At 48.4% G+C, this 58,190-nt stretch overlaps 3 protein-coding genes across 7 annotated transcripts; 2 read left to right on the top strand and 1 right to left on the bottom strand.

Annotated features, from left to right (window-relative positions):
* Positions 1-15,526: 15,526 nt before the first annotated feature.
* ARFRP1 (ARF related protein 1) lies at positions 15,527-30,500 on the bottom strand. 5 transcript variants are annotated; one of them, XM_090065259.1, is made up of 8 exons: positions 30,451-30,500; positions 29,243-29,342; positions 28,215-28,302; positions 27,634-27,716; positions 26,552-26,633; positions 25,351-25,421; positions 17,844-17,944; positions 15,527-16,798 (listed from the first exon to the last, which is right to left on the bottom strand). In XM_090065259.1, exons 2-8 carry the CDS (start codon positions 29,333-29,335, stop codon positions 16,711-16,713), a joined length of 606 nt encoding a protein of 201 aa, XP_089921385.1. In that variant the 5' UTR covers positions 29,336-29,342; positions 30,451-30,500; the 3' UTR covers positions 15,527-16,710. The 5 variants fall into 5 exon arrangements, with proteins under 5 accessions (XP_089921385.1, XP_089921386.1, XP_089921384.1 ...); XM_090065260.1 differs by having other exon boundaries at positions 30,456-30,477; XM_090065258.1 differs by lacking the exon at positions 30,451-30,500 and adding an exon at positions 30,293-30,444.
* Positions 30,501-30,691: 191 nt separating this feature from the next.
* Positions 30,692-37,785, top strand: ZGPAT (zinc finger CCCH-type and G-patch domain containing). Its single transcript, XM_090020488.1, has 7 exons — positions 30,692-30,850; positions 31,583-32,402; positions 33,014-33,147; positions 34,102-34,257; positions 35,020-35,151; positions 35,379-35,793; positions 36,387-37,785. The coding sequence occupies exons 2-7, from the start codon at positions 31,753-31,755 to the stop codon at positions 36,523-36,525; spliced, it is 1,626 nt and encodes a 541-aa protein (XP_089876614.1). The 5' UTR covers positions 30,692-30,850; positions 31,583-31,752; the 3' UTR covers positions 36,526-37,785.
* Positions 37,786-39,030: 1,245 nt separating this feature from the next.
* On the top strand, positions 39,031-55,221 carry LIME1 (Lck interacting transmembrane adaptor 1). The gene is made up of 6 exons (XM_090020632.1): positions 39,031-39,458; positions 47,648-47,806; positions 48,633-48,684; positions 49,343-49,430; positions 49,798-50,255; positions 53,168-55,221. The coding sequence occupies exons 2-6, from the start codon at positions 47,685-47,687 to the stop codon at positions 53,588-53,590; spliced, it is 1,143 nt and encodes a 380-aa protein (XP_089876758.1). The 5' UTR covers positions 39,031-39,458; positions 47,648-47,684; the 3' UTR covers positions 53,591-55,221.
* The last annotated feature ends 2,969 nt before the right edge of the window (positions 55,222-58,190 follow it).

Below are 58,190 nucleotides of genomic sequence, written 5' to 3'. Positions count from 1 at the left end.
TTGTGAGGTATGCAGAGAATGTAATCCTGGGAACCATAAAACTCAAATGATTACTCTGACTAACCACAACCAGCATGGCTGGGATGATACTTTTCTAAATGCTCTTTTATGGATCGATATTATAGAATGAGGGTATGATTCTACCCCCTTGCCCACCTGATCCAAGGAGATCCCATTGGCTTCAGTAGGAGTTGGTTCTAAGAAGGGAACGGTATGAAGGAAACAATCCCTTCACTAGGGATTTCTGTAGTATCAGAAAGCTGAGTAATTGTGCAGCTACAAAGGTGTGACCATTAATGAATAAAAGAACCTGGCCTCTTTCATGAGTCAGAAATGTCTTATATTGTCTTTGACTTATATAAAAATCCTTAAGAGAAAACTCTACCTGATCACACACTGCTTGTATTTGCTCTGATTAGGGCTTATTCAGATGCTGACTCCCACTGACTCATTCCCTCTGAGTTTGTAACACTGCTTTCAATTTCCTATATATGGCAGTGAGCCGACCTGGGCAGAGGGATGTGCTGGGACCAGTAGCCAAAGCACTGTCTTTCAAAAATGCTCATGAGACACTGATTTCTTGATGATCTAGCACTTTCTAGGAAAAAATCAAACTTGCCCTGAAGCATCTGCAAGGACCCTGCCAGATTGCTGGGAATGGATGTTCTCGTTTCTCAGGGCCTTCTTGCAAAGGGAAAATGTGCTCAGTCTTTTGGTATTCCTCACCTAAGAAGCTTTTTGTAGTCATGCTGCAGGGAGCTGATGCATGCTATAAAGTCTGTTAATGTTGTTTCACCAGAGCACCCTGACTGACTGAGGGAGGCCCCAGAGGTTGTGAGGGTCTCCCCTGTGTCCTTACAATCTTTGGCCTGGGAGTCCCTTCCTGTTTGATCCCAGGGGCAGTCCACAAAGTAGCATCAAGCAACTGAATTTATTCTCCAAAGTCTTCCTACAACCAACATGTGGTTTCCCAGAGGGAGGTGCCTAGAGGGTTTTTGCCTCTAGAGCCCTGTGTGCATTTCTGTGCTGCTTTACCTAGGAGCTCACCAGGACATACCAACCATAGCCAATATCAGAGATGGGCCTCTTATTTAGGTCAAGGCATGGGGACTTAGCTGAAAACAGCATGCTCTGTGCTGCCAGTATCTTCACTGACCCGCAAATGACAGGACATCGTTGTGAGAATTGACAGCATCCACAGAGTCGCAAAGGAACAGTTCCCCACCTTGAATACACCCACGTCCTTGCAAACTCACATTCTTGTAACACTCTGCATTTCAGATCCAGGAGTTTTGCAGCACTTCCTAATTGTAAATATTTGCAACCTCTCTGTGCCCCTGTTAAGTGCAGAGAGATAAAGTGATGTGCCCAAAGTCACAAAGTTGAGTCTGTGGCAAAAATGAGAATAGAGATAGTTTCATAGTAGCTAGAGTCGGAAGGGACCTAGGTAGATCATCTAGTCCGACCCCCTGCCTTGGCAGGAAAGAGCACCGGGGTCAGATGACCCCGGCAAGGTGCTCATCTAACTTCCTTTTAAAAATCCCCAGGCTAGGAGCCTGCACCACTTCCCCTGGAAGCCGGTTCCAGGCCCTAGCCGCCCTGACTGTGAAGTAGCGCCTCCTAATATCTAATCTAAACCTACCCTCCGCCAGCTTGTGACCGTTATTCCTGGTCACTCCTGGCAGCGCACGGGGGAACAGGGACTCCCCCAATACCTGCTGATCCCCCCTGACCAGTTTGTAGCAGGCCACAAGGTCCCCCCTTAATCTTCTCTTGTGGAGGCTAAACAGGTTCAGGTCCCGTAGCCTCTCCTCATAAGGCCTGCCCTGCTGACCCCTGATCATACGAGTGGCCCTCCTCTGGACTCTTTCCATATCGTCCACGTCCCTCTTGAAGTGTGGCGCCCAGAACTGGACGCAGTACTCCAGCTGCGGCCTGACCAGTGCCGCATAGAGGGGGAGGATCACCTCCCTGGACCTGCTCGAGATGCATCTGTGGATGCATGACGGTACGGTTGGCCTTCTTGACTGCCTCCCCACACTGCCGGCCCACGTTCATCGTGGAGTCAATGACGACTCCAAGATCCTTTTCCGTCTCCGTGCTGGCAAGAGGGGAGTTCCCCAACCTGTAAGTGTGGTGCCGGTTCTTCCTCCCCATGTGCAACACCTTGCACTTATCCGTGTTAAACCCCATCCTATCCTCATCCGCCCACCGTTGCAACCTGTCAAGGTCAGCTTGTAGCCTATTGCACCCTTCTAGTGCACCCACATCCCCGCACATCTTAGTGTCATCAGCAAACTTGAACAGGGTGCTTTCTACCCCCTCATCCAAGTCACTGATGAAGATGTTGAACAGTGCGGGCCCGAGGACCGAGCCCTGGGGGACCCCACTGCCCACGTCCTTCCAGGTCGAGAAGAACCCATCCACTACCACCCTCTGGGTGCGGCCCTCCAACCAGTTAGCGACCCATTTGACTGTGTGGGCATCGACACCACAGTCTCCCAGCTTTTTGATGAGGACAGGGTGAGAGACAGTGTCGAAAGCCTTCCGGAAGTCCAGAAAGACTACATCCACAGCAACCCCTGCGTCTAATGATTTGGTGACCTGATCGTAAAAGGCCACCAGGTTGGTCTGACAGGACCTGCCACTGATGAACCCATGTTGGTTGCCCCTGAGCATGCATTCCCCCGCAAGGCCCTCCTGGATGTGTGCCAGGAGAATTTTTTCAAAGAGCTTACCCGGGATTGAGGTAAGACTAACTGGCCTGTAATTTCCTGGGTCCTCTTTTTTTCCCTTTTTGAAGATAGGGACCACATTGGCCCTCTTCCAGTCCTCCGGCACCTCACCAGAGCACCACGAGTGCTCATAGAGCCACGCCAGGGGTCCCGCAATGACCTCGGCCAGTTCCTGTAGAACCCTAGGGTGAAGATCGTCCGGACCAGCGGACTTGAACACGTCCAGCCTCTCCAGAAGTACCCTAACTAACTCCTCGCTAACCCCTGGCCCAGGCGTGTCTCTCCCGGGGTCCGAGGGGGGCCCAGCAGGGAGGTGGCTGGACTGGTCCCTACTTAGGAAGACAGAGGCAAAGAAATCGTTAAATATGTTAGCTTTGTCATCTGGCATGACGACTAAGTTGCCCATCGTGTCCTGCAGGGGCCCCACATTACCCGGGACCCTCTTTTTACCCCCTATGTATTTGAAGAAGGACTTATTGTCCTTAATCCGGGAAGCTAGTCCTATCTCCATCTCTGCCTTGGCCTTCCTGACTGCCCCCCTACATCCTCGGGCGACTGTAACATAGTCCTTCTTGGTGATGACCCCATCCCTCCATTGGGTGTATGCCTCCCTTTTAGCAAGGAGACATTCCCGGATGCTCCTAGTGAGCCATGGGGGTTTATGTGCCCTCCTGCTCCCTTTGACCCTTGTTGGGACTACCTCCCTTTGGGCATGGAGGATCGTCTGCTTAAGGAGCAACCATTCACCTTGGACATCTGATTCCCTTCCCCTCTGGGTCCTCAGCGCTTCCCCAACGATCCTCCTTAGCTTGTTGAAGTCAGCCCTCCTAAAGTGTAGGGCCGTTGCCTTGCTGCAGCCCTTTGCCACCTTACGCTGGATGGTGAATTCCAGCAAGCGATGATCACTGTCTCCCAGGTGGCCCATCACCCGCAGCCCCCTCACCAGGTCTCAACCTGTCTCACAGTGCCCTGTTGATGTTCTCCTTTGCTTCCACCATCTTCCTTCCAGCCAAGCAAGGCTCAGGCAGGACTGTCTCTGCTCCCGTAACTGCTTAAAATATTATGGTAGGAAGAGATGAGATCCTTCCGCGTAGGGGATGGCAGGAGTATAAAGCAAGTATAGACCAGAAGTTAGCCTCATGTGTGGCATTACTGATCTCTGTCTCTGGGGAGACTCCCAGCTCCTGCTTTCTTCAGTCTCAGGGCTGCTTCCGTTAGCTAATACTGCGCTATGTGCACAGTAAAAGCGACAGTTGCCTATACAGCAATCAGACATCTTTAGTGAGGGATATGGCACTCTCTGATGGCTAAAGAGTACATGTGGCAATATCCCACAAGAACCTCTCCACTTTGGGCCTGGCTGCTCTTTCTTTGTTAGACTGCCCCTGCTTTGGAGGTGGGACTTCCATAAGGACCAAGCACTGGCCTACCTCTGCTCCTACTGCAGCCATCAGGGTGATTAATATCTCAGCCAAAGAGTGCCGATTCTCTGCATGCGTGTTCTCTCATATGGCAAAACATGTGAGCAGCAGCAGCAGCAACTGCTCACAGTTCCATGACTATCTAATCTGTGGGTCTGAAGATGGCTGCGGGGCCTATCTGGGATTGACAGAATCTGTTGCAGCTCGGGCACATGTTTTTGTGCAGGGTAGGTGGCTCTGGCTTCTTGGTTTGGTCCACAACACGCTGTTCCTACCACTCCTGTTTTCCCATATCTTGTTGTCATAGTAAGGTTTCAGAGTACTGAGAACCTTACAGCAGACTCTTCTTCCATTTGGGGCAGTCCTGGGCAATAGTCTCCCACAAGCTGATGTCCATATTGCATTTTTTTCAAGTTGGCCTTGAGGATGTCCTTGAAGCACTTTCTCTGCCCTCTTCTTGAGTGTACACCTTCCCTGGCATGGCAAAACATTAGCAAAACATAAAAAAAGCATCTCCAGCACACTGATGTTAAGTAATGGGGCTTGGAATAACTGGAAATGCTCTCATGGGACAGATTAGCCGAGCATGTCTGGCATTCTGTCTGTAAGAGCAGTCAATGCCAGACAATGCAAAGAATGACATTAAGTGCAACAGTAGCTTGGAGATACGCTAGTGATGATAAGTTATTTCCATATTTATCCAATATGCTACAAGGTTTGGCTCTGCAGTTTCATGTATGATAGTAGGAGGAAGTTTCTTCTTGACTTCAACTGTTGAATGGCTTCTGGGGAGCCAGAAGCCTGAGGTCTGAGAGATCCCAGTGAAACGTTATCCTATTGTTGAGGGTGCAACTGGGAGATAACTCCAAGGAAGCCCTCTACTGCAGTAGGACCCCGACACTTGGTGTGTTCTTAATTAGTGAACAAGCAGATGTCCTCTGGAATGATGAAATCAGAAAATATCAGTGTTTACTAATATAAAGGATAAATGCAGAGCTGCCACTCACTTCATATTGTTAAGTGAAGAAACAAGCCTCACAGGGATACAGAGATGTCCATGATGCCATCACGTGCCCTTTAATCTGATTCCCATACCTAGTGACTGTATGGTGCCAGCTCCTGCTCTGTTTAGGAGTTTGCATCTGATAACTCAGAATCCCTAAATTACAGAGCAACTAGAACAGCTGGGACTGTTGCAGCCAGACTTTAGATTATGTGCTTGTTTTTCATTCTCAGTCTTAAAATCCAGACTTGAAAGAACAGAATCTGAGCTTTGAAAAGGCCAGCGCAGACGTGGTTTAATTCTTCTGCCATATCTGAAGCGAGTTAGACAAGAGCCTTCCTTAGTTACGCTGTCCTGCAATATTGCTCACCAACCATTCTTCTCACTGTTCATCACACACTTCTCCCTGGTTTGCAGCCGCAGCCAAAAGTTAAACCAATCAGCAACCAAAATCCCCAGAGAGATGCAAAATACAATGTGTTCTCTTTGGATTTACTGGAATCTCATCTCAAAGGGACAAAGATCTCTCTCTCAGTGCTGACGATAAGGATTTAAACAGCTTTCCCCTGGCCCCCAGAATGGTCTATGCCCTTTGGCCAACTGATGCTTCATCTTGAAGGATGTGGCAGTGATGAAAATGATGACAACTTACTCTTACTAGTTCATTTCAAAATGCTTTACCAAGGCAGTCATAATCATAATTTTCATTTTACAGAGCCACCAAGGAGGGAAATGATTTGTTCAAGTTTATCCAAGAGGCCAGCTGCAGGATTGGAAATAGAATCCCAAGCTACCATTCAGTGTCCCTCTCATGGGGCCATAATTAGCTCTCTTGTTAAGCCACTGGCTGAAAGTTGTCCTTCAGAATCACTGGCTGACAGGACAGAGGCTGTTGAGAACACCCTGGCTGAATACTTTGGCCAAGCCATCAGCCACAGTAACTACATCAGAGTAGCCAGGCTTGCCCATGCAAGAAGCAAACCCTACATGCTCTGCAGAAAAAGAGAGAGGCTGCTGGGGCCAGGGGCAGAGAAACTGGGAATCCTCTGGGATCCTTTGACCCTAGCTGACTTCCTGCCCTTTGGGCAGGGAGCTGGACCCAATGAGCTTACAAGGTCCCTTCCAGCTCTAATGTCTATGAATGAAATACAGTGCAAGAGACCATTCCCATTTACATTGATTCTTGACCTTCTAAGATGGTGCATCTCCCCACTCTGCTCTGTGCATTATCAATCATGTTGATTGTTCATTCAACCTCTTTCTACCCCACAACCTAGCAGATCCAAGGTTTCCTGGGTATTTCTTTTATAACTCCACTGTTTTTATTATGCTCTTACCAGTCATGCACTCATATATGTTCTCTGCCCTAACCTTGCTTTAAGGAAGGCTTTGATGTTTGGGAATTATAAATGAGTCAACCTAAAAAAGAGGAAGAAAAAAGAGGAAGAGTCCCCAAAAGGGACACAGCCATTTACAGGAACTGTATAATCTTGGGTGTTCCAAATCCTTGTGATTCATAGTATTCATGGAGCGCCCACAGCCAGCTGGAGTCTTGGCAGTCACATGTGGAAATGGCGTTTGTCCAACCAGACTATAAATCCAATGTGCAAGCCAAGAACAAAGGTTGGAAATTCTATTGGGATAGGTCAGTGGGATGCTCCCCAACAAGCCTGAGAAATGTGTGTGTGGGGAGGAGGGAGATGTGTTTGGTTCTGGATGGACAGGAGTACACAAACCTACTGCTGGATTGGCACCAAGTGCTTTGCAGTCTTGACAGGTAGGTCCAGAACTGAAGGAAAGCTCAAGTCCTCAGTCACCCTTTCAGAGAGGATGGAGACCCACTGGTTGGAGTTATCTTCATAGAGCTTCTGTTGTCACTGTTTTATGGATGTTGATGTCTGGGGCTGTCAATCATAGCACCCCCGAGACAGCAGGGTCCTCAAGGGTCCTTCAGACCGACTCCCTGCACAGCTGCAGAATTCAATGACAAATCAAGCACTTCTACCTGAACCAGGTCTTTTATTAAAGGGAAAATGGCAGGGACCAGTGGCAGGACTTCCTCTGTCCGAAGCCTTTCCCTGTCTCCTATGCTTTTCCTCTCAGTTCAGTTTCCCCATTGCCATTAATCTTGCTTGTTTGTTCCCTATGCACTTTTGAGCTGTCAACAGTAAAAAACTAACCTAGCCACTCTGCTTCCCTGAACCCCTAGGCTACTGCCCGAGCAGATGTCTAGAAGGAGCACAACCAGAGACTTTTGACAACACCAAGTCTATGATCATTTAGACAATTTGCCCTTTAAATTCACTGTTTAGTACTCTTCAGAAAAAGTGAGTTCAATTGACATTCATTCCTTAGCTTCGAGGTGGCTCTGTCTTCCTACTCCCTCTCTAAGAAAACACCTTCGTCCCACCAGTCCGATGGGCTGTAGCTCCATTATCTTGTCCACTGGAGTGCAGAGATCATGCACATCCAACCATATGAGGACTACCATGTGTGGCTTCCCCAGACTTGACTTAGAAGTATTTGTGAATAACTCAGTTCTGAGAATTATTATTAAGTGTAAGAGACTCATGTAGTAAATCCAATGACAAAAAGATATGCCCAAGCCAGCTGGAAGCCTTTGAATATGTGGATCCCATGCTTAACTAGAGCAGAGTTCTGAGAAATGTGCATGTGTCAACAATTCCGCATCCATGTATACACTGTTGACTGTATTCCCAAGCCAAGGCTTTACTGTTGGCTCCGGCAGGACAACTAATGATTTATATTAAGCATGCATGTTGATAACATGCTTCCATCTGTTGCTTAATATTCCTTTGGAAGAGACCCCAGGATTCTCTTACCCTTCCCAGGACAAGCAAACAATGCCTGGATATAAAGTTTTGTCTCCACAGACCTTTCAAAAGCCTTTTGAAGACAGGTGTTTAGCCCAAGTGGCACATGTGGAAGCCTAAGTGATGGTGTCTAGGCTAGTACTGGGTTTCTGCAACTCAAAGGGCCTTCACTGTTTATCTGGTTTATCTGTCTCTCCAGCTACTCATACCATGCTCCTGAAGTGGGTTGGCCCCCAGATCCAATGACTCAAAGAAGATGAATGTTTCTGTCAAGGGGAGGAAAAGCAAAGATGATTCCCTGGGACACTGGGTCTGTTTGGAAAGGAGACAGACAAACAAACAAAAAGAAAGAAAAGAAAATATTGTGATGGAAAGGCCCTTTGATTTTCACCTTGGCTTGGATGCTGATGTGCAGCAGATCCTGTTCCTCAGGAAACTTGAATGCGCTTCTGACTCATTGTACTCTACTTGCTTACGCACTCCTTAGACAGGTAACCTGCTGTATGCTGAGGGAAGGCAGTGTTCTCATTAGCAGAGGAGTTTTTATTCTTAGTTTGGCCTTTTTCCTCCCAGACTGCTGGTGCCAAGGCTTTTCCGCTACACCTTGGCACAAAATGACCTATGTCCAGACAGGATACTTGTCTCCATTGGTGCACAGTTGGGATCCAAGCAGTTATGCAGCTCTAGAGGACAAACAATTTTCCAGTGGTGAGTCCAGGAGATCAGAGCTGCAGTATGCTGATGTGGTTTTCTAGGACATTTGAAGGCTGCTGCCTGTGTTATACCTGATATGTGGATACAAGAGGTGTCTCAAGTGCCAAGTGTGTCCATCTAGCATCTCTTGAGCATTGAACTAACTCACTGGGAGTGAGGATCTTCTGTCTGGAGCAGGAAATGCACTGAAAGAGTAGAGGGCAGAGCAGACTTAGGCTCTCAGGAATTCCAGGCAGACAAAATCTATGTGCTATCCCACGGATCTTGCACACATGATGGGAAGGTAACACCAGTCTATATGGTCTCTTCTTGTGCATGCAGGCGCACAAAGGACAGCAGGTGCCCACGAAAAAATCTCAGTGCTATCTATCTGGTGGTGGGACCTGGGAGGCAGGGATGCAAAGAACAAATGCATAGCCTAGTCTCATAAAGCCCTGGGTAAGAAAAAGGAGTCAACACTCAAGCATCCTGCCCAAGCACTGCTGTTGTCCACCCTCTTCCCCTACCACTAGGACCCTTAAAAACCTGAGTGCAGATCAGAGGGATAGTTGTGCTAGTTGGAGGGGGAAATGTGCTCATGCAGGATACAGCTATTGTCCTTTACCTCCCCACTTTGTTTGCCTATTTCATGTGGAATTTGATGTGACTACTCCCTCATGCCACACAGCTGCTTCCTTCCTCTCTGTGCATCTCCCCATCTCAGTTTATACATGATTAATTTGACATTGTTTTCCTCTATGACACATGGCAGAAGTTGGGGAAGGGACTAGGTCTCAGTTTACATTGTCCCTGGGACAAGTACTTAGGATATAGAATTGCCAGCTCTGTTTGAATTTGTTCCAGGAGGTTTCTGGAATGCCAACGTGCCTGTGACGCACAAAGACAAGTACTTAGGATATAGGATTGCCAACTATGTTTGAATCTATCCCAGGTTTCTGGAATGCCAGGGTGCCCATGACGCACAACGTGAACATGCCCATGTCTGCACATATCAGTTATGGATTACAGTGCATAGACTTTACGGCAGGAAGGCAAATGCATGTTACTATTACATTTAAAAAACCCACTGGACTACTGTATAAATCAGATTCAACACTGAATATTTATTTTAATGAATGCCCTATCATTTATCTCCTGGGTGACTCTCAGCAGTCTCCAGGAGATTTATACCTAATTCCTGGAGACTTCAGGGCAATCCTGGAGGGTTGGCAACCCTATTAAGATAGTGCTTATTTACCAACATATCTTTGGCTGATGAGGCTGATTTCCCACTGGGAAACACTGCAGTGGATGTGGATTTCAATTGCTGCTTAATCAGGGAGTATGACAGAGCTGTTCAGAAGGCTTAAAATAAACAGAGCTTCTCAGAATCTAATGGGAGATTTGGGGGTGAAACACTAAGGAAGTGAGGAAACTTGAGATTCCAACTATTCATTCTATTCTAATGACAAGGTTAATTTTTAAAATAGGGTGAAGTCAAAACATTATTCCTAATTGGTATCTATCATTTCCTGTTCAGGTACCCAAATATCTTTATCATTATAATATCTTTGGTATCCTTTTTGACTTCCAGCATTACTACTGGAAATGATTATTGTATCTGACTAACATGTGGAAAAATTCCAAGACAAACACAAATCAGAAAAGCTGACCAAAGAGTAAGATGATATGTCTTAATTCAGGAATGAGGTCACTGGAGAGGCAAGGGAGTACTACTGAATATTGCCAAATAGATAACCCAGCAATGCATACAATAGAGCAGCGGTTCCCAATCTGTGGTATGGGTACCGCCAGTAGTATGCAAACAACCTGTCAGTGGTACACATTAGCAGATTCATTATAATTACTTTATATGACAAAAACTTGCTGGTGGTACTCAAAAACTTGCTGGTGGTACTTAAGACTGTATCATTTTAAATAGGTGCACAATCTGCCAGAGTTTGGGAACTGCTGCATTAGAGAGAAAATGCACTCAAGATAATAGGAAAGCAGCTTCCTTACAGGGCTTCTGCATATAAAAGAGCCTATTAAAGCTGAAATACATGTCCTGCAGAGAATGAGTCTATGCCTGGAAGGTATTTCAAGAAAAAGCTTATCAAGTACAGGTGATGAATCTGTGCTGCCAAGGGAAGGTACACTGACTGCTTGGAAAAAGAACTAACTGTACATAGAACACAATGGACTTAACAAGCTTGTTCCAAGAAGAAAGGTGATGAACTGGAAAAAGCACCAACTCCCAATTTAAAAATCATTAAGGCATATCTTGACTTTCACTGTGAGTAAATGGGGAACTGTACAGACAACCCAGAAAACCGGAACCGATAAACTCAGCTCCTCCCAAGGAGATCTGGCTCGATTCGGTGTCTGAATCTCTGAATCCGAATCAAATCAGTGGACTAATTTAAATGCCTGAATCGATTCAAAGCTCTCTGAATCTTCAGAAAAGATTCGGAGAGCTTTGATGATTCAGGCAGTCCCCAGTGGCTGCAGCTAGACTCAAAGCCAATATGTACTAGGAGCAGGGAAGGAGGGACTGAGGGAGGAGACCATGGGGGGGACCCTTGCCAGCCCCCCCAACCCCCATTTACTCCCCCAACACCCCACCGCTGGCCCCCCTCGCCCCAGCTCAGTACTTTAAAAAAAAGCCCTGGTGCTCACCAGGTGCTGCCAGGCAGAGGGGCAATCCCTGCTGCCCCTCACTGCCCCACGCTGCATGTGGGGCTCTGCACGAGCCCAACTGCTCCCCCACTGTCCTAGCCACCCCACGGATGCCCTGCCTAGGCCAGCTCTGGACCTTTAAGGGAAAAAAAAAAAACTAGAAAGTTCTGGGAGACTCATCGCTCCTGCAGCAGCCTCGGGGCTTCGGGGAGCTCATGCAGAGCCCCCAGTGTGGTGCAAGACAGTGGGGAATGGCCCCCTGCCAGCAGGAATGGTGAGTGCGGGCTTTCCTTTATTTTTTTTTCTTAAAGGGCCAGAGCTGAGCAGGGCATCCGCGGGGGGGCTGGGGGAGTGAGGTAGGGTGTCAGGAAGCTTGTGCAGAGCCCCCCCATGTAGCATCGGGCAGTGGGGGGCAGTGGGGATTGCCCCCCACCTGGCAGCACCCGGTGAGTTGGGGCTTTTTTTTTAACAAGTGCCAGGAGCTGGGCTGGGTGGGGCAGCCGTTGCCAGGCTGGGAAATCAGGCAGGGGATGGGCCAGTGTGATTTGGAGATTCAGCCGAATCGATTCAGGACAGTGATTCAAATCACCGAATCAAATCACTCTCCCCCAATCAGCCAAATCCAAAGCAAAATACTAGCCACTTCGCACAGGCCTATTATGTAGTACACCCTTTTTTTCTCCTTGATTTAGAAGGGAGACTGATTTAAGTATGAATCTGCTCCTTTCCAGGCACTTTAATGTCCACAGCCTATTTTCACTGTAGCTCAGCTCTCCTCTTTACATAAAGAATTCAAGTATAAATTAAATTAAAATTCAAGTATTAAATAAATATTTATTTGAGTGTGATTCTATTTTCTGGTCACCATTCCCTAACAACATGTAGTGAATATAGATCTATGGTATTACTCTTCTCCTCCTTTGTTCATGAAGTGGTTAGTTATTGTTGGGATGCTTGCATATAAGCTAACACATTGTTAAGGAAAATATTATGTTTTCTTTCCTGTCCAATTAACAGTTAGTAAAGGAAGCTGTAGTCCAGTGCTCATTTCTAGGCAATGCTGGGCATCCTGCTCATTATTTTTGCTGGTCATATTCCTCCATGTCATTTTATGGATTTTAATGCCAATGAAGAATTTACTGGGAAGCTATAGAGACTTTAAATTCACTAGTATAACAATGTTGAGGTCCCACTCTTACAAGCAGCTCTGCATGATTGGAGCTCTCACCATGTGCAAAACCCCTCAACTGCCATGGAAATCTGTGCCAGTATAGCAGTCTAGCTGTGCTGACCAGCTTGCAGGACTGCAGTCTCTGACTGACTTGGGAGAGAATCCATCTCCACAAAGCACCAGGCACACATCCAGTGCCCCAGGCAGATATTTAAGCAGGTCAGAGAGCAGCCTGCATCAGCAAGCCACATAAAGCAGCATGAGCAGGCCACATCAAGGGAAAGTAAATGATAAACACATGGCTGAAGGGAAAATTAAAAGTTCGTGCTTTCCACTCTTGAAAACTTGGATTTAAAAGTTAATGGGTTCATTTTAAATTAAACTGAGAGTACTCAGATGTGCAGTGAAATATGCATTCATTCTGTTCTCTAGGACTAGTTTGAACTTTCTAATCCCTGCTAAGGGCCATTATGGCTTTGAGCTCAGGAATGTGACATCTCCTTCAATAATATCTATAGGAAGTGAGCGAGGAGATCATCTGAAGAATCCCTGGGAGGGCTGGAAACCCCCTGGCATCTATTTAAGGAAAAATGCCAGGTTGCTTGTGATAATGAGAAAAATCACCTGGCCCCAAGAAAAATCCCACTTAACATGCTTCTGTCTCCTTTCAGCCACTGTTTCATTTACTTCAAGCTGAGTGCTGGTAAAAATCACTCAGAGAGGATGGAAAGCTGGGTCTGCACTGATGCCCTGAAAACAGTCAAGTTATCAAAGCTGCTTGGGCATTGGCATTCCTATTGCAAAGAACAGGACCCTGGCAGCCAGATCCTCAGGTGCACTTGAGATTAGCAACCTCAAACTAGGTGCGAATGTGACTGTGACATCTGAAGTGAGTGTCACTTCCAGAGGTGCCAGTCCAGGCTCCCCTTCTACTTGAGTTCCAGATCTTACAGGAAAATGGAGTTGAAGTTCACAGCTTTTAGACTAGTCTAATGGGATTTGTAGTTCCTGAGTGAAATCTACTAAAGTTTTATTCTTCTGGGCAGGACTGTTTGAATTTGGCCAGGGCAGCAACACTAACTAAGTAGTTAGGCTATGTCTCCCATTCTCCAATAGATGCAATTGAATGAAATAATCTTCTTCCTTTTTTCCCCTGGCTTCTGATGTTGCTGTGTGTTGTTAAAAGTTGGCTGGCATCCATCATAGAAATGGCTGCATTTCAACAGTGAGTGGTATGCCTTTTCTGTAAAGCATTTCTTCATCTTTACCCAAGGGCACAGTGTCATTGGTACCAATGCAACAGACCAAGTAAAACTAATATACCAAGCGGTGGCTTCTGTACTATACACTGAGTAGTTCCACTATTACAAAATTCTACCCAGATGTATTTATCTGTGTCTAGAGGGCCACCAAACAGTTTTGTGCTGGTTAGCAGAAAACAGCCCCGTGAACCTTTAAAACTAGCAAATAATCACCGCTGTAACTCCTCATGCTGTGATTCACATTTGGAGATACTCTAGCTCAGTATTAGCTATAGATTTTCTTCCAGCAATATTACTTGGGGTCTGTCTATAAGGCAATATATGTGGCAAGTCTTATCTAAGGCTCTCCTACATTTGGTTTCAGTGTGGATTTCCGGCATCAGTGCTGACCGTCTATGTATGTGTGTATACTCACTTTGCATTTCACTGTTGAGACGGATCACAAAGAAATGTGGCAGCTTTTCATGCTTTTTCACTTGTGTTTTTAATAGCCTGTATCTAGGAAGGAAGAGTATTCCAAATTGCCCCCAAGCCTTGTCACAGCAAGGGGCCCCCACCAAAAAAGAGCTTTTCTTTCATTTCTCTTTCCTTGCTTGACTCAGCAGGGAGACAGTCCTGGAAGCTGTGAGAATTTTTAAATGGCCCATATCCTTCTCTCTCTCAGAATAATTGGAAACCATAATAATCCTACTGCACTGTAGGATTACTGTACTGTAATAATATACAGCGTGTATTTTCTCCATTTCCATCTTCAAAAGCTATCAGTTTTTATCTTCATCTTCTTGTGCAGTAGGTTCTTGCCTTGCTTTGTTGTGTTTATATCCCTTCCCAAGTATCTAGAAACACAAAGCCCTGGGTTCTCCGTATATACCTCAACAGAATTTTCCACTCATGTACTTACCTCTTAAATGCATCTTGCCTTGTAGGGGACATATGGCATATGTCTGAGACATGCTATGCCATTTACTACAGGCAAGTATGTTGGCAAGGGCTAACACATGGATCATAGAGCCATGACATGGCATAAAGAACATTCCAGAAGGCAAGCAAAGTGGAAGTTCAAAGGCAGCTTGACCCTTGCTCCTGTTAATCTGTTCTAAGTGGCTTATGGTTGCACTGCAGGATTAGGCTGTGAGCACAGCTGTGCCATCTATTCTACAATCTTATAACATCAGCATTTTCCATATTATCCAAGTACCTTCCCGTAGCACAAGGGTGGCCAACCTGTGGCATATGCATCACAAGTGGGCACGGGCAGCTTGTAGATGTGGCACATGGCAGAACAGGAAAGGACAGGTAGCGCAGTAGTAGATGGGGCAGGGAACAGAAGGCAGAGTGGGAAGCAGAGTGCAGGTCCCCCACTGCCATAAATGATGTGACTACTGGCACACATGGCACATTTGTTTATCCAGGGTCAAACAGTTTGCAGCAAGATTGCTGGACTCCACCCTGTGAAGGCTGAGATGCACTGGTTACAATCCAGTCTTGTGAGCCTGTCAGTTTTTTCTCTACCATCAACATGAGGCAGATCTTACTCTCCAACATGCACGTATTTACAACATTACTCCTAGCTGCTTCAACCATGAGTGGATTAGCTATATCCTCTATTGCAGGGATTAAATTGCATAAAGAAACCTATTCAGAAGTTACTTGTCAAAGAGTGATGCAACACATTCAATGTTTACTTGATGATGCCCCTATCCCTCTTGCCCAAATTATGGGATCTCACAAGGTTTCGTAACTTCTTTATATGAGCAATGTAACATGACAGGTCAGTGATGCTATGACATACTAGTGTAACCACAACAGGCCAACAATGACTCCTGCTAGCACGTCTGAAATTTAATCAATTGTTTTGCTTCAAAATACGAAATTTAAGGAAGACTTAAGATTCATCAAAAGATCATTAGTTCCGTAGCAGGCCAGAAGGAACCTAAGGGTTTGGAATGATTTACTGTCAGCTTGGACAGGAGCCTCTTTCTCTATTTTGTTCCTTTCAAACATTTCCTCAGACCAAAATCCTGTACTGAGGAAGCCTTTTAAATAAAGGCTTGAGTAACAGAGACATGCAGAGGAGTATAAAGCTTTATTGTATATAGATCCTTCCCAGTCTACAGGTATAGCTTTCATCCTGGAACATACACAGAGGGTATGGATTCCTTCCAGTTGCTGATTATTCTCTCCATTAAATGGACAGCATAGGAGTGCTATCAAGAGTCAATGAAAGGTGACACTTGTAAAGGTCATTTCCAGTCAAAATAGCCCATTGTGAGCTTATACACCATTATGTATCTGCTGGCTTACATCTCTGCAGTTACTGTAGATAAAGTCACAAATCAACATGGCCAAACTGGAAACAGAACAATTACTGTTAACCCAGTCCATTATATTAACAGCAGCATACATAGGGCCTGTAAGACCATCCAAAATGATCATTAGGGTAATAGTGGTGAAATGTTGTCTTTTTTACAAGGGATAGCCATCTCTCTCCCCTCAAGCAAACCCCTTGCCTCTGACTCCAAGACAATTAAGGTTTGGAATAAGAGTCCAAATGAATTTGCATACGGCGCCTGTTAGATTAAGGGCATGAGAATCACAAATCCCACAGCCCAAAACAATGAAGTAGAAATCTCAAAATCCTTTGCACCTACGGAGCTTGGACATAGTGAGTCACTACACAGCCTTCAGGAAGGCCATGCTCTTGGGCCAAGAGCTTAATACACAATGCAAGAAGCATGTTGCAAGTTGGAATCCATCGCTCTGAAGTTCTTTTAGACACAGAAAGAGTTTGTTTGAAACAAACATTTGAAGACAGAATCAGGTGTAATAAGAGTCCAGTGAACCTTCTTCTTTAGAGAGCACAGAGACTGCATGGAAAGAAGCTGTCTGTGCCTAGGTTAACCAACACCTCCTTACGTGATGTCTTTCTGCCGTGGGGGTCGGTGAATGTTCCTCACTACACACTTCACCATCCATTCGATTCCCTCATTCACTCCTTTGCTAAGGAAACACAAGAGAAAGGCACAGTCATGGTTCATACCATCTGCTGCAGGTACTTTAGTTTCTTTCTCCTCCCTGAAGTCCTTCTTTTGGATTACGTTGTTTTCCTACGCATCTGAGTAATGGGTTCCAACTGTTAAGTGCCAGATTTCAAACACTCTGTTATTCAGTTTCCAGGTACTTTCACAGTGTAGTCTCTGTCCTAGCTCAGACTCAATACTGGCAACATGAAAGTCTTGCAACAAAACATCAAACAAACTACTTGATGTTCAGCTGGTTTGTGGTATTGCTACAAAAAACTTAAAGCTAGCTCTATTTCCAGGGCCGCAAATCTTTCAGGTGTTCTTTTTGTCCAGTTCAAAGTGACTTAAAAAATTAATAAGCTGATATGATCACAAAGTAACCTCAAAGTTGCTCGTTTCATTTTCATTATTTCAAACCTTAGATCCAAAGGAAAACTCAGGGGTGGGGGCAGGAGAATTCCAAACAGACTGAAACTCAGGGTGTTTGCACAAGTCAGTGAATCAGAAAATTAGTTTCATACTGCTGTTTCTGCTCCATGCAAAAGCTAGACATTGAGTAGATGGAAGCCCTGACAGGGTTCCGTGACTTTTGGAAGTTTGAAAACCACTGCCCTAGACAATAAACTAGCTGCACAACCCCAAGTCTCAAGATTTTATTGTTCTGTGCAAAACTGCAGCGGGCAGGGCACTCTTAGCAGCCTGCATACTAGAATTTCCACCTGCAGTTTCCATCAGTGCAGATGAACAATGATAGGGCACTAAGACACAAGGCAGGGTAGGGTGGCACTTTAGAGACTGAGTGGTTCAGAAAGACATGAGGTTTCATAAGAGACAGCCTACTTCACCAGATACTATGAATGGCAGCAAGAGGAAAGCATGTTTTCTTTTGATGGTTCTTTCCTGCGAGCCATATAATGCCCCTCCAAGTGCCCTATGCATGCTTTTTTTATTCAAGTGAAAGTTGCCTCCTTGCTGTAGCATTTCACCAGGCCACCCAAGCCTCTTGCCCCTCCTAGACTTACCCAGTGAGAGCTGAGCAGGCCTGTGTCAAACAGTCCCTTTTTCCAATTTTGTTAATGCAGTCACTAAAAGCAGTCTTGATGTCGGGGATCGACAAACACGTCTGCAAGAGAAACCATAACAAAGAATCTGCCTACTGCAGCACAAGATGGCAGTCCCCCATCCAGCCTGCAGCCCCCACACATCCCTGGCACAGCCTCCTGCGCAGTTTTGCCTTTCAAGTGAACTTTAGTGACTGTGAGAATGTTTAAGCAACTGTGCTAGTTCCAGACATCCCCATGCCCTCCAGCAACATCACTGCTCTTGCAGGCATGGAACTCATGATGCAAAATGCATCGTGTCAAACTGCACAGTGGCTTCATGACAAGATGACATTCTGGACTGCAGGTCTGCACACTTCCGGGACTCCCTTCCCATACCATCCCACCCCACCTGCATGCAAAAACCAGCCTTTTCCCATTCACACAAACATGTTTATTCCCAAAAAATGTCTCTGGGAGGTTCCTGAGCCAGTTCCAGTTCCTGCTAGAATCTCCATTGCTGTAGCAGACAGATCTCCAGGGCAGGCATGCTGTGTTTTCCTTTGTTTGCACAACACTGAATGTAGCAGCTGCACTCATTTTTGAAAGCTTCTCACAGGTGTTTTCACTTAGGTTTCTCTCAGGTGATGTGGCCTCCCCAAGTTTTTAAGTCTGCATGGCACAGTGCTGTTGTTGGAGGGCTCTTCATTTTGGAATTTGCTTCTCCTCTAGGTCTGACAGAGCTTGACAGATTGCAATGGGCTTCACTGCAACCAGCTGCTTGTTTTTGCTTTGACTGGAGACATATGGAACACACCATGCTCTCTGGGGCATGGTGACACTAATGCAAATGCCCCAACTTCTTACCTGCAAATGAACTGCCCATGCATCCCAATGAGCAAGATTTAAAAAATAAACAAACAAACCATCCAAAACAGCTTAGTCTGGCAGGTCATGACCAAGGTCACACTAAAGAACTCTAGCCCCTCCCTCTTACTCACTGGTTGCGTGAATTTACTATAAATCTCTTGTGCCCTAAGGACTTCTCTAAATACTTTTACCATCAATGTGCAGTGGTATTAATCAGACACTGACATAATCTTTGGAATGTGTCACAGCACCAGGAAAGTGTAGATGTTAATTTTTCCTTCTGACTTTTCATAGCAGTACCCTGCCTACCATTAGAAAGGTATGATCTTATTTTGTACTTTAGTCTACATCATGCTTTAGAAACTTGGAGCCCATTTCTGCATGTTCTCCAGAAACCAGTAATGGTACGTTAGAAATGAATGATCTAAACAGACTGGAAGTGTAGCCAAAACAAGTTAAAGTAAGTATGATTGTTAGCCAAGAGACTACGTAAAGCATAGGTCTCTCATTTCAATATTGTATTCCTAAATTAGGGCAGGGACATGTGCAAAAAGGAACAATGTGCAAGAAATGTGGACTAAACACAGGACTGGGAACCAGAAACTCACTAGTCTGTTTTGACCTTGCTGCTCTCTCAACAGTCCCAGACAAGTGTTTAATTTTCATCTGGACACTGCCCAGTTTCTCACTCTGCAAGCACAGTTTGAACCTGCAGTTAATTACAGGCTGAAACCTACTTTCTAGGCAAGCATTTTACTGAGTGAGCAAGTCAGGTCAACTTTTTGCCTAAGGAGGGAGGTTTTGATTTCACAATTAACTGCAGGAGAGTCCAGAGGTAATGTTCACAGGTACAGCTTATGCATGCAAAGAGGAAATGTGTTTTCTACAAGTGTGGGCCTTATTTAGGTCCCTCAGATGCAAGCCAGAGACATGACAGTTGCTATCTATTGCAGAACAGCATATTGCAAATGTAATCCAGGTAAGTACTATGAAGATTACAAGAGGGTAACTGAGGACTGTTGTCCAGTGCTCATTCAAGTGAGGAATTATTAGCAGTAGTTTGAGATACTCTAGCCACTTCAGCTAATGCTTCTGAATCTGGAGTTGTCATCCTGCCCTCTACAATCCTCTCTCACACCTGAGTGCAGGCTGCTAGCCATGCAACTTCTTGACTGTGTTTGCTTGTAACCTAAGCTGAACTTCCAAACTCCAACAGCAAAAAGATTGAGTGTACTAACCCACTACCCTATTTAATATGTACATAATGCAATCTTAAGTAACACTCTGCTGCTTTAAACAAAAGCAAAGCCTGCCATTTGAAAATGCAACATATCAATCCACAGGCTAAACAGAATAGTTAGCAGTCTAAATCAAACACCAACTTCAGTGGCAGTTAGACACAGCCCTGGAGAGAGTCCAGACTCATGCTGGGGGATCTGGAAGGTGGAAGAGACATGATGGCAGTGCTAATATAGAGGTCTAGAGGTTTCCTTTCAGCTACTCCACTCCTCTCTAGTACCATAAAGAAGGGAAGAGCTAGATGACTGCTGACTTAAATTCTGGACAAGACAAGTTACACCAGCAGTGGAAAGACAACTTCCGTGCCGCCTATCCCTGCCAGCAGTTACTGATGCATTTACTGTGGTATTACCGGTTTTTCTAAGTGCAATAATGGCAGTGCTGAGCTACTGCCAAGTCAAATGAAGCACTGAAAGGGAAAGGACAATATCACCTGCCACCAGTTTTCACATTACAGCAAGCCACTGACTCCCTTGGTGATAACATCTGATAGAACTTCTCAGAATCTCTCAAATTCTAAAAATGATAAGAAACAACAGGACAGTGTTAGGAGGCTCTGCATTACACCTAGAGCTCCAGGAAAGAAAAATTACACAAGAAATTCTACTACCAGGATTAGTATTTTGGGGTGTGGAAGAGACCTAATGAAGCCATATGGCTCCTCTCTGCACATGATCATAGACGCGTACTCCTGCTATTTCAATTGCCCAGAATGCAGAATCTCTCCTGACAGGTGAGAACCAGTACTTAAGTGAATACCAGCTCTTGCTTGTCCCCTGCATTCTCTCTTTGTAATCTTATCCACGTCTCTAGCATTTGAATACAAATTGCCATCATCACAACTCCTATCCCACATCATCATAGCACTTGGCAACAGCCACAAACTTAAACCAAGGGCCTATCAATCTCACCTATATCAAATATTCATCCCAACAAGCCAGGAAAATATGCTATTGGAAATGGTTGCCATGACAAGGCATGGATGTCATGTTATAGTCTGAGTTTTCAAGTTCTCATTCTCAGCATTCAGGGAGGTTTTTAATCTTGGAAGCAATTCTTGTAAAATGAGATTTTGGTTGCACAAGAGTCCTGGACAGAAAATAGGGTGAGCACCCAAAGCATCTCCTCTCCCCCTTGGACTCCAATTACAGAGGCAAGACACAGTTACTTCCACAGTCTCTTCCACACCCCAAAATACTACTGCTTGGAACCCAGGTGCTGGTGGTATGCTGAGACTAGTCAAACAAGAGATTGCCTACATCTCTGCCCCAGGATTGGTGTGGACCTGTGTGTATAAACAAAGGAAGTTGCACTTGTAATATAATTTACCCAGACTGTGTATCACCCATCTCCTCCATTAGAGAAGCCTGCCTGCAATGTCCCAATTTATGCTACTGCTTGGCAGTACTATGCAATATCAGCCCTGCTATTGCAAAGAATTCTCTCATTCAACTTCTTTGGAAAGAACAGGTCTTCTGTAGCTACCATACATGCCAGTGTCACACCAAACAACTAAGACACAGATAAGACTTGTCCCCTTACCCAAGAAGTACAATGGATGAACCATCAGGCCAGTTTATGACAGATTGACTATAAGCCAGAAAGTAAACTGTTGTTCAAATGACACCAAGGGACTTCTCCTCAACTTGATGGCTTTAGTGGTTTCACCAGAGACAGAGAAAGCTAGATTAGAAATGAAGACCAACCAACTACACCGTTCTCACAGTTTCAAAAACACTACAGTACCAGGGGACAAGTGCAGCATGTGTTTAGATGCTTGCCTATCTCACAAACGTAGCCAGTACACACCCTTCTGTTCTGAGATAGGGAGGCCCAGGGTCAGCCTCCTCCACCCTGCACTGCCCGCACCTCTGAGAAGGATGCTGAGTGAGTACTAACTCACTTTCCAGAAGAATAGGAGTAATAAGCTTGGAGAGGGCTCTGCCCATGAGTTACAGCAGTAGCATGAAATACTGTAGTCATTGTTACAGTCTGGATCCCCTTTAATTCTATTTTAGTCACTTCCCTTTCTCATTTCCTCTGAGAAGCCTTTTGTAAATTCCATAGAAGTGTTCAATTATCTCAGTTTCAAAATCAGACCAGGAAGTGTTTTACTTTTGGTGAAATATACCAGCTACGCTATGAAGCCACTTTGTTTGGATGAGGAATTTGTTTTAAGGATTATTACGTCATCTCCAGAGCCGGGGGGAAAAAACCCACAGGCAACTGTGCACATATGCACAGATAGAGTGGATGGGTCAATACCAGTAGCACGTTGATTTGGAGGCAATACACTTTAGCTAGAACAATTCTTGTCCCCAGCCCAGCCTCCAAAGAGGCCATGAATTGGGGTCTTCAAAAGGCAATAGAAAAGATTGATTACAAAAAGACTAGGCTTCTCAACCAGGCACATGTGTCTAATTTCAGGATTTAGAAGAAAACATCAACATTGTTGAAGGGATTTTCTCCCACTGTTACAAAAAACAGTTATAAATGTATTTAATTCCTTAACAAAAACCATACCAACTCAGAACAAAACTATGGAAACCAAAACGACGGAAACCGGTACATAACAGCAGACCACTGTAATAATAAAGCCCACACAGTCTGGAAAGGTCATCTCTACTAGATGTTTCAGAGAAAAGTCACACAACCTGGGAAACTACGTATTCAGTAAAAATACAATGTCCTGTGTGCCTCACCATTCACATCCCACTGTATAAGACTATTTTAAGGCGAGGATGTACTTAAAATAACAGGGTTTTAAAACTGTCCTGGATTATCATAGGAAACAAAAAGCAGTATTTGCTGATATCTGCATCACTGACAGCTATTAGTTGACTCCTGAACTCCAGTAACGCACTGCTACCCACCCATACATTTCCCACCCTTACACTGAAGGCCTTTCAGGGAAGATAGTTTAGGGCTTTCCGAAGTTTCCAAAAAAAAAAGTCTTGGACTATCTTAACCCTAGAAAAATTAAATAAAATGCGGTCCCAGAGACCACATCTTCCTGAATTTCTGCAACAGTCTATTTGACACGTGCTACCCTTTGAAAGCTGTCAGTTTTTCCACTATCTATTAGTGGTATTCCAAAATGTCTCATGTTTAGCATGAAACATTCCCTCCACACTTGTTCCCTATTTAATTACTGTCAATTTTGTGATTCAGCCATTTTAGCTTTTTATTACGTTCCACTTAAAGCACATAAAGTTATACTTAAAATAAAGTATAAATGCATACTTTGCAGGTTTCAGTGGAATAAACAATAGTCAAATAAAATCTCACCCCTCCAACCATTACAGATTCCCACTCAAAAAACCCCCAATCTGTTATAACTTTGCAGAAGAAACAGATAGCTCCATCACCATATCTAATTTAATTCTGAATAGTCTTCTGATCAGGATAGCCTCAATAGGCATGGTAAAAGCATTGTTTGCTGTTCTGTGGTGTGTTTCACTTTCCATTTGTATTTTGCAGCCTGTGTGCTAATATGTCAAGCATTAGAAAATGTTGAACACTGCTGTTCTTAGTAGCATCCAGTGGAATGATTTAGGATGTACTGCTATCACATTTTACTCAAGATAAACACAAACACAAATCGGCTTCTAACGGAAGAATTCTTGATGCTGTGCCAAGTTTCCTCGCATACTTTACGTATTCCAGGCCTTACAACAATCTTAATTGGACAAGTTATACTTGGAACATTTACTAACTTGTTTGGAAACACAATAACCTCAAGACCTACATCAGCTGTTTGCCACTTCTCAAGCATTTTGTTCAAATGTTCAAACACACAGTCATTACCAAAGCCTGCATCAGCTTTTAATAAACAAAGCCTGGTAAGTTTAGAATCCTGATCATCTCAGATCTTTATGTTCCGTCCCAGCAGGAGGGATCCCTGAGATGTCCTTTATTTATTTTTTTTTACAGTCTGTATATTCGTATGTTTGCAGTCACAGCATAATCAATATAGGAGTCGCACTGAACAGATCAATAGTCTGCTGGAGGAGATATAGTGGAAAACCTTAAAAAGGCTGAATCTTTGAGTTCTTAGAGATTTGATCAAGACACTTCAGTTGTGTTAAGCTGTGTAACTTTATAAATACAGGAGCTGCTCCAGTCAGGATCTTTGTCAAGTCCTTATGCAAATTCCATGGACCCAAAGAACTAAGCTCTCTGGGTTAGTGCTGTAGCCCCTCTGTGGTATCCAGTAAGTCATTTTGAGTTTGTAGATTGGAAGCCTGTTCTAAATCCTTTTTTCTGGTCTTGTGTAGAAACACCTGTTCAATCACTTTACACTGAGCCTGCCTGGATGCCAGAAGTGCTAGTGTCTGTGGCATGTCAGGGAAAATGGGAACAGTTCCTGGAACTGGTGTGTGGAGTGGCTGTCAGTGGATAAATGCCAGAGTAAAAAGACAGAAATGGATTGTGGCTGGAAATGGTGGGTAAGTGGGGACACTCCTTTTTGAAACAGCACGCACTGACAATAGCTAGAAAAGTAGGTTATCTGAATTGACAGACCAATGACCTCAGAGTTGAAATGAGATGCCTAATGTGAAAGTATCTGGCTCCCTCTAGAGAAGAAACAGTAGAAATGCAACTGCCAGAGTTCTGGGTTGACTGCACATAAAAGGTAAGGATAACGGAAGAAATGGGAGATCAGAAATCACCCCTCCACATTTCTTTGATATGGTCCACCTCAGCAAGACAGATCAGAGGCACCTTCATTTGTGGTCCCTAGATTGGTCACCCAAACAATATCCCCAGCCTGATCCGATATTAAATGAATGGCTACATCGATTATTCTAAATATCCTAGAGGGGACTGAAATTATGAACCCAAGACAGGTAAGCTGTAGTTTGCCATTCACTGCTTGTTTGTGAAGAGCTGTAGAACACAAACTGTTTCACTGGGCAGGGTTAGTTCAGTAAAAAGGGAGTAGGACTTCTTCGTCATATGATTTATTGTGATGGTATAAGAACAGCATAAACATGTATACAGCCAGCAAAAACAAAGCTGTGTATTAATATAAAAGACCCAGAATAAATTGCATTAAGTTACAATAACAAAGCCACATAGTTCTGTTGTAGGACATAAGAGCCACTACAGAGATGGAAATATTTGCTGTAGATTCATTTGTGCCTCTGTAGCAATTACTTATAGCAGCAGTAAAGGACTCCCACTGCTAAACAGAAACCAGCAAGAGTATGAAAATAAATTTAGCTTGAATTTACAACCCACCTTTTCAAAGCTACAACAGTAGGCAAGATTTGTTTGTTTCTGATCTAATTTAGAAAAAACACACTCCTGATCTTACCTCTACATCCTGTTTGTTAGCCAGTACTAGAATAGGAACACCTTCGAGAACTTCACTAGTAATCATCTTCTCTGTAAAGCATAAAAATAGATGAGAGAAGTCTAGATCACACACCCACAGGACCATCCAAATGCTTAAATTACGATGGCTGATCTGAGAGGGAGCAAAATGTCACCATGCATCACTATTTAACTGGCTCAAACCCTGCCAGATTCAAGGTGTTCATCAGCTTCCACCTTTGACCATTTTATGCAGGTATGGTAATCTCTGGTTATTTTGCTGCTGCAAGAGGAATGCAAACAATGGCAAATAATAGTGATGGGAAATTAGAACAAAGATTAGTCAAATCCAGAGTGGTGGATTATTCAGCGTTATTATACCAACTAGATAACTCAATAGCTGGTTACAAGAAATCTGCTACATATGCAATTAGGGACCAAAATGTTGAATCAGAATTGAAACAAAAGCCCAAAAGGAGATGCAGGACCACTACAGGCAACTACAACTAGAGACAATATCATGTCTTTAGGTCACCTACCCACTTGACCCCATAGACTTTTCAAACTTTATACTTGAGCAAGTACATGCAGCACACAAGGTGAATTGACAGGACTGTCCAACTGGCAGCCCACGAGCTTCATCCAGCCTGTGGGTTCCCATTCAACCACCACTCCCTCCATTATTTCTGTTGACGCAGCAGGTCCTTGGAGGACAGCGGCATGGCAAAAGGTCCTGTAAGCTTGCTGCCCATGCAGCATGGGGTCAAAAGGTCCTGTAAGCTTGCTGCCCATGCAGCATGGGGTAGGGGGGCTTGTGCTGCCCACTTGGTAGTGGCAAGGAGGTGAGCTCATGGGGCAGTGATGGGGGTGGGGTTGTCCAAACAGCAATGGTGGTACCAGGAGAGGAGGCTCATGCTGCTTGCACAATGGAGAAGGGAGGAAGAACCCTATCTGAGCAGCAGAGGTTCTGGGAACCTACACAGGGCATGGCCCCTACAGCATGCTGCCTGCACAGTGTGCAGCCCAGGACTCATGACCAGCGTGGCATGTAGACCCTGGCAACCCTGAAGCTGAGGTACAGATGCATGGTAATACAGGTAACAGAGCTGCAGAAACAAATTTGACTGAAATAACAGTTAAATTCCACAGCATAAACAGCCAATATCAGTACCAGAAACACAAAACCCAGAAAATATGCTCACCAAAAGCTCTTTTAGATTCTGACAGTCTCTCCTCATCCGTGGAATCGATAATATAGATGACCCCATGGGATTCAGCATAATACTGAAATCACAGTACAGAGGTCAGTGTCTAATGCTTAGAGTAGAGTAGTCAACTTCTCTTCCTATTTTTACATGAATTTTGTAAAGTTTCTGATACACATGGAAAAGACTGACTGAGATCAAACCACTAGTGTCAGGCATGTTGTGAGCAGTTTCACAGATCTTTGTGGACAGAGTTGGTAACTGTTCCTCTATCCCAATGGTTCACTATCTGCCATAGTGGGCCACACTTGTAGCTCTCAATGTGTTACATGGACCGCTCCCACACAACTTACTTCCTGTGTATCCATTTAACAAGATGTCATATGAGCTGCAGCAGTGTGCTGATTGGGCCGCATGTGGCCTGCGGGTGGAGAACCACTGCTCTATCCAGACAGGTAAGATAACTTATTAGCTCTTCCTGACAACTAGAATTCAGCAGCAATCTCAGTCTGTAAGTCTCCTTATTATTCCATTGCCAAAGACCCTTGTAACCAGAGTCTGACAGGGGCATTCAATTGCTTAGGTGTCTGATTTGCAGAACTTCACTTGGGCTACACAGATGCACAGAATTCCTTGGAAGTATCAGAAAAGAAACCTAAGCAGTGACTTCTCTGACACAATCTTTAACAGTCACAGCCAGGATGCAGTGGCTTTTAAAGTCTAGGACAAGACATGCTAATCAAGCTGTTTGTTAAATATCAGCGTGGAGTAGGCAGGGATACATTTACTGTTATAAAAGTACAACCAACAGTACTACTGGCTCAGGTGGCTGTTTCCTCCATTTGTTATAAAAACATGCTAATTCTGTTACCTGCTCTCCCCTGAGGGCTGAGAGACTTGATCAATTAGGGGTGTAAAGCACTGTGAAAGGCTTAAGTAATGCTATTGATCTCTCAGATTAATTGCACAGGGGTCAGCGCTATGTATAAGGGTTCACCAAGAACCCTGTAGTCACCTTGTTTCCCTGCAACTCTAAAGAAACACAAAACCCTAGAATAGAAAAAAGTTACTTCCTCTACCTTGTCCCAGAGAGACTGCAACTCGTCCTGCCCTCCAAGATCCCAGAACATTAGCCGGACTTTGCCCACATCAATAGTGCCAACTAGAGGAGGGAAAGCAACAAAAATATCCAATGAATACTTTGATTATCCTCTAAAGCAACTTAACGTATACACACAAAAAGAAAGGACAGATGAAAAGTTCATCTAGAAAAAAAAATGACACTCTATTTCAGCGGTATTTCTCAACGTGACAGCCACAACTAACATAAGTATAATTTCACCTTTCTATAAGTAAATAAAAGGTCAGTGGAGCTACGCCAGTTTAAACGAGATCAGAATCAGGTCTACTAATTTCAATGGAGTTGCAGGACTGAATTGGCTTAGGTATGGTAAAACACGACATTTGTTCCTTCAGATTCAGCAAGTTTTCGCCATCTGCTCTTAAAAGAATGCATGAAGAACTGGGAGGTGATGGAAGGATTTCTGTTAACATGCACTATTTTCACTGTGTAACCTTCTCCTAAGTACTTCAAGAAAAGATCAATTTCATGCAACTTTGAAGGAGAGAGAAAAAAGAGTCTCCAAACCAATTCACTTACTGTTTAAGCCTACAGTAGTCGTAATTTTGGATAAGCTCATCCCCTTATAGTTCCTGTTAAATCGGATTTTAGTTTGCTCAAGGAAGGTCTGAAATTATAAAGAAAAACTAGTTACTGTCATATACTTTATTGTACAGATGATTCTATCCGAACCTGCTTTCCCCCTACTAAAAACGATCAGGATTCTCCATGAAACCTTAGAATACAGGCAGTCCTCAGATTTACGACACAATTAGTTCCTAAAAACCACATCTTAAGTCAAAACATTGCAACTCAGAACCAATTTTCCCATAGGAAACAATGTTGTAAATGGGGGATTGGTTCCTGAACCAAGGCCCAACACCCTATTTTCACCAAAAATACCCCAAAATTTTGTACTTGATCAATTATAGATGAGTAATATAGCTACATTAATGTATTTATATTGTAAATAGCAATCCTATTGATTTGGAAGGACTACTTTGAGGAGTCTTTGCTGGATGTTTTGAAGGGTTGTTGGCTGGAGTCTTCTGAGAAGTCCTGGCTGCAGGTTTTTACGGAGTCTTGTCTGCTTTCTTAAAGAAAGTGTCCAAGGAGGTTTGAACAGATGTTATGCAGGGGGGTGGGCAACACAGCAAATTTGTTGACTGACGTGGCTTGGCATCAGATCAAGTGCTGTAAAGTCGAAACCCATGTCAGAAAGTTGAAACAGGGTGTCAATTTATAAACGTCCTAAGTGCCGTTCGTTGCAACTTGAAATGCTGTAAGTCGAGGACTGCTTGTATAATTCTTGCTTTATTTTCCCTGTCACACCACAGAACCCCAGAGGCGTTCACAGGTGATTGTGCGCTTATCAAAGCCTGTGCATAAATCTGTCTGAAGGCTTACTGCACTAAAATTAGGTGGGGGGGAAAAAAACCCCCATCCTTGAGGTTACATCACTGAAGTAAAACCAAGGAGGAAACTTGCCTGTACTCCATCTTTGCAGGGAAGGAAAAGGTAGAACTGCACATGCCAACTAGACAGAGAGAGAAATAAAAAGCACATACCGTTTTACCGGCATTGTCCAACCCCAGGATCAAGATGCAGTATTCATCCCTCTGGAATATGTATTTATAAAGTCCAGACAACAGCGTATACATCCTGCTCCTGCAATAAAAAAAACAAGTAAAATCCTGCTGTACGGTTTTATCTACTGTTTGTTAGCAATACAGGTTTTCATTCCTGTTCTTAGCAAAGGGAGCAAGACTGAGTTTAAGGCCAAGCAAGACAAAGCGTTGGCTGGGATGATGTAGACAAGGACAGTCCTGCTTGGAGTAGGGGATGGAGCAAGACTGAGCAATGTGAGCTCAAGCAGTCTTGCTTCTCATGAATTCAGCACCTATGACCAAGGGCCGACCAGCTCTCGCCCACACACCTGAAGTGGACGGATTTTCACCTGCACCGTGCTGAATTGTTTGAAAATCCTGCCACACATTTGACTGCCTGAACAGCAACGGAGCAGTCCCACGCATACGTAAATCCCTCCACATCCTGGGCTGCCCGTTGCCATGCCAACGCCAGTAATCGCAGCGGGGTCCGTCTCGCTGTGCAGATCAAGGAGCAGCAGGCGGCTCACACGCAGGGGCCCAGCATCAGATCCGCCAGAGCCTGACTGCAAGTCGTGGACAACGAGGGCTTCTAGTCCACCCCCTGCTCCAAGCAGGACCAGTCCCAACTACATCATCCCAGGCACGGCTTTGTCTACCCGGGTCTTAACCCCATTGTCCGCCCAGTGCCAGGTTATGCTGAGAAAAACAACCCCTAAAAATGCATCTTCGTGACTTTATAAGACAAATAATCGTTATTTCTGTACAAATACGCACACTCCATATGAATCATAATTGCGGAGCCCTAGGTGGGCATAGTTTTATCATAATGGAGTGAAAAAGTCCATTTTGTGTGTGGTTTTTTTTTCCTTATTTCGAGGTAGGCTGCGGAACTGAGGCCTAAACCCGGCGCGGAGTCCCCCGCCCCTTTGGGTCGCTCGGCCCGGGGCTGCCCACCCTCCTCGTGGGGCAGTTTCTCCTCATATCCCCCCCTGCCCCTTGCCCAAGCACCTGCCACCAGCGAGAAGCGGCGCCCGCAGCTACGAGACTCCCGGCGTCCGAGCAGAGAAGCCGGCTAGCCCTCGCTGGACCCTTGGAAGCCGGGACACCGAATGCGCTGAAGGGGGAGAAGGCCCCGACACCCCTCCAAGCAGGCCCACCCATCTCACCTCACCTCAGCGAAGCCCCGGAGGAAAAGCCGCAGCCTCCCCGCGGAGCGCGATGGGAACTGTAGTCCACCCGCGCAAGAACCCCGACGGACCCAGCGGGAGCGGGGAGGCAAACGGACTCCAACTCCCGGCGTGCCCCGCGCGCGCAGCGCTTTTCCCCTACCCACCCACCTCACCTCAGGCGCCATTGGAAGAGAGGCTAGAGGACTTCCCTCCCCCGCCAAGATGGCGGGTGGAAGTGACGTGTGGCCTGCGGTGAGCAGGGGAGGAAGTCCTGCGGGAGTGTCATGGCGGCGGGGAGTGAGTGAGGCCTGTGCCGGGGGGTCATTTCTTGGGAGGGAGTCACCATCTCCATGGTTACCAGCCTCCCCCAGTCCCATTGGTCAACGATCTCCAATTGGTTAGTGATCTCCATGGTTACCAGCCCCAGTGGGGTAGGGATGTTGTGGGAGGCAGATGCTAAGTGCTGGCTCTCCCACCCCCGCCCCATTTGCGGGGATGCTGGGGGCCGGGTGGCTCTGATATGTCCTCCATCGGGGGTCTATATTGAGCAGATTCTTTTTGGTATTGGGTGGTGGAACCGGAGCGTGCTCCATCCACTCCATGCATTGACCTGGTATTGCAGTGCTTCCAGGACCGGTGCAAAAAAACAGAAAAAAAAAAAAAAAAGGCTTCTTTGTGCCCCCCCCAGCAGGAGGGTCGGAGTGCTCAGCCCCCTGGTAGGCTGGGATAGGCGCCCTTCTGGACACGGAGCGGGTCAGGATGCGACCCTGCTGCAGTAACGGGGGTGCAGGGGGGACGCAGCGTGGGAGCTGCACCCCTCTGCATGGGAGCAAAGCCTGGGGGACTAATAGCTGGGCCCTGGGGTCGAAGGGTGCGGGAGTGAGGCTGATGTCTTCTCCTCGTGTCTCCTCGCGGTTGGATTCTCAGAGCCGACCAAAAAGGCGTCACGTTTGCTGTCCTGCGTACAGGTTTGCGCGGGCTGGCTCTGTCAGGTGAGAGGTGTGAGATGCGGAGTAGATGCGTGTGTGGTCGTGGCAGTCTCCACTGTGAGCCCCATGATTGGTTGCAGTGGGGACCTTTCCCGTGAGTCCTGGTGGTAACGCTGCTTTCAAATCTCCATTCGCTGCAGCGTGATTCGTCTGGTCGCGCCAAAGAGAAGAAAACACACGATGGCCGAGGAGCCTGACAGCTAATTTGGACAGAGATTCGCTGTCGTCGTTCTGGCAGGCTACTTGAGTGTGTGCTGATTCCCGCCCCCAGAAAACAGGACCCGGCAAGACGGCTTTATACTTGACAGCGATGGATGAAGACAGTCTGGAAGCAGCGATTCAAACCTATAATGCCCAGCTGAAGCAGGTAGAGCTGGCTTTAGAGGCAGGGTTGGACCCCTCACAACAATCTGACTTGATCCAGTTGCAGGAGGATTTAAAACAGCTGATAGAATTGACTGAATCGAGCCTGGTGTCTGTTAAAAAGAGCAAACTATTAGCCACTTTAGACCCTGCTGCTCCCTCTGCCTCTCCAGCAGATCACCTGAAGCAGGATGCTAACCCGGGCAGTTCTTCCTATGATGATGAATATGCTGCTTTTAAAGAAGCTATCGCTGAAGCTGGTGGCAAGGACAGGCCTTCAGGTACTGAGGATGAGGTTTCTCCAAAGAAAGATGGAGAGGCTGACTGGGAAAATGAATCAAAGTACAGTGATGAAGAGGAAGAATTTGAGAGAGATGAAGAGGAGGAGGAGGAGGAAATGAGTGGAATGAAGGTTAAAGCCCCATATTACAGTTCCTGGGGCACTCTGGAGTACCACAATGCTATGATTGTGGGGACGGAATATTTGGAAGATGGCAGCGCGGGAGTCAGAGTGCTGTATCTCTATCCAACTCACAAGTCCTTGAAGCCGTGTCCATTCTTCTTGGATGGCAAATGCAGATTTAAAGAGAATTGTCGGTAAAGAAGCTGATTTTCTTTGTGTTGCTAGATGGTAATTAAAGGCACTGTCAGCTAAGGCGGTAATCTCTGATTTAAACACTTTATCTTATTTGGCTTTTGAAATCTGCCACAACTTTGCTAAAGTTTTTTATGTGTCTGACAGTATCATCCTTTTACTATCCTATGTCAAACAATGAGAGAATTCCTTCTTCTAACCCAAGGAGAAAATGGAAAATCCTTTAAGTGAAAACTGCAAGGAAGGGGTTAATTCTAATATAATGGACAGCTAAATAAATTCTTGCTAATGAGGAAGACAAAACTGCGGGGTGGGGGGAAGTCTCAATAATTTTGTATGTAGCTCCTGCATTTTGTCTTGAAAGATCTGTTTTGCCACATCTGTTGCTGCAGTTATCATTGTTGATGACCAGTGAGATGCAGCCACTTCTGAAATGGACTACATTTATTTTATGATATTGAAACCATTTGGGGGGATGCATCTTTCATAATTACTGGTGTGGATTCAGCAATGCTGACACTTGATCAGCTTGCCCATGTCCCTTTGAAGGAAGAAATTTTATCTAGGCTCATTTTCAGATGAAGGCAGATCTCATCACTTCTCTTTCTTGCAGGTTTTCCCATGGGCAAGTGGTATTGGTGGAAGAACTTCGTCCATTTGAAGAACCTGACCTCAGTTCTATGGAGGTGGGTTCTGCCTGTTTGGCTAAACATAACGATGGAATATGGTATTCTGCGAAAATCACTGGTGAGTCTTGTTTTAATATATTTTAGCTGGGCTGGAAGGTGAACTGAGGTCCTATAGTTAAAATAGAAGGATTAAACTCTTCAAGATCAAACAGAACTAAGGAGGGTTTCTGGGTCTGGGTGCAGACCTGGGAGTTTTGAGATGAATAAATTCGTCTCCCATCTGTGCCACAAACTTGGGATGCAAGAGATGTTGTGTTGCTTAATTCACTAATATTTGTAAAGTGCCTTGTGAGCCCGTAATGGTGGTGGGGCTTTAAAGTAAAAAAGGTGAAGGAGCAAAAGATGGAAAGTAGGGAAGACCTGGAGAAAAGGGGAACAGTAGGCAAAAAAAAAAGGCATAGAAATGAAAGTGTGTGTAAAAGAAGGAAAGAATCAGTTAGATGGTCAGTAAATTGTCCTTGTGTCCCTTACCCCCTATTCAGCATTGTTCAAATATTCTAAGCACCTGGTCAAATACAGAAGTTAGACACTTGGAACAACTTGCTCTTGTTTTAAGTGAGTACCAAATTAAACACAGCCAAGAGAATTTGGCCTGCTCTCTGCTCGCTAAGGGGAATGTTAGACTGAAGTGCTTCTATGTGGAGCCTGTTCTTCACTCTCTTCCATCTTGAAGCAGCAGCAGAGGACTGGAGGATGCCTTTAACTTTGCCTGACTTACAGCATTTCTGCAATGCCCCATACCCATTCTTCATTCTAAGAATAAACAGCTGAGTCTATCTGGGTTTAGCTGGCTATAGATGTGAGTGGTGTTATTTCCTTTTTTAACTAGAAACCCAGCATAGCAAAAGCAGATAGTGAGGAGAAGAACTTTTGATCAGTGTTCACTGGGCCTACCTCTTTCCTGGTGCCACTCGGCTGAAACCAAATGCAGTTAGCAGCATAAGGGTTAGATGTTGTCCTTTGTGTTACTCTCCTTGGAGACTTGCACAGTACATCGTTTTTCCTTCCTCAGACATTGACAGTGGTTATTACACTGTGAAGTTCGATTCACTCCTGCTGAAAGAAGCTGTTGTGGAAGGAGATGGCATCATTCCTCCACTGCGAAGTGATGAGAGTTCTTCTGAAGAGTCTGAGGAGGATAATGTAGATGATTCTGGCTATGCTAAAGGTGATTCTAGTTATGCTAAAATTAGGGAGCGAGAGAGTGTTAGAAAGGCCCACAATCAAGACCTGCCCTGTAATTCCAGATCTCTTGAGCTCTTGCCCTGCCTTAGTAGAACATTGACAGGAGGTTTTCACTTCTGGAGAAAGGGGACAGATAATCTCTCTCTCTCTCTCCTTGTTACTGAAAAAGATGCTAGGGGGGAATTAAGCATGAGTTATATCACTCTCACCAGTAAAATTCTTTGATGCTTCATGTAAACAAACTAAACTAAGCTAAACTGGACCCATAGCTTCCAAGGAAAGGCTGATGAAAACATCCTACCCTAGGATGAAATTGGAGAGTAAGCAGGCATGGAATGGGCTGGAGGTTAGGATCCCCATAGTTCAGATCATGGTTTCCCTGTTTGACTGAGACACCTTGTTAATTTAATAAACTAAAAATTAAATGAAATTAAAAATCATATCCTGGGCCCTTCTGATTCAGCCATTGTTCTTGGCATGTAGAATAGCCTTTTACTTTGTCTGCCTTTTCCTTTCAGGCACAGTGTTGCCACAGCCTCCTAAAGGATGCTTATTGATATTAGCTCCTCATTGGGAATGGGGGAAACTTGAGACTGAGAATCTCAGGGATGTCCCTGGGGCCCTACAAGAAGTCCTACAGAGCTGGGATTTGAGCTCTAGTCTCCCAGTCCTCTCTCTCTCTCCCCTCCCAACTTAGGGCCTCTGTCTTTGTGTCTCGCTGATCCATCTCTGTTTTGTGCTACAGTGATAGATTCATCGTCCTTGGAGAACAGGGACTGGACTCCGGCTTGCAGCTCATCCTTTGCTGGGTGGGAGGCCCATACTCGCGGTATCGGCTCCAAGCTGCTTGCTCAAATGGGTTATGAATTTGGGAAAGGTAAGGATAGGCCCAAAACCATGCTATATTGGTGGCCGGCTGTGTGCTCCTCTCTTCATCTCCATGTTGACTTTTAATGCCAGCAGCTCTGCACCCAGGGACTAGTTGTTTTAGGCTTGGCTGTGAATTGGGATTTTTAACACAAGGTGGTTGGGGAAGCTCATTGGGATGCAGAGGACTTTGTTGTTAGTGTTTGGCTTCCCAACTGTGTCTTCCTGCCCTCTCAGGTCTAGGAAAGAACTCTGAGGGCCGCGTGGAGCCTGTCCAAGCTGTGGTGCTGCCAAAAGGGAAGTCCCTGGACCAGTGCGCTGAGATCCTGCAGAAGGAGGGAAAGCTGCAACCAAGCAAGTCAAGAAAACGCCAAGTGAAGGGAAACCACAGGGCAGCAGCTAGCTCAGGGAGCCGCAAGCCGCCCCGCAATGTCTTTGACTTTCTGAATGAGAAGCTGCAGGGGGAAGACTCCAGGAAGCAGAAGGAAGGAGGGATGGGACTGCCGGAGAGGAACAGCAAGGAGATCTACCACGCCAGTAAGAGCACCAAGAAAGCTTTGAGCGTCCGCTTGTTTCAGACCATGGAGAAAATAGAGCAAACGCAGAAGAGTATCAAGGGAATCCAAGAGGCCCTGGCACGCAACATTGGGCGGTACGAAAAATCCCTCTCTCGGGTTCCAGACTGATTTGGGGGTTCCTGTTGCTTAGGCTGGGGGGGATCATACACGTGGCAATGTGGATGGGAGTGTGAGGAGCTGGGTTCCATTGAAGAACAAGTGTTGAAAGGAACCTCATCCAGGGTTGCTGGGTGAGGTGCATGAGCCAGTGCAGTAGGGTCCATCCCTTTTCTTTCTTAATTGCCCAGAGGGGACCTAATGCAGAGTGTGATGATAGAGCTCTCAACCATGACTCAGAGTAGCACATGTCTGAGGGTGCTTCCCATTGTCTACAATCCAGACTGGGGAAGGAAGGGAACACATAGTAGAAAGGCTGAAGAGCATCACTTCCTTTCCAGTTATTTATTCTGCTACAGCATTTCCATGACCAGCCCCATGGCAAGGCACCTCTCTGCTCTGACGCATGTTCTGCTGGGGATCAGGTGCTTCATGGCCCCCAGCAGATGGCTTGCAGCCACTTCGCTGCAGAAACTGGCTTGCCCAGCTGCAGAACACAGCTGGGTTAATGACAAAGCTTTGTTCTTGATGTGTAGGATAGCCTTATATTTTGCCTGCCTTCTGCTTTCAGGCACAGTGTCACCACTGCTCAGCTGGAGGAGAAACTGGCTAACGCTCACAGACAGCTGGGGCAGCTGCGGGCCCAGGAAGCCAGCCTGCAGCGGGAGCAGAAGAAAGCAGACACACACAAGAAGATGACTGAGTTTTAATCTCCCAGGAAGGGGTGGGATTGTCTCGGTTCTCAATATGGCTGAGCCACACACTCGCTGTGTCTGAGCCTGAGTAGCCCTGCCATCTCCCCCAGGCTCCAATCAACCTAGATGTATCCTGGGGTAAAAAGTAGCAGCTCTTCAAAACACATGATGCTGTGTAAACTGAGCTGTCCTGGATGGGGGAGGTGGGAGGAGGAAGAGTATGCACCTTCTTTGCCCCAGATGTGTTCAGAAGGCCCAAGCCACTTATGTGGACTTAGTACAAGAAAACAGACCCCTGCTACCTCTCTTGTACCATGGTAGTCCACCCACAGAACCTTTGGTCCCAGTGCCTTGGAGACTGTAGATTCTGCTCCCAGTCCCAAGACAAGTGCTCACAGGCAAATGTCCCAAATGCATCCAAGCAGAGCCACAGAGGAAGGGTCCAGTGCTTGGTGGACACAAAAGGAAGTTGTTCCGACTGTTAGCTTCCTTCTGTCCCTTGCTCTAGGCTTCACCTTCAGGCTGAAGTCAGTACTGGGGTTCTCTCTTGTTACTGTGGGTTTTTTTCAGTACTATCACAGTGAACAGGAAAAAAGGTTGAGTAGTGTAAGGGTCTGAAAGCTGTGGGTGTGGTAAGCCAACTGCAGGAGTAGCTTGGGGTCAAGTGAGATGCAGCCTAGTACAGCAGTTTAAGGCAGCGTGGAGAGCCACGTCACTCCACACCACATGCTAGAGCTACAGGAACAGGGCAGTTCAGTGGCTATCTAAAACAGTGGAGGTGATATAACAGGTCGGCCGTACATCTGATGGCCAAGTACAGCTTAGCAGGTGGCCGTTTTTATGTTCACTGTGGTTGTGGAGTTACCACCATCTAGATGTTTCCTTGAACTTGCAAGTTCCCTTTATATTAAACATCCCCAAGTCAGCACAACAGGTCAGGAGGTCCAGGGGTACTCAACATATACCCATTTGCATCCATCTCTACAAATGAGGCAGGGAGCTAAGCAAGTTTCCATCTCATGCAGCAGGTACAGATGGTCTCTGACAGGAAGTTAGACTTCTCCCATCCAGAGGGATCCTGTCAGCGGTCATCAGCTCTGGCAGTAAAGGGAGGTGAAAGTCCCACCAGGCATCCTGCTTCTGGGGATGGTGTGGGCACTGGAATATTTTTTCATGCATTCTGTTTTTAGGTTCTGTGACTTGCTGCCGGAAATGTTTTCTTCAGTAAAAAGACAAAAATAAACACCTTTTACTTTGTGAGTCATTTTTAGAAGAAGCTGGTCATACCTTTAACTTGGCCCCTCATCTACCTTTCTGAGGAACTACCAAGCTGCCAGCTTTTGACAGAGCCTTGTTGGCTACAGGGCCAAAGCTATTTAGTTCACTGTCAGGAGGGATTAGAAAGTATGAGGCAACCAAAGCCACTGGTCAGAGGTGTGCGAGTCTCGTCTGCAGCCTAGCCTTCCTACAAACACCTTGGAACAGCAAAAGCTACAGTGAAGGTGCAGACCTGGATGAAAAATGCCTTGCCGCTGTAGAGGAAATGGAGACTGATACTGCCCTCTCGTGGGAGGCACGTGGATTCTACAGTGATGGACAGCTGAGGTTTCATTTCTTGTTAGCAGGAAAGAAGGAAGGTATGGACTGTCTGAAAACATCTTCCAACCCTAATCAGCATCAGTTTCTTCAGTTCTCGTCATCAGCATCATTCTGTATTCAAGTCTTCCCCCTGCACTGACTTAATTCAGAGCTGCTTTGGGATGGCCTCTTGGGGTTAATGTGTGCAGTGACAGTTCTGTGGTCTCATACTTGTGATAAGGATCAGCACACACAACTCAGCATGATGAACTGTCTCCACCCAAGTAGCATAGGATTGGAGAAGCCAGTTGGGTGGAGGAATCTTGCACAGTTTCATCTATTCCCCAGGGTTGGGCCATATATAAGTACTTAAGCGGGGTGCACCAGGAATTGGGAGAACAGTTGTTCACCAGGGCTCCACACAGGATGACAAGGTCTAACGGCCACAAACTTCTGGAAGGCTGATTTAGACTAGACATAAGGAAAAACTTCTTTACAGTCATAGTGTCCGGGGTCTGAAACAGACTCCCCCCAGAGGTGGTGCAAGCACCTACTCTGGACTCACTCAAATGGGGTTTGGATGCTTATCTTGCGGGGGTCATTTGACCTCAGCAAACTTCCTGCCTATAGCAGGGGGTTGGACTCAGTGATCTCGCAAGGTCTCTTCCAGTCTCTAATATCTATGAATCTCTTTCTGCAAGGACAGGAATGTTCATTCCAGCACTTTGGTGAAATTGCAATAGGCATAACTGCCTTCTGACTCCAACTCGAGAGGCCTTGCTGATTTGCTTCATCACTTTCTGTCCACATGTTTCCACCTCCAAGGTGGCTGCATGTTAGAAGTGAATAAAGCAGTTCATATATATGTTGTGATGCTTCACAATGAGCAACGCTACCTTGAAATAAAGGAACCGCTGTCTCTTTTTAGGCAAATTCAGCAAAATGAATCTAGTAACCTCAAGAACTGGTATAAAATGAGGTCAAGTACAACTGAACAGTCAGCAGGGTGTGCTCTCACTAAGCCCATCCTGTAGCCAGGTTTCTGCAAAAACAAAATCAAGAGAAAGCAAAAGCAGCATAACAAGTTAGTGAAACGATCCTTCTGCAGGCCAGGAAACGAGCTGTGGTATCAGACTGCCTGGTATAGGCTCAGAGGTGTCTCACTGTGGACTGGAAAACAGCACTGAACAAAGCAGCAGCAGCAGAGGTGCATGATCAAGCTGTTTGAAAAGCTCCAGAGCATGCAGTTAGGAAGAGCCCCTCGCTGCTGAATAAAGGCAGCAGAGAGTAAGAGCAGCCAAGAGGGTCTGGTTCTTTGACAGAGAAGAGGACATGGATGGATTTCTGCCTAGCTTCTGAATTTGTGGCAAGTAAGTGCTATGGGTTTATTACCAAGTGCATTTGGGTAGCTGGAAAGTATTGCAGCTTTTGTATTTGCACATTAATGTTCCACATGTAGTAAGTGCAGTGTGAATGCGGCTGGTTGAACTAGAAAGGTGAGATTCCTGCTCTGTGGCTTAGCAATTGTACCTCAAAGTGCCAGGCAGGTTACTTACACTTCAGTTAGTCAGCTGGACAGAGGAGCTGGGTCGTGGTCCATAGTTGGGTAAGGAAGTGTACTGGGGACTGATTAATGTCCCTGTGTATGAAATGCTGAGTTAGGAGTCAGTACCTAGTACCTCAGAAAAAAGAAAAAAATGTCCCTTTCCTTCTTGGGGTGAGCCACCTCTTGAAGAAATAAGGGATTGTCAACCACACTGCTGCAACTGAGGCTGTGTTAGAGGGATGAGGACTGATCAGGGAAGTAACAGCATATGTCAGGAGCTCTAATGGCACTGCCGTGGTGCTAGGAAGAAGGCCAAGGTAGGCAAGTGAGTGACTGGAGTGACTACCAGGCATTTTACAGTAAATGCACTCAGCTAGCTAATGGCCTACCTTTCTGCAAGTAAAAAGGACAAGAATTCCTGCTGGTACCAGTGTCTTGTGACCCGGCGTTCTTTCTAGCAGGCCTGGCTGCTACTTAAAAGTGAATTTCTCTGCCGAAGCAAGCATATGCTCTCAGCTAGTGGATGGAGGGTGGGATTCTGATTTTGAGTCTTGAGATTTCAGTCAGTTTCCCCTGATGTGAAGAGGGTGCTGGGCAGTTCTGGGAATGCAGCCTGCAAAGACAAGCCGAGTGCCCTGGCAAACCCCACCCTCCTCGCACAGGGCACCCTACACTAGGAAGAGCACTGCGTCCACCCTCCTTGCCACTCCGAGCCTTTCCTAAATCGAGGGCACTGTTCAACATGTCAGAAACTTCTCCATCCTCTAGACAGTGAAAGCTGCTACCAAGCCTGCCCTGCTTGGCTTGTCTGTTGTTGAGTTGCCAGTGGCGAGCTCCTGCCATACATGCACGTCTGAAATGGGATGTTTTTGCTGCTTAGCCTCCCCTGACAGCATCCTGGGCAGCCTGCAGCTCTCCCTGGATTCGCTGCCATTACAGTGTTTTGTCCAAATCTCAGTAAGTAGAAATAACCCTTTCCTGTCTAGATAAACCCTCTAAAATAGCCAAAAGCTTTTTCCAATTACTGCCTTGCTAAAGATGGCAACCCATACCCTCGTTCCTCTTCCCTTCCAGAAATTGGGAGGTTTCTTGGACTCCTCTCTTTCATCCCTTTATAGAACTTAAAGCTGGAGGGAGGGACCATTGGGTGATCTAGTTTGACCTGTAAAACAATCCATACAATTCCATAATATGGTGAATTTTGTTTCATATGATTATGCAGTTTGGCTGATAGATTTAAGCCCCAGCCTGTGGTCACTGTTCTGAAGTAACAGCAACAAAACCCAGGGGAGACAAATCAGCAAAAACAGACTGTTTTTGTACCTGACACCTGCCATCATATGGGTTCCCTTATTAATTCTCACCAGTCAGGACTGCATGTGTGTCCTAGCAGGCGCATGCATTTGCTGATCAAAGCCATCCTGGCCTGTAAAGCTTTCCCGGCAGGTAGTACTGTCTGCTATTAGTGCTTGCCTTAGAGAACAGCTGTCAGTTTGGGGGTGTCTGAGCCTCCATTGTGCAATGTCCCAGTCAGCCCACTGGTCCTTGTGCAGATGGTTAGCCTGGCTGACTTCAATGAGGCTGCATGAATGCAAAACTATAGCCTGTGCAACTCAGGGTAAGCAGAGTCAGGTACTAGATCAATTCATAGTCCATAGCACCAACCACTGCATCCCAAAGGACACTTCTGACAAGTGTATGTATTGTGCTGGTCTAACCTACTCTGCAGTGTTTGTCCCCATGCTCCACAGGTATGGCCAGCATATTCTTCCTATTTTTATAAATCATACATTCCATAAAAGAGCAGAGGAAAAATTATAATTGTCTGGTTGGGAGGGGGAGTGGGGGTTAAAAAGGTTTTATTGTTACCCTTTGGTGAAATCCTTGTCCTGGGCCCTAGTTGATGGTCCTCAAGGCAGTGCAAATACCTGACTAACAAAAAGGTCTGGGGAACTGGCCCCTTCCTGTTACCCATACAGTCATATTGACTCATTCATGCTTGTACATGGATGCTGGGGCCTGTATCTGTACTGGACGGTCCCTGTTTAGCAAGCTGCTTGTAAAACATGAGAAGAGTTAGAAAGGCAGCTATTCAGCAAAAAAGAATAACAATAATAATGTAATAAATAATCTGTAGAGTGCACCTAGTACCATGTAGTTTATGAAGCCAGAAGGAACCTACTGACATTGCAAGGTTCTGAGAGCTGGTGTCTCTAGCTAGTCACCCTCTCTTCAGCTTTCCCCTTCCCCATCCTTGCATGAACGGCAGCTGCAATGATGAGTGGTGGACTTCAGTTATGCCCTTCCTTCTGCATTGGGGTAGGCCAACCTCTAGAGCATTTTGCAGCGTGCAGACAAGCTGATGAGGAAAGAGGATGGTGGAGAGTACTGGCTGCTTGGTGAGCAGTAGCTCTGCTTTGCTGAGTCCGCTGGGGAAAGGGCTGTTCCATGAAGAGCCCCAGAAAATCTGCCTCTTCCATACAATTACAGACAATGAGGACCAGAAGGGACCGCAGGAGGTCACATCTAGTCCAACCCCTTGCTCCAAGCAGGACCAGCCCCAACTACATCATCCCAGCCAAAACTTTTTCTACCTGAGTCTTAAAAACTTTCAAGGATGGACATTCCACCACTTCTCTGGGTGGTTTGGGGGCCAGGCATCTGAAAGCCTTTGGGGCATGTGTTGTCTTAGTTTTATACCACCTAGCAGACTATCTAGGGCTCTTGGCTTATGTACGTGACTTGCAAGCTTGGATGTGGGAGGAAAGTGAGTCACAGAAAAGTCAGACCAGAGCTGCCTTTATTTTCCACAGCACTAAGCAAAATGATTGCACAAAAGGTAAGCGACTTGCCCAGGGAGACCTATGGAGTGAGAAGCTTGAGGACCTGCTGGGGCATTGGCTGCCCTGTTCCCTGGCCAGGGAGCAGGAGCCTAAGATAGGTTGGATCCCACAAACAGGCCCAGTGTCTGATTTGGCTCCTTCAAAACTCATCAGCCTGCCATGAACATGACTTTTGTCTTTGAAGGTCTCGAAGGCAGAGGGTCGCACTGAGAGGCGGCTTTTTCTTTTTTTTCTTTTTTTGCACAGGAAAACAGGTGAAACCTCAAAGACAGTTGATCGTTTTCCATTCTGGTGCAATAGCACGAATGTGACACGAAGCTGCCACCCCACAAGCTGCCTGCGGCAGAGCAGCCCCAAAAGGCAGTGGCACTGCTCCCAGCCAGGGCACGTGATGGCTGAATCTACTCTCGCTGCTTGGTTGGGACCGAGGAAAGACTTGGCACTTCCCCAGTCCCTTCTGCAGTTGTGTAAGCACCAGGGCTGGCACCCACTGCAGCCGTATGGGGCCTGATCCTCGTGGGAATCGGCTGAGGGCAGTGATGCTACAGCAGCGTGTAGACGGGGAGAATCCAACCCCCAAGCTGGTTCCATCTTCTCTGTGCTATCTCAGGCAGCTGCACCTGGGCCCTAACAGGGCAGGGTTGGCTATGGTGAAAATGGTGCCGATGCCAGCCCTGGTTGACTAGCAGCACTCCACCCACCTTCCTCTGCCTGGTTCCTCTGTTCTTTGGCCTGAGAATGGCTTGATCCAGACTTACTAATCCATGCTGCATGCTGGTACGATGGCTTCACCAGGGCCATTTCCCCTATTCATGGTGCTCATGGGCACCAAGCTAGCGCCCTACTGTCAGGATGCAGCTTGTGCCTTTTAGAAGCTAGGGCCCTGCATGGACTGGGGACAGCAGCAACGTCCTCTCTTGCGTCACGGGGCAGCTTTCCAGCTGCGGCAAGGTTCACTGCTTCGTGCACAGCTCTGCAAGCTTCTCTTGCAGGCTGCCAGCAGCGGAGGAGACCACAGCAAGCATGCCTGGGGGGTGACAGGCAGGACGGAGGGGGGCTGTGGCTTGTTTGTTCATGCAAAGAGTGCATCTGATACAGGGCAGCACAGGAAACCAATGGCGCTGATAGAGGGAACAGAAGCCAAGGTAGAAAGGCAGGAGAGGTGACACTTGTGGGAGAGGCTGGGGGGCTAGTGTGGAGGGCACAACTGCATGACGGGCATTTGCTGGGGCAGCAATGGGGCTTGAACACTGGTCAAGAGTCCTGCGGCTGGACAGCAGTCAGGCAATCGCTGGTTCTACGATAGCTCCTTTCCCAGGTGGTCCAGCGTGTCTTCTTCCTAGGCCTTGGGAGAGCAGCCCAGCATCCTTAGGGCAGATGAGGACTGTGCCTTTATGGGCCAAGCTTCCCCAACAAAGCCTGGACAGGGCCTTACAGCTGCTCAGCTGCTTGGAACTGGGCACACAATAAATAGCAAGTACCTGGAACACCAAGGCCAGATCCAAGTAGGTGTTCCCATCCATTTCAATGCACCTAGGGACCTAAATGCTGACTTGGAGCTGGCTCCATGTCCTGTGAGAGAACCTCCTGCTGTCCTGTGCCCCTGGCCCAGGCTCTGCTGATGCCAGCAGCGCTGCACCCTCTCCCCCCAGCCCTGAATCAAATTTGTTCTAGGCTTTGTTCCCTTCTGCCATCCGCTGTGGGTCTTGGGGTGCTGGCAAGCACTGCCCAGCAAAGCTCAGGAGTTCCCGGCCCTGGTTCTGTGCTTTGGTGCAGTCCCTTACGCTCTGAGATCCCCAGAACCGCTCCCCTGCCATACCCCCCTGGAGCAGCCCTGGCAGAGAGCTGGGGCTGCAGGAGGAGCAAGTGCAAACCCCTCATGGTTTCCTGTGAGCTGAGTCATTGCCTGTTTGCCGCCTGTTCCTGCCTGCCCCACAATCTGAGCCTCTGCTATCGCTGCTGGAGGAGTTGAAAATGAGCTGCAGGGTGGTCTCAAACCCGCCTGTCCGAGCCTGGTGCTTCCACTAGCTTCCATGCACCCAGAGACGTGAGAGCAGGTGTGTTGGGCTGCGGGGCTGGAGGGGGAAGGTTTAGGAGGAGGAACTGGGAGATGTGGATGTGTTCTGCACAGAAGGGGCTTACCGATGAGCTAAAGCCCCTCTGGTCCCAGCAGGATGTGGCTGCTAAGAGGCCATCCACCTGGAGTGCCCCTAGGAGCTTTTTGGGGTGTCTGGTTATAATGCTAAAGAGTCTCTTGCTTGTTCCAAGGGTCCGTGGGAGATGCTGGTGTTGGAGCCAGGTGCCCGTGGCAGTACACAGGGAGACTGCACATGGTACTCAGTTTCTTCCATGCCCTTGCAGAGGCCTGCAGCAGGCCTGTTGCAGGATGGAAGATGTGCCCCAGCCAGATGGCATGGACAGCAGGCCAAAGCCAGTGTCCTGGAGCTGGAAGTGCAAGTGCCAGGACACCCTCGTGCAATAGTTTGGACTTTCCCTCGGGAGTTCTTTGGCGGTATCACGGTTCCTAATTTTGCTTTGATCTGAGAACCAGGCTAGGGGTTATTATTAATGGTGTTTTTCATCCCATCCTCTGCCCTTCATCTATTGCTTTTCTGGTTCTAATAGCATGACTTCAGGATCTGGGGCTTCCAAAGGCACCAGCCACAGCCAAACTTGCCATAAAACAGAGAGATCAGGTTAGATGAATACTTGGATGAGATGGTTTTGAACAGAGCTTCTCCTACCTGGAGCAGGGGTTGAACTAGATGACTTCTGGCGGCCCTGCCCGCCCTCTGTTTCTGTCATTCTCCTGATCACATCCACGACTGACTGGTTATCAACTGCAGTGTCGTGTCACAGATGATTCCCGTGAGATTTTGGCTAGTTTGAGAACCAAACTCTCAAGACCAGCTTGCATGATCACAGCCAGGTTTCAGCTTTGAATCCTCCCACCTCGCTAAAATGAAGAGGGGATGCCATGCTCGCAGCCCAGCTCTCTAAAAGCGGCCTTATTCATATGGCTCTGGTCACCGTTAATAAACTGCCAATATACCAAACTGAAACCATCCCTCCCATCTCCATCTATGAGTCTGCTGGGTCTCAGCCAGTCAGTACCAGCATGCTATTCTACTCTCTTGTTTTCCCCTTCTGCCTTCCCCCTCCCCATCTTTTTCTGCTTTTCTCCCTTCATTCCTTCCAAGCAGATGACATTACCTCAGTAGCAGATGGGTTTCAGACTCCTGCACCCATCTAGCCACTGGCACCTTGCTCGAACCCCATCTGAGAGCCAGGCCCCAGGATCGCAAGAGATTAAACCATAATATCTGCAGTTCTTTCTCTTTGCTCCTGTCGCGTTTGAGCCCAGAGGGGGCACGGGGCTGCATTGCCAGGATTTCCTTGATGTCTGTGTGAGCTTTGTTTATGAATGCATTTGCACTATTAATTAAATAATAAATGAGGCATGATTTGCCATGAATAACATGGCTCCAGGAGCTGGGGCTTCCAAGAGCTAGGCTTGCTGTAGAAATGTGGGCAAGCAGTGCCAGAACCCAGTGGGGCTCTGCCAGGCATGTGAGGTTTCTGCTTTGGCTCCGGGAAGGTTGCAGCAGCCCCTTGGAAGCAAGGGATGCATCTCAGAGAGAGCTCTGCTTTTCAGGAGGGGGAGACGATCTGTCCTCATGGGGCCTGGCCCTAGGGCTAATACAGGCTAGCATCTCGGTGCTGCAAGGGATGTTTTGCAGGCATGCGGGAGAGTATAGCGAGGGGAAGCTGAGTTCAGCCCTGGCCTAGGAGAAAGGAGATCCAGGTCCAGGTACAATGACAGCCCCATTTAAAAGCAGCACTTGGCTCCCAACCGTCCACCCAGCACACTGCTGATTTGGCTTTTGATTGACACCCTCTGCCAGCAACCTCTGCAAATTTCTGGTGGCTTCTTCAGCAACACTTCTGCTGGCACATGCTAGACGAGAGGCAGATCTCTTGTGCGTCTTGTGGCTGGAGACCCTGCATGCTGCTGTCTTCAGCAGACTCCACCTGCCACCAAATCAACCTCCCTGACCCCAGTAGCTGCAGGGAGAGGTGCTGGGGTAGAAGCAGGAGACCAGCATAGCTGCAAGGTGCTGACATCCCATTCACACTGGAAAGAAGCGATCTCGGGTGCATATTCAGCTCTTGTTCCAAGCATTGCAACCAGGTGGTCCCATTAATACCTGCAGAAAGGTGAGCTGTGAGCATGGCTACGTTCCAGCCAAGCGCTTGTTACGATGCTTCTGTACCTTGGGGACTGCAGAGAGCATGTGGTCTGCTCACGGCCACGCTAGGAGTTGAGGCAGAGGGTTACAGCAGATCTCAAAGTACACGAGTCAACAGCAGGATGCTGCTGGGAAATTAAAGGTATTTCTTATTCCAGGTCCTATTAACAGGACTAAGACAAAGGAGGTAATGATTCCTCTCTGCTCAGCTCTGGGGGGGGGGGGGGCCTCCGGATGCAGCGCAGTGCCCAGTTTTGGGCAACGTGCTCTGAGGTGGTAACCACATTGGAAAGAGTCTAGGAGTGATGAGCATGGGCAGAGGCTTGGAAACTGGCACCTGTGAGGAAAGACTGAACGAATTGGGTTTATTTTCCTTACAGAAGACAAGACTGATGGGAGGCACGACAAGCCTTACTATTCCCATTACGGGAAGAGCAGTTGTAGAGAGCCCAGGGCTCTGTTGTTCTCTGTATCCACCAGGGTACAACAAGGAATTGGCTTCCTCTACAGCTCAGGTGATTTGGGGTAGATATTAGGAGAACTTTTCTAACTCTAAAGAGAGAAGTGCTGGGACGAGCGGTGTAGGGAGGATGAGGAACGCTCTTATTTGCAGTGCTTAAGAAAAGGCAGAAAACTGTCCGGGTTGGTCCATGTAGACTTCATCCTGCCTCAGAGCCAGGGGCTGAGCTGGATGGTTTTGATGCCCTGTGTTTCTGTGATTCTGTAGCACCTGCGAGTTGTCAGACCTCAGCATCACACTCAGTGTGCAAGACCGTGCAGCCTCCTTGCACCAGCACCTTCCACCTGGGGCTAGGCTAGCACATACCCCATGCAATCCCAGGTGTCCCCCAAGCCCTTCCCGGGGCTGTGAAAGGACCTGCCATCTGCTTTCTCCCTGGTCATCTCTTTTCTCTTTGCAGAGCTTGGCCTGAAGCAGGATTCGAAGTGGCTCCTGCTATGGCTCCGCTCCCTGGTGAGGGGGTAGCCAGGCTCCATCTCTCTCCCATCAGTGCCCTGCTGGCCGTGGCTCTCCTGGGTGTCCTGGTCCTCCTCTCTGCCCTGTGTGCTGCCTGCCGAAGGTATGGGCTGACTCGTAGCATAGACCCTGACCCACGGGAAAACAAACCATGGGATTCCCACCCCTCTCCACCTTCAGACAGATCTGCTGTGTTTAATTCTGCCCTGCTCGCTCTCGTACTAAGTTGGGCTGGTTGCACCAAGGAGACGCCCTCCAGAGTCTTCTGCAGTGCCCGGTATGTGCTGGGACCAGGCTTTGGGCACTTGGCTGGGGCCGCGTGAGTGCCCATGCAGCTCAGATCTCCTGTCTGCAACCCAGCACAACAGGCCACACGAGGGAGCCCCCATGCCTGGTTCCCAAGGAGCTCTAGGGATGTGATTCTCAACCAGGGTGCCGCGGCGCTGTTGGCCATGCAAACATGGTTCACAAGATAAACCCAGAGGTTTCCCACTGGAATCTGCAGCGTTAAACATGGGCTGACCTGCAGCAGTCTTCCTGACTTCTTTGCAACAGGCCAATTGCTCCACTATTGTTCTGCAGTCAAAAATGGAGTGAAAACTCGGTGCTGACATTTTCTGAGGGGGCCCTTGAGTCTCTCCCAGAGTGCCTCGAGTTTATCGAGGGGTGCCTTGAGCCAAAAATGGTTGAGATGAGAACCACTGCTCTAGGGCATCCAGGCCGTGGCATGCTCCAGGGATGTAAATCATGCCCTCCGCCGTTCCTCCCCAAGGCCCATCACATCAGATCTGTTCCCCAGGCAGGAACGGAGCCCAATGCACTGCCCTAGCTATGAGCAGAGCCGAGTCACGTGCCAGTGTTGCTCTCACCAGCTGCGTATTGTGTGCCCCCCTTGCCCCTCTCCACCTTGACCCCACTTCTCATTGCAGGAAAGGCAAGAAGAAGAAGGTCCTGCCAGACGGGGTAAAGCTGATAAATGAGGTGAGTGTATGTGATGCCTTGATAAGCTATGAGTCACGTGGCAAGCATCAAGGGCCAGTGCAGATGGGTGGCATGAAGGGGGTCCAGGAGGGCATTAGGGATGGGCTGTTTCTCAGCCAGCATCTGTCATAGGAAGCACCTGAACGAGAGGTCTTGGAGCCTTGCCCTGTAAGGGGCTGGCTCAGCCTGGGCTGGGGGAAATGCAGGGGTGTAGGCCACCTGGAAGGCTCCAATAAGGAGCCCTTAAAGACAGAGGGGGAGCAATTTTCATGCCCAGAAAGAGCAGCTTGTTGGAAAAAGCATGCTGGAAGAAGCCAAAGGGAGGACCTCCTTCAGAGCGGTGAACATGAGGGGCCTCAGGGCCGTACTGCCCAGCTGAGAGCCGGGTTATGTTGGCCGTGACATGTTCCAGTGTGCAGGCGGAAATGGAAAGCTAAGAGGAACTGAACTGCGTGAGCAGAGGGGCTGCAGGGTCCTGGCCCAGGCGCCACAGGGCTCCACCAAGGCATCCTTCTGGACTCAGGATCCTGGATCCCGGTTACTGAGCCCCTGATGGGTGTTGCCCCCCTTGTTGCTGTTTGTCTAGCCACATGGAGCAGCTTGGGGAGGGCTGTGCAGGGCAGCGGTTACAACCAGACATGTCCTTCTTCCTTTACAGTCTCTGCTGAGGCAGACACAGCTCCGGTCGCTCAGTAAATCGGACACCAAGCTGCACGAGCTCAACAGGGTGAAGCTGCAGAAAGACAGTGAGTCGCTGGGAGAGCCGAGCCGCCGAGAACAGAGAGATCCCGTTGTTCTGCACCGGGAGCATGCTGGGGCCTGTGCCGGGAGGGCAGTGCTGCCTGCCAGGACCTGCCAGGGCACGGTGGTGCTCCCAATGACCTAGCAAGAAGGGCGTCCCCATGTGCCGCAGCATGCCTGAGGCGTGCCAGCAATCGCCAGTCAACCCAGGCTGGCCGTGGGGGTGACCCACGGTGGCATGAGCCATTGCACTGGCTGCAGGCTGTAAACAGGGAAGCACGTGGTCCCAGTTGAAAGGGGCTGAGCAGGGAGTTATTCTGGGTGCCTTGAAAGGCAAGCCATGCCCTCACACCCTTTCTCTTTTCCTCGCAGGCCACAGGCCTGTCAGCATGGATTTCCTCTACACGTCTGGGGCTTCAGGTGAGGCAGAAAGCTCCATGAACAGCTCAAGCATCAGCATCAGCATCCTGCTGCGCAGAGAGCTGCCCCGAATCCCCCTGTCCCCCTCTTGCACTGAGACCCCGAACGCTGACCAGACCTACTCCAACTTGGTCTTCTCTGCCGCGCGGAGGTCAGCCCCGGAGACGCTGTATGAGCCTGTGGTGGCGAAGCAGGGAGCACCGCAGCTGGTGCCCAACTTGGCATCCTCCACCGAGGCCGCCTCTTTAGGCAGTGAGGGCAGAGCGGTGACAGCTGATTACGCCTGCGTCCGCAAAGTGAAGAAACCCCAGCCAGAGCTGTGCAAGATGACGCCGGGCGAGTCCTCCCAGGAGCCCTCGGACAGCCTCCCAGGCTGGGGAGGAGCTGCCTGTAGCCCCCCGACAGTGAAGGTACGGAAGCATCCAGCACTTCTCCCAGGCTGTCCACGACCAGGGCAGTGGGAGCCGTGACCGCTGGGCGCAGGTTGTAGTTATTGTCTCGAATGGATGCCTGGAGCTGGGCTGGCTGGGATCCAGCCCCTCAGCTTCCCCAAGGCTCAGGCTGAAGGGCTGTGACTGGGGCTGTCCTCAGCTACAGAGGGATAGTGCCAAGCAAGGCCCAGTAAGTCAAATGCTCTGCAAACACAGCACTCCCTGCCCTGGAGAGCCCGCAGGAGCCAGCAAGGGCCCGTGTCCTGCAGCAGGTAGGGGTAGAGGATAGAGCAGGGTCGGATCTATGACTGTTGCTGGTATTGGGTGGGGATAGAGGGGAAACGTGTCTCCCCACAGAGGTGCACATCTGGCTGGAGGAGACATCATGCCCTTGTATCACTTAGCCACATCACCCTGATACCTGCTAGATTGGGAGGGGGTGGTGTTTGGGCCATGCTTTGCCATGTCCCTTCCATTTGACCCGGCAAGTGAAGCATATTCAGAGTGCAGAGATGGTACCCGGGGACATGGGTGGTCAACAATACTGTGCACAGGACAGGCTAAAGCTAGTGGCATGGAGCACCTGAGCTTGTCCCCCAGACTAAGGAAAACCAGACCCCAAGGTCAGCTGGCAAAGAGGCTGGCGGAGAGGCGTAGTCTGCTTTGAGGTTGGCCTCTTGCCCCTAGCTCAGTCAGTCTAAGAAACAGCGAGCAGACCGTGGTCTTCCCCTGAAGAAGGAGGAAGCCAGAAGCTCATGGTGGCTTTCAAGAGCTCTGCCTGGGCTTGAAGCAGAAGGATCCTAGGTAAGTAACACTTAAGACCTTCCAAGGCCCAGGGGCTGAGAACGGCATGTGCTGGCTTAGGAAAGGTATGTGTGGATGTTCATGCAGGTCAAGAAACATGAGCCTTGATTTCAGGCTCCTGCATCAGATGTAGCCTCCCCTCCTTGCCTGCCCTCCAGAGAACAGGCCGGGCTCTCGCTGCCCCTGCTCTCACTCAAAGCCTGGGCGAGGGCTGGTGAGTCTCCTTGCAGGAAGATCCCAGATCTCGCCCACCAAACAAGCACACTCAGGTTGGTGCTGTTCCAGGCCCATTCAGCCCTCTGCTCCTGTGAATGCAAGACACGTCCCTGGCTCTGGTGCCCTGATCTGCCTTCTCCACATGTGCAATGTGGGAAGAAGGGGGTTTGCACTGCTGTTAGGGTGGGATTAGGCAGGATTTGGGGGCTAGATTTTTTCACCGGTGTTTGGGAAGGACATGAAACCATTTATCTTGTCTGGACTGCATTGCACAGACATCTGCTGAGCTGGAGAGTAGCTTATCAGAGGAGTTCAGGAACCAAGCTGCTTGCAGAGGATCTGCTGGCAGCAGAGTCCAAGGGTTCATTGCAATCCCTCCGACAGATCTCGCCAAGACATCCCTGAGGCGTTGCACGGCTCACTCAGGGCTGGACCCACAGCCCAACCCCAAGACTTTCCTCTGAGCTTGGGTCTGGTCCTTAGGGGATTTGACTCATCTGGGGCTGGTGGAGGGAGTGGAAATGGCTTCAACATCATCTTTTTCATTTGAAATCAAAGTGGCAAATTACCACGTGCTAATGTTGCAATGGGGGAAGGATCTCTTTGTTTGCAAAAACACTCCTCAAGGAACAATCTAAATTGGCTGTCGCTTCACTGTCTGAAAGCCAGACAGCGGCAAGGCATGTGCTCAGAGCCTTGTTCAGGTGGTTGTATCTGCTAAAACACATTGCCGAAACCCTGGTTGGAGGCTTCTACTCCAACCCAATCTGAGGGAGAGGACCCCCACTTACTAATGGGGTGCTTTGTTTCATGACAAGGCTGATGAACTGTTCGAAAGGATCCGGGATCCACGGTGAAACCAGTGGGTGTCTAAAAGACCCTGCTTAGCTTGCCTTCAGACATCCTCCATGGTGGTTGTGTGTCTTGTCCCAGGTGTGTTCTTGTCAGCACCAGCAGCATTTTCTTGGACAAAGTCACCACAAGTATATTGCAAAATGAGCCATAAATGCACAATTCCAGTGCTGGCCTGGATCCAGAGGAGTCCTGAGTACTTGCTCCAGTGAAGGCATTTGGGTCCTTGGGTGCAGTGAGCAGCAGCAGCAGCGGTGCATCACGTGCTCGTAGATAAGTAATCCGTCTTTGTGCATGCAGCAGACAAGACGTGTATGGAAGGATTGGTTAATGTTTATCCTGCCGTAAAGGACCCGGTTCCACGCTGGGACATCAGGGCGGTCTTCGTGCAGCTCAAGAACCTCTGCAGCTGTGCTCACAACCGGGTTGTCCTCAGTTCCAGCTCTGGAATAAGGCAGCTTCTCCAACAGCCAGAACAGCAGGCAGACGGCATGGCACGCTCCAAGCCCACCTTGCCTGCCTGCCCTTCTCTGTCTTTCACGGGGGTATGGCTGTGCTTCCAGCTAGCTTTAAGTTCCTTCCTGGGCCGATCTCTGAATAGTCTCCAGTCTTGATCGAAATGATATCATTGTGTAAATCATGAATATGAATCCGTATCAGTCAGGCAGGCTGCTGGTTTCCTTCTCCCAAAGTCCCGCTTCAGGGAGGGGGTTAGCACGCCCTCCTGCAGAAGCACAGAGAGCGCAGGTGAGCGGGAGCAGGTCCTTCTTTATAACCAGGTGTTGCCTGCGGTGACTAGGCCTAGCTCAGCCAGGTGTGAATGTAGCTGCTTGTGTTTCCACACCATGTCCCCGGTCTCTTGCGCACACGCACACACAGGCACACACAGACTGACCTGCTCTGCATAGGGTCCAGAAAGGTGATAAAGCAAGAGCACAAGTCAGAGGTGGGAATGCAGGCAAGAGCCTCGTGCCGCTGTTGTCTGGCACCTGCCATTAACCACGGCTGTTCTCTTGCAGGTGGAGGAAATGTACTCAACGGTGTGCAAGGCTGGCAAGAAGAAAGCCCAGGACTCCGCGTCTGCAGGAAGGGCTGCTGCAGAGGTGGGTCCCGGAGACCGCAGCTGGCCAGCGGCACGCCAGGAAGAGGGCGTCACGGCAGGGTACCCATCCACCCTGGCTTGCCCCTTGCTCATCGAGCCCTGCTACGAGTCTGTCGATGAGAGCCCCTGGGCCAAGCGTGGGAGCGGCCCAGCCCCGGATCCAGACTATGCAGAGGTTGATGCCAAGTGGAAGAAGTCGGAGAGAAAAAGCAGGTCTCCCAGGAGCTGCCCCAGTGAGAACTTCTATGAAAGCGTCAGCGACCTGTGGGAAGGGGAGGCGAGGAGAACAACTACCACAAAGGTCCACAATGGGTTGGAGGTCTTCATCACGGGCTTATAGCCCCTCTCACACAGCTGCCCCCTTCCTGGCAGCCCCGGGGCAGCCCCTCTGCACTGCCATAGAGACCTCCAGCTGCCCTGCAGTTCAGCCATCCAGCAAGGTACCGCAGGGAAGTCCAGCCTTGTTCTGCGAACTGTAATCCCTTTGGTGCTTTAGGGCACGCACCCATCTCTGACTCTCCTGGAGAGAGACTGTCCCATGACTGCTCTCAGCTTCCTCTGAAGCAGCTGGTGCTGGCCCCTTCTGGGGGCAGGAGACTGGTCTGGATGGGAGCGTTCGGGCTGGACGGGGTTTGTGTCCATTTTAGAGGGACACAGACCCCCGGCTCAGGCACCTGCCCTGCCTGTGACTTGAGGCAGGGTCTGGAGAAGAAGAGCGTAGAAACCTAGTCTAGGAAAGGGGCAGCTGAGTTCCTAAGGACGCGTCCTTCTACACTGTACTCCGCCCTTGTAAGCTTATTGTTCTGTACGTTATAGCCCGCAGGCTCACACTGCCATAACTGAGATACCCAGAAGCGGAGCAGTCTGGATTACCTGAGAACGTGCGTTTCACGTGATACAGGCGGTCTGTCTCTTTCCTGTGAGACGGGACGGCCTCCTGTCCAGGCCACCCACCTCTGATTATGGGCTGGCCAGAGAGATCACAATTTGTGGTGCTAATTGCAAGGTGAAGCCAAGGTTTGCCGGGTCTCTGTGTCACGCTGGAGAGTGCAGGGGATAGCCAGCACCAAGACTGTCACGCTAGGGAAGGGGACCTCCCGAGGGAGGTGGGGCCAGCTCACTGCAGGTCCCGGGGCATGGGGGAAGGGATTGCAAAGGGATTCACTTGGCTACAGCCTCCTGCAGCCCTCTGTCCCTCTGGGCGCTCACCCTGCGTTTCCTGAGTGATACAGCCCTGCATGGGGATGCACGGGCCAGAGCTTATTTCTAGCTCGACCATTGGGTGATTAAGGAAACATCACAGTTCAGTGCTTCCTCGTGCAAAACGGGAAGGATGTTCCTGGCCTCCAGTGCCAGGTGCCTTGAGCAAGGCAAGAGACCTCCTGTGTCATCAAGTCAGTCCCTTGCAGGCAACAACGTCTTCTAAGCCTGTTTGCAAGCTCCTGACGGCTGGGGGGGCAGTTGCAAGAGATACAGGAAGCCCTCAGTCCTTGGCAGATTTCCTAGCTGAGAAGCGCCACCATCATATTGTTCAAGCCTGAGAGGTTTTTTTATACAGGAGAAAGTTCCTTGTAAACTTTCCCCTAACATGCTGACCTGTATCCTCTTTTACTTACCCCTTGACTTTGTAACACCGGCAGCTGCCCATGGGGATGCTGCAGGTCCAATAAACACGACAGTGGGATCTGAAATGTGGTGGCCTGTTTGTGTTGCCGCTGCGATGGCCTGGAGCCCTGATGTGGGAAGATTTCCCCCCTGAAACAAGCCCCGAATGCAGAGCGGAGCCGGAGGAACCAGGCCACGTGCTGCGAGGGGGCCTGTGTCGTCTCCCAAAGCCTTGGGGTGGTTGTTTTCTCCGTCTGCGGGGAGGAACGATGACAGGATCTGCCTGTTTCTGCTTCCACCGGTCTGATCATCTCCCGCCTTCCCCTGCGTTCACTGGCTGTCGGAGTCCCTGGGTGAGCTGCGAGCTGCTGTCAGAGCGGCAAACCCCACTCATAATCCTCCCTCCTCCTCCACCGAGCACAATCTCACCAGCCCTGCTGCCCCTGGGGCCTGTCTGTGAACACGGGGCGGCTCAGGATTTTACCTATGAAGTTTTTATATATGAATACAGCTAAAGCTCTGCATTTCTCACCAGGGGCAACCTGCTTTGCCCTTTCATTGAGGACATTTTGCTGTCTCTCTGTCCCACCTCCCAGGTAAGGGGCATTTCTGATCCTTCCTGGAGGGAGACAGTCTGTGAGCTGGGCACACTCCTCCGTGTGTGAAAGAGCAAAGCTGGCAAGCCATTACCTTTCTTCCCACTGCTGGTGAGTCCTGAAGGTGCCACAGCCTGGATGCTCAGGCTTCTCCCCCTGGTTTGCATTGGGCATACGTATTTCCCTATTGCAGGCGCAGCCTGTGTGCCATCGAAGCTGGAGGCTTACACATTTGTACGCAGTTTGGGGTGTGCAGGTTTGCTATTCTCATTTCCAATTGGAGCAGGCACTTCCTGGGGAAGAAGAAACGCACGTGACAGAGCAGCGAGTGCGTTAATGCATCTTGTAAAATACTCTTCTGGGGACTATACAAATGAGGAGAATTTGGGAATGCAGCTGAATGTATCCTCTGGGGCACACTGTCACGGGGATGGATCCACATATTGTCAGCTCATCCTACGCTTCTTTCCATGAAGGGCAATGACCGATTACCCAAGCCTGTGCAACCACCAAAACAGCCGTGACCTTTACGACTTCTACCAACACCTCGGATTGAAACAGAAAAGGCAGCATGGGGTGAAGCAGGCGGAGAGCATGTGGCCCCAAACAATGCAGAATAGCTAACCGCTGCTTTAACACCGGGGCTTGAAAAGCGGTACAGAAACTGAGCGGAAGATGAGCTCGCCCGATGCTGACTCCCACCACCACCCCAGCACGTCCCTCCATTCACCAGCAAAGAAATCACCTGTCCTGTTTTGCTGGATCTGGCCCTCTGCTGAATCAGGCTGGAAGAATGACAGAAACAAACTGCCCCCACCCCTAAATAAAAGCCACACGTCAGCATGTTAAACCTAAAATGTCCCCGAGCCTGCAGCGTTCACGCTTTCTTTTTCACGTGCCTCTTTGTTGAGCGAATGCAGGATGCCAAACCACACAAGCTAGAGATACGAACGCTTTGACAGACATCTGGTCCCACCCCCTGCCAGATACAGTGCCCAGATAGCGGCCGCAGAGAGCAGGCGGGTAATATTGCTGTTAGCACGCTCTGCCTGCTAAAGCCCCGAGCTCGACCGCGTGTGGCTACGACGCTCAGCTGGGGCTCGGGAGAAACGAGCCAGGCTCCTGGCTCTGCCACCGAGTCCTGGTACAACCTGGGGCAAAGGAATTACCTGATTCCTTCTCATGTAAGATGTGCTTGTTCAGACGTGAACTATTTCTTCTAAAAATGGCCCGCATCCCAAATGTAGAGTTTAAAAAAGCTCGGATGTGCAGCACGGAGCAGCTGCATCCTTGTACGTGTGTCTTTATTGGATGCTTTCTTTCCTCCTTTAACTGACAGTCACAAAATGGGGGTGCATTTTAATTTCAGAGACATCTTCTGTTGGAAGGAATAGGGTGACTTCCCTGTCCCGCAATGCCCTATGCTCCCCTTCTCCCATTCTTTGTCCCTCACATCTTTTAGGTTGGAAACTCTTTGGGGCAGAGACCTCTCTTTCGCCGATACACCTAGGGGAGCCTGGATTTTGAGTGGGACTGTGCACCCCTATTGCCATCCAAATGAAGGATAACACTGGGACCAAGCCACGTGCTTGAAGCTACCGAGTGGAGCCAACATCACGGGCAGCTGTTGTGCTGGTGTGGACACCACGGCTCTGTGCAGACGTCATTCGGTCACCTCCTGGGAGCAATGTCAGCTTGGCCAGCTGAGGCTCTGGTCTGTATTGAGCTGGTTGATTGGATGGCAAAGGTGGCCCATACTTTCATCCAAAACTCCCCGTGTCCAGGCCACACCTGGGGGCCCAGGGCTGCTACAGAAATGCTGGTTTAGGGTTGAGTTCCAGCGGTTGGGAACCTGCAGTCTCGAACATTTTGGCTTTTACATGTGTCAAAGCTCAGCTCTGATGTTGCTCTAAAATGCTTTTTTCTCCTCGTGAGTGGGTGGCTGGCCACGACTGGATGGTGTTGTCTGTAGAAGTGAGTGAACCTGGCTTCGTGAACCTTAGCAAGCTGGCTGGAGTTGAGCAGATGCCCAGAGATGTTAAGTCCATAAAGAAACACGCGGGGGCTATGGAAAGCAGGACTCGGGTCCCATCTGCTGTTGGGAAAATGGACAAAAGGAGCAGAGGTCTCCATCTCGGCTCCATCTGGAGCCCCTCCAGATACACAAGTGTCATTTGTCACACATGGAGTTTGCCGGGGACAGGGCGGTCCGGCGCCCTGTGGACCCTGGTGGTATCCAGGCGGGCTTGGAAACTCCTTGAATGACCTTGCTCAAGCCCACCCGCTGCTAAGGGGCCTGTGGAAAGGCAGCACGGTTTGGAGTACGAAACGTGCCCTGAGCAGCGAGTGCCCAAGCATGGGAGCTGCAGAGCGGGCGACGGGACACCGCGGGGCCGAGCATTTCTCTGTGGCTTCCCACGCAGCGAGGGGCCCTCCGCGCCTGAACACAGGACCTGTAGAGGCAGACCACTAGAAGAAATGAATGGGGCACAAGGTCGCAGCAGGGGCCATATGGGAGCAAAGCCTCCATCCCAGCTCCATGTGGGTCTGCAGTCCCAGGCCCTGCACTGTGGGGGTGGGTGAGAAGGAGCTGTACTTTGATTTCAGGGGAATAAAGCAACGTGGAGGCTGCACACTGCAACGGGGCTGGCGTGGCTGCCTCGGTGAAGCCCTGCTGGACCCCTGGCTCCCGCAACGCACTGCCCGGTGCAGCCCGGGGTCCTTCTAGCCCTGCTGAAG

The sequence above is a fragment of the Crocodylus siamensis genome, chromosome 10 (genome assembly GCF_052110815.1).
Source record: "Crocodylus siamensis isolate JL-2025a chromosome 10, ASM5211081v1, whole genome shotgun sequence".
Lineage (NCBI taxonomy): Eukaryota > Metazoa > Chordata > Crocodylia > Crocodylidae > Crocodylus > Crocodylus siamensis.
Note: the sequence above shows the minus strand (reverse complement) of the source record. Positions and strands in the feature narration are given on the sequence as shown.

Excerpts from the sequence above, each read along its gene's own strand:
- ZGPAT (XM_090020488.1), top strand. The coding sequence starts at position 31,753 with ATGGATGAAGACAGTCTGGAAGCAGCGATTCAAACCTATAATGCCCAG. Across the intron at positions 34,258-35,019 it reads TGATTCTGGCTATGCTAAAG|TGATAGATTCATCGTCCTTG; the intron begins GTGATTCTAGTT and ends TTTGTGCTACAG. Across the intron at positions 35,794-36,386 it reads CTGGCACGCAACATTGGGCG|GCACAGTGTCACCACTGCTC; the intron begins GTACGAAAAATC and ends TTCTGCTTTCAG.
- LIME1 (XM_090020632.1), top strand. The coding sequence starts at position 47,685 with ATGGCTCCGCTCCCTGGTGAGGGGGTAGCCAGGCTCCATCTCTCTCCC. Across the intron at positions 47,807-48,632 it reads CTGTGTGCTGCCTGCCGAAG|GAAAGGCAAGAAGAAGAAGG; the intron begins GTATGGGCTGAC and ends TTCTCATTGCAG. Across the intron at positions 50,256-53,167 it reads GTAGCCCCCCGACAGTGAAG|GTGGAGGAAATGTACTCAAC; the intron begins GTACGGAAGCAT and ends GTTCTCTTGCAG.
- ARFRP1 (XM_090065259.1), bottom strand. The coding sequence starts at position 29,335 with ATGTATACGCTGTTGTCTGGACTTTATAAATACATATTCCAGAGGGAT. Across the intron at positions 28,303-29,242 it reads TGGACAATGCCGGTAAAACG|ACCTTCCTTGAGCAAACTAA; the intron begins GTATGTGCTTTT and ends TTATAATTTCAG. Across the intron at positions 26,634-27,633 it reads TGCAGTCTCTCTGGGACAAG|TATTATGCTGAATCCCATGG; the intron begins GTAGAGGAAGTA and ends CTGTGATTTCAG.